This window comes from Camellia sinensis, chromosome 12 (assembly GCF_055761805.1).
Source record: "Camellia sinensis isolate YWXY chromosome 12, ASM5576180v1, whole genome shotgun sequence".
NCBI lineage: Eukaryota > Viridiplantae > Streptophyta > Magnoliopsida > Ericales > Theaceae > Camellia > Camellia sinensis.
Genome location: NC_138972.1, coordinates 35,905,408 through 35,966,355, shown reverse-complemented (window position 1 = coordinate 35,966,355; position 60,948 = coordinate 35,905,408). Strand labels below are relative to the sequence as shown.

At 35.4% G+C, this 60,948-nt stretch overlaps 1 protein-coding gene and 1 pseudogene across 3 annotated transcripts; both read right to left on the bottom strand.

The window, feature by feature from the left end:
* Positions 1–6,609: 6,609 nt before the first annotated feature.
* Positions 6,610–8,518, bottom strand: LOC145804459 (V-type proton ATPase subunit a3 pseudogene; annotated as a pseudogene). The gene has a single exon (XR_014346182.1). The product of XR_014346182.1 is annotated as a V-type proton ATPase subunit a3 pseudogene (transcript).
* Positions 8,519–12,197: 3,679 nt separating this feature from the next.
* On the bottom strand, positions 12,198–25,248 carry LOC114259978 (Adenine nucleotide alpha hydrolases-like superfamily protein). 2 transcript variants are annotated; one of them, XM_028200013.2, is made up of 7 exons: positions 24,722–25,248; positions 21,217–21,565; positions 21,042–21,128; positions 14,951–15,072; positions 14,296–14,374; positions 13,566–13,963; positions 12,198–12,687 (listed from the first exon to the last, which is right to left on the bottom strand). In XM_028200013.2, the coding sequence occupies exons 1-7, from the start codon at positions 25,045–25,047 to the stop codon at positions 12,639–12,641; spliced, it is 1,410 nt and encodes a 469-aa protein (XP_028055814.2). In that variant the 5' UTR covers positions 25,048–25,248; the 3' UTR covers positions 12,198–12,638. The 2 variants fall into 2 exon arrangements, with proteins under 2 accessions (XP_028055814.2, XP_028055815.2); XM_028200014.2 differs by having other exon boundaries at positions 13,561–13,963; positions 24,722–25,233.
* Between the last annotated feature and the right edge of the window lie 35,700 nt (positions 25,249–60,948).

The window sequence follows — 60,948 nt, the reverse complement described above, 5'->3', positions numbered from 1 at the left end:
TTATATTTCACCTACCTTTTTCCTTTTCTTTTCGTAATTCCTTCCCAAATCACTTAACCAAATACAACGTTAGTTAGTGTATCATATACAAGTTAAAATATTTTGTGGAGTTGGAATCATTTTATAACTTTCAGTCATAACTAAAGAGACCACAATAGATCAAAACCAAAAACAACCTGAGAGACAACATAACAAGCCCAATGCCAATCATAATAAATCATAACCAAAAAAATATCTTGGGCTCTACAACCACAGTGAGTCATAAATTATACACAACTTAAGTCATAACAAAAGGCATAAAGAAAATTTCATAACCGTAGCATATAGTACACATACACCCTAAAAAAACAAATGTGTATTACAGAATTTCCCAAATCATGATACTTAGATAGTTTTCATCTCAAATAAAATATTGACATCCTTTTGCCCTACTCCCACAATAATTGTGTTTGTATTATGAATTATTCACCCTAAAAAAGTGTCTGCATTATGAACCTAATAATTTTTTTGTTATGCCTCGTAGTGGTGTTGTTTATGAACCATATTAATATGGCTCAAATTCTATTCTTCTTCTTAAAAATTTAAAAGAAAAAAAAAAATCTAACTGCTAAAAATTGGGATGCATAAAATATGCATATTTTTCTTAATGTGTAAAGTAATCTTTCCCATAAAGCAAAAGCCTCTTAACAGTTGATCCAACAAAAATCTCTAACTTCTCAGATCAGATTAACAGCATTTCTGCACAATGTGTCAACCACAAAATTCCCCTAGGTCTTATTCACATTGTTCGAAACAAGCTATCAATATATTGCACCAAATGCAACAATTCAGTCAAGACTAATTGCAAGATTTCTGCAAAAATAGGTGTGTCTTCACAAAATAAGTCAAGTTTTGAGTCAAAACACATTTCATTTAGCTAAAAAAAGCCAAATGTTTCCTATAGTTGCTCACTCCCAAAAGAATCTATAAACAGTCTATCAGCAATTTACATACAAAAACCTACAACTTCTCTCAGTTGTGTTAACACCAGAATTACAAAGATGCATTTCCTTTCCTTTCATAAATTCCTTGTTTCAAGATTCAACAAATTCACAAGCATTCTGCAAGTTGATGTGTATTTTACATCAAACTCGGCATTGAACTTCTAATAGGAACACATTTACTGTTCATACCATAGCATATTATGACACGGGGCTTCTGATGCTTTCTCATTGTAAGTGGCTTCGTTGAGATTTTTTAAGTGGGTATACATATTGCTTTTCATAAAAATTTGTGAAGATTTTGTGTTTTTGTAGTTACTAGTTCAGTTTGTATGTAGGTTAATACTTTGTAGAGATACTCCAAGTGGGATTATGTTATGCTGTGTATCTCTCTTAGTTTAGCTTTTCTAATTCTTTTTAATGAACAGTGACTCTGTATGCTTTTTGTAACGATGTTCTGTTGCTAATTGTTATGTTTGGGAATTGGCTTGGAGAAATAAAAATCTATGTTATAGCATCTTGGAAATGTTGTTATGATCTATCTATTTTAAATTTGTTCTTTTCATGTGGCTTTAAATCTTTTGTGAGCTCTCTAAATGACTCTATCTGTTTTGTCAATCGTAAGGCAAATCCTATGTCCTTTCAATATAGTTCTCAACATATCCGTCATTGTGGAAAATGCCTACAATGTCTCTAGCAATCATAACACGAGATGGGATTGTCATCTCGTGTTATCATCTAGGCAAGAGCTCTTTTTTTTCTTTTAATACCCGTTTCACCATCTCTTTTTTTTCTTTTAGTTGAAAGGACAATGTTTGTTGTCCCTTATTGTCCACATTGCTATACAGTTATTTTTTACAATTTACCAAATGAGTCAACAAGCTACTCGTCTCATGAGCCTTTGAATTAGCCAAGTAATTCTTCTAACAATAATTAAAGACAGCTCTAGTTTTTCTATCTTTAGATTTGATTTTATCAAAATGGTCCCACCCCTTGGATGGTTTTCTCCCACTACCCTTTTCACGCAACTTGGGCTTAGGTGGTATTGGAGTATTCAATGGCTAGGTAAATAGGGGCTAGGCAGTACTAGTAGTAGGGGCAGTAAGTTCATCTGGAGGATCCTTTACCTATTACCAAAAATAGTTATTGGAGTGATAGACAGATACCAACATTTCAAGCAACATATTGGTGAGTTTGAAAACCCAATGTCTACCTACACACTTTGTTAATGATGGGTGGAAGTTGCAGAAAAGAATCATTAACTTTTGTCAAGTTGAAGATCAAAAGGGAGAGACCATTGCTTAAAGAATTGAAATGTGCTTGCTTAAATGGAACATTGATAGCATTTTTACATTGACTGTAGATAATGCTAGTTCCAGCAACACTACAGATAAGTTTCTAAAGAGGAAAACAAAATATTGGAAAGGGATCATATTTGGGCATGAGTTTTTACACATGCGTTGTTGTGCTCGTATTCTCAACCTTACTGTGGGTGATGTTAGAAAAACTTCATACATCCATTGCTCAAGTATGTGAAGCTGTAAGGCATGTGAAGTCCTCACCTAATAGGCTTGAGATTTTTAAGAAGTGTATGGAGAGAGAAAATAAATTAAGTCCAAAAGTCTTGTTTTTTGATGTACCAACTAGGTGGAACTCCACCAACTCAATGTTGGAGGTAGCTGAAAAGTTTGAAAAAGATTTTGAGAGATTGGAGGAGGATGCCAATTACCAAGCTTACTTTGAGGATCATAGGGTTTGTTAGGGCGGCGATAGAGATGGGGTTGGGAATGAGGACAAAGATGACGATATCAATGACAACGAGGATGAGTGGAATCAAAACTCATAAGGTTCTGAAAATTGAAAAAACATTTTGGGGCCACCAAGCGTTGGTTCTGTTCACATCCAATTTCAATACAAAAGTTAAAAAAATACTTCTATCACAGTATATAAGAGTGTTGCAAAAAATCAAAAGCAAATGACACATTAGTATATATGAATTCAAAATCACAAAGGCAAGAACTAGAAGGGCGTATATCCTTGTTAACAAATATATATATATATAGCACATTAGTGAATGCAAGAAATTAGAATTGCACTCGGGAGAAGTTATTTCTACCCAATTGTCCCAGCCACCATGTTGTCAATACAACAGCACTAATAGCACCAAGACACCATCACCATCCTTGCAAAATATGATGGTGACTGGTGAGGCAACAATTAAGACTGGCATACCCACTGCCACTGTCTACACTTAGCCACCATGCTCAGCTTTGGGGCGTTGCTAGAATTTGCCATTATTTCACAAGCCACCATGCTCAGCTTTGGGGCGTTGCTAGAATTTGCCATTATTTCACAAGTTTATTCATTGTATGAAGGAATGCCATAATAAGGATTGGGAAATATTATCAACTTGAGGGTGGTGGCCTAGTGGTAAAGACTAACTCCCATGGTTTTGTGACTAGGAAGGAAGACATTTGATTCCAGTCTCACCAATGATACAAGACTCATGCCTATCAAACCTAATCTACAACTATGTCATTGATAGGGCAAGAGTTAAAGCTACGAATCAGCTCAATTTGAGTTTGCCTACAGATCCCCAAGACAGACCATTGTAGATCCCTATTTCCAACCCAGCAGGTAAAGGTTACTATGGTCATATTTAGGTATGGTTCCCACACGCTGGTTACCCCTCCTTCCTACCCTATTAAAACCCCCCCAAGGGTTAGAAAAAAGAACCAGAACACTGTTTTAATCAATGTCAATATTATAAAATTGAAAACTCAGTACAATGGGTATCACATCACCTATATGTAGACTAGACCTAATAGGCCACTTAACATATACTCTAACTATTTATTCTACATCATCAGCACTCCCACTCTTGGAAGAAACTTGTCCTCATGTTTAAGCAGCAACAAAGTGAACTCAATTACACCACTCAAGTAGCCTTAGGTGACGAACAGGTGCAGCTTTTCCTTGCTCAACATGAATGTCACAACTCATCCTTCTCTGAATACATTGACTGCATCCTTGGCTAAACAACCAAAGGTGCAGAACTGATAACTCCCATCATGTCCACACCGACATGCAGACTGGTGCAGACAAGCACTCATCCTGTTGAGATGATACTTCAAGGCTGGCAAATGATACCTTCCAAAAACAAGACTGAGGAATGTGACAAAAAATAGTAGGATTGACGATGATCCATTAGGTAAGACAATTACATCGCACTGCTTCCTTCGGTCTCTCAGACTCAACTGTCAAATGAGCATCACACCAACCAATTTACTCAAACTCAAGTCAAATTCCTATTGAGGCATACAAGATGATGCAAATTGAATTAAAAAAAAAAAATTATATATTTAATTTATATTATTTTAGTATTTGATTAGGATTATTATCCAAGGCTAGAATATTTAATTTTCTATTTATTTAGGTTTCCTATTTCGTTTATTTTCGTGTTCTACAAGAATAGGATTGCTTGCTTTACAATAATTATTTTTATTTCTTAATATTGTATTTCCTTTTTAGTGGTAGTTGGTTTAGGATTATCTTTTATTATATATAAGGTTGCAAGCCTTAGGGCTATTGAGTTTCTTGATATTAATATACATTTTGGTGAGAGAATTCTCTTCTTTTCTTATAATTTTGATAATCTTCGGATTCAACAGATTATAGAAAAGCTGCAGCTTTCTTTGTTGCGCAATTTTGTTGATGTACACGTTCTATGCTACATTAGTTTGAATCAGATCTTAATGTCATGTACCAACTCATTGGGGATGCGAATTCTACACCAAGCTGTTGAAATTCAATGTATAAAGAGAATTGTATTATTGATTGATTGATCTATTGAATGTTACAATGATTCCTATATATAGAAGAGTAGGTGGTAGTAGGTGGTAGGTGGAGTAGGTGAAGTGGAGGTGGTAGTGGTGTAGTGGGTTAGGTTTAGTGGAGTAGGTGAGGTGGTAGTGGTGTAGTGGGTTAGGTTTAGTGGAGTAGGTTTAAGTGGGTGAAGTAGGTGAGTGTGTAGTAGGTGGTAGTAGTAGGTGTGTAGTAGGTGAATTTTAACAGCCCCCGCAAACTCAAGGGGGATAGGAACTAACCAACTTGAGTTTGGAGAGAGTTACAAAACAAGAAAATACATAAAAATAAAAGAGGATAGGAGACACTGTATGGTCGTGTCAGACCATTAGTGAAGACACTGGATGGTGGTGTCATAACGTTGTAGAGGACACTGTATGGGGGTGTCATAACGTTGTAGAAGACACTGTATGGTGGTGTCATAACGGTGTAGAGGACACTGGATGGCGGTGTCAGACCGATGTAGAAAACAGTTTATGGGGTCATGTCGGACCGTTGTAGCAGACAAAGTTGTAACAGTTGTTGTGACAGTTTACAGAGTCTTGCTGGACCCTTGTAGAAACTAACCGGAATCAACGTCGGGACAGTTTACAGAGTCTTGTCGGACCCATAAAGGAACTAACCGAAATTAATGTCGGGACAGTTTACAGAGTCTTGTCGGACCCATAAAGGAGCTAACCGGAAGTAATGTCGGGACAGTTTATAGAGACTTGTCGGACCCATGAAGGAGCTAACCGGAATCAATGTCGGGACAGTTTACAGAGTCTTGTCGGACCCATGAAGGAGCTAACCGGAATCAATGTCGGGACAGTTTACAGAGTCTTGTCGGACCCCCTTAAAAAGTCGCACCCTCAAAAGGTGTGCCCAATCTGTCAAAAGGCGTGCCCAATCCATAAAAAGGCGTGCCATCAAAAGTTGCGCCCTCAAAAGGCGCGCCCACTTCATCAAAAGTCATGCCCGACAGAAAGCGTCTAGCCATCAAAAGGTGAGCCGGAGACGCGGTGAGGCACGTGAGCGACAGAGCGGCGTGTCGGCCGCGTCGTCAGTGTCAATATAAACCAATGCGGAGGCGGTGGAAACCAAACCAGACTGAAACCTCTGAACTTGTCATTCTGAAACAATCTGTAAATACTCTGTATCCAACCCTTCTCGGAAACACTCAGCAACCCAAAAAACATGGCCTCTTCTTCCCGTTCAGCTACCCAGAACATGGCCTCATCTTCCCGTGGTCTGCTCACTCTCTTTCCCGACCTCAACGAGTCAACAAGAGAGATAACTGGTGCGGTGGCACTGGAACCTCAACCAAGCGCCCCGGAGTTTGCTCCGTTGAACTTTCCTATGCGGTCTGTGGAGCAAAGAATGGCAGTGCAGTCGGATGTGGAGGCCAATCAGTATACATTGAAGTCATGTGTGGAAACCATGACTGCGGTTACAAATTTGTCGAACCAGCTGCAGAGTAGGACAAATGAGGTGCAGCAGTTAAACGCCCAACTAGCTCTGCTCCAACGCATGTATAAGGATGCGCGAGCAGAGATAAGTGTGCTAAAGGCGGAAAACAAGGAGCTAAAGCGGAAGGCCACCGTGATGTTCCGATTTGGAGGTCCGCCATATGCTGCAGTGGAGGAGCAGGGAGTAGTGATCGTGCCCAGTGGAGTGGGAAACACGGAGGCAACACCGGCAAGGGCCGTCCAGGACGGAGGCAAGAAGAAGAGACCTGCAGCAGAGTAGAGAAGAAAAATCCCACTGTGGATGTGTTGTTTGTTTGTTTGTTTTTTTTTTTTTTTTTTTTTTTGTGTAAAATTGTGATCGGGGTTGGATCCCTGACAGGAATAAAATGAGGTTGGTGTGCAGTTCGTCTTCTTCTGCTGCTTTTTTTTTTTTTTTTTTTTTTGCAAAGAAAGAATAATGAAAAAAGGTTTCTTGGCCCACGGTTTGGTTGATGATGAAAGTTGGGATGATATATATTATTTTGAGTCGGTTGTCCATGTGGTGGATATAAAAAGATGGGTCAGGAAGAGAAAAAATAAAGGTGATGAAAAGTTTGAAAGAAATGATGGTGAAAATAAAGGAGGGACAAGGAAAGTGGCTATAGTGGTGGTATTGGGAAAGTGGGTGCAAAGTGAGAGAGAGAGAGAAGCAGTGTGGCTATCCTTCGTTGAACATCAGCACCAATCAGTTCAGCAGCCTTTTTCTCATCTTTATAGAAGTGGAGTGCTGGCACAGAGTGAATATTTAATTTGCTTAATTTGCTTCCAAGCTCCTCCTGAGCAATATCAATTTTATATATGGTGACATGAGGGGTCGAGTGTGCCAACCCAGCAAGAGAAACCCACTGTTCTCCTCCACCCATCACCAACAACACACCAACAGTTGCACTAATGAAAATACTGATGCCCACAATAAAGATGATTATATTGTTGTACCCCCAAGGCAGAAGAAGAACCTTCTCATAGAATACGGTGGACAACTCCGAGTGGGCAAGGCTGAGGGCCCACAAACGAAGGTATGAAGCTGTATTGGAGACTGCTCCAAGTACAAACTCTATCGTATGTATAAGTTGATGGACGGAAATTTCACTAAACTCAAATTCCTCCCCATGAGAATGGGAATCATGACTTGCCTCCAATTGTAATGAATCTTCTGTGCCTTGAAGTGGCACGTAGGACTGACCGCGGTGTCTATCTTCATGCTGTTTCTTCAAAAGAAGAGGCTTTGGGAGCAGCATCCATGGAACAGCAACGAGGGCCAGCAGCAGCAGTACAAGCTGAACTGTTCTCTGGCCAGCAAAAAACTCGTTTTCCCCAAGTGCGTCAGTGGGACTGAGGAACATATATATCAGTACGTGATATAAATCAGTTTTTGAACCAGTGCACCATTTTACAATGATGAGGAGGGAAAGGTAACCGAACAGGCTATTTAAAAATATCAGCTGGGGAACAAATTGGAACCAGATATTCAGGCTATTGCGGAAGAACTTGGCATTGAAATAGCTCAAAAAGATTCCAAGGTTCATCTGGGCTACCCCGAGAAGTATTGACATTTTCATCTTTAACGAACTGAGGAATGGCAACTCACTGCGGGAACCATGCCAGATAGGGTCCACACCAAATGGATATGTGTCACCCACCTTAATCAAGCCTGCAGTAGTAGCATCCCTGCAAGAAAGATCACGGCAAGCATAGGCTGAACGAGCAAATAGTTCAAACGGGACAGAGAAGAACTCATTATAGATCAAGCCTGTGTAGATTGAAAAGAGTGCCATCATCAAAATCACATAGCGACCACCAAAGGTCATTTCTGTGATGTCTCCAAGCTTCTGACCAGAGAGAGAGAATGATGGGAAGGTATGTGTAGAAAATAAACGGAATATGTTGAGGTCCGGCGGGCGGCTAAGGTGAGGTTGCCGCCCGCCGGGAAAGCGAAAATATTAGGTTCTAAACCTGCTCTGATACCATGTTGAAATTCAATGTATAAAGAGAATTGTATTATTGATTGATTGATCTATTGAATGTTACAATGATTCCTATATATAGAAGAGTAGGTGGTAGTAGGTGGTACGTGGAGTAGGTGAAGTGGAGGTGGTAGTGGTGTAGTGGGTTAGGTTTAGTGGAGTATGTGAGGTGGTAATGGTGTAGTGGGTTAGGTTTAGTGGAGTAGGTTTAAGTGGGTGAAGTAGGTGAGTGTGTAGTAGGTGGCAGTGGTAGGTGTGTGGTAGGTGTGTAGTAGGTGAATTTTAACACAAGCACCTTACGAGTGCATTAGTTTGTGAGCAGCAAGGCAGGCAGGCAGGCTAGATCCCTATCGCATCTCATGGGTTGATCCTTGGGCATAATTCACGGGGTATGCAGTACCACTCATGGAGCCGACTTCTCAAGAAGATGACAAGCACCCAGTCCGTGACAAGTGGTATCAAAGCCAGCCTAGGGGCACTGTGATGGGGACGGTACGTGGGACTTACACCAAGCACCTTCACTGTGGTGTCCGTACAGGGCGGGTTTCCCGTGGGTAGGGAGACGAACAAGCATGGAGGCAGGCAGGGTAATGTTCCCCTGACGAGGGCGTCAGGGACTGGCGGTGGTAGCATGTCACGTACCGACCCATTGGGGATACGAGTTATATACCAAGCACCTTGCAAGCGTATTAGTTTGTGAGCAATAAGGCAGGCAGGGTAGATCCTTATCGCATCTCCTAGGTTAGTCCTTGGATATAATTCACGGGGGTATGCAGTACCACTCGTGGTGCCGGCTTCTCAGAACGATGACAAGCGCCCAGTCTGTAACATTAAGCTCAGTTCTTGATTGGTCATCACGGTTCAAGGAGCTTGTGGTGGTGATGTGTATGAGCGCAATGATGTTGTGCAAGAAGCATAACTAAAGGTCCGGATAACACAACGTTTCACTGAGCAGATTGAAGCACTGAGATAGCAGCTCGCTGCCATGGCGGTTGCTAACAGTGTGCCTCAAAACCATCTGCCAAATTAACAATATGTTAATAGGAATAAAACTAAAGTTTTTCCCAATGGCTTTCTGTTGACAAAAATGTTTAGAGAGACACGTTATCAATATGATGATGTGAAGTATTAGAGGAAGCTTTTAATGGAATATTAGCGGACAGAAATTCTTCATTATTACAATCACATGTCGATTGGGATTTAACTCAAAATACGCTCAAAATACGTTGAGTATCCAAAGGAGGATGAAATTAATCTACAAGAGATAGTACAAGAATGTGACAAGCCCATGGAACAAGAATCGACTTAAAAGGAGAATCGTGCTTTCTCCCACATTAGGTTCTGATCCTAATTTGTTCCATTGTCACCCAATGAGAGCCATATGTCAAGATAGACAATAACATCATCGTGGAAAAAAGCAGAGTCATTACAAAAGGCGATGTTGGTGCGTTGGATTTATCTTGTGCACAAAGAAAATGCAACATTGTTCTACAAAGTGATGAGAAGTTTAACATGCCAGAAGATGATGTCACTTTGTTTGATGTTCAAACTTGTGATGAGGTATTCCAACATATTGATGTGGGTTGCGAGGTTTCTAATATTTACGTATTGGAGCTTGTGGGGTCAAATAAAGCTATTGGTGTATCATATACATCGTGCCGAGATGGTCATAATAGGGCATTTTTTTTTTATTTTGGAAAAATTAATTTTAAATACAAGGTTGATGCAGAGAAGTGTAGACGAATAAAATTGTTTAAAGCCCTGAAAACTCGAGGACGAGTTTTTTCAAGTAGGGAAAAATTATGCAAATTGAATTAAAAATTATATATTTAATTTACATTATTTTAGTATTTGATTAGGCTTATTATCTAAGGCTAGAATGTTTAATTTTCTGTTTATTTAGGTTGCCTATTTCGTTTATTTTCTTGTTCTACAAGAAAATGATTGCTTGCTTTACAAGAATTATTTTTATTTCTTAATAGTGTATTTTCCTTTTTAGTGGTAGTTGATTTAAGAATTATATTTTATTACAAATAAGGTTGTAAGCCTTGGGGCTATTGAGTTTTTTATGTTCATATATACTTTTGTTGAGAGCATTCTCTTCTTTTCTTATAATTCTGGTAATCTTCGGACTCAAAAGATTGTAGAAGAGTTACAGCTTTCTTTTCGATGCAATTATATTGTTGTTCACATTCTACGCTTCGCTACAAGAGAACCAAACATATAACTTCAACGAAGCTCTTTGACACTTCCTAAGATATCATTGTTGCTTGTAAGAGAATGCAATCACTACATCACCGACTCCAAGGCGGTAATTGATTTGCTCATTTGTTTCAACTCATCTTGATAATTTGGATTTAGATTTTTATTTTTATTGTTATAAGCATTATCCCTTCCAAAAGAATAAATCTAACTATTCTACCTCTTCAGATAGGAGCCATATCAACAGCAAATGCAAAACAAAACTCTCACAAGGTACCAAGTAGGAAGCACCCAAAAAACAATTTCAAAGCATAAATCAGTCCAATATGATCATATACGTCGAGTAGAATCCCAAACTAAGTCCAGTGTCTTGCAATCCAACTCTAGTTAATTTGAAACAAATTCAACAACCAACATTGAGGATCGCACCAATTTGCCAATTTGAACATCACTTTGAAACTCCAATTGAAACCAAATCAAAGTAATATGAAGCAGTTGAACCAATATGAACACAATTTAAAGCATACGAACACAAATCGAGCTCAATCCAAGACAAATCGATCCAATCGAACTCAAACAATTATTAATCTTAGACATTCAAACTAGAGAAGCCTTCAATCTACCCTGTCGAATACAGATCTGAATGAATAAAACCAAATTGAACTAGATCTGACGGTTCGAACACAGATCTAAAGGAATCAAACTCACTTGAAACAGATTTTAGGGATTCAAACACACATCTAAAGGAATCAAGGAATTTAGAACCAGATCCAAGAGATTCAAAGTAAAATTGACCTACTTGTCCAACTCAAATATGAAGAAATCCAAGAGTTTCAAACAAGAATCTAACAGGTTCGATCAAATCAGATCCACAGGCTCAAAGTGGAATCGATCTCAACAAAGGCCACTTGAACTGAGACCTTGAACCAGATCTGGCTATTAGGGTTTGAAATTGACAAACAACTTCAATGAGGTTCGATTTGGGGATTCACACGTGAATTTGTGCATTCAGCTTCGATTCATCCACCTAGGGTATGATATGGACAAATCTCAACTCCAATATTCATGATGCACTTTGCCAACAGTCACACAACTAGCCCTCTGATGTTTGTGTTCAACTCGCAATAACCCTTTTGACAATTGCAATGTTGCACACACAACCAAAAAGTGGATCAAGAAGTCCGACCTCTCTCGAATCTCAGATCGCAATATGAAATGAGATCTGAACCCCAAAATCGAGTGTACTTGTTTGAATGTCAAAATCGATGGAAACACAGCCACATCAAGTCACAACTCTCTGCAGATTGAAGGCAGAAACCAAGGATCGATGAAAACAATGGCTCGAATAGATCTTTGCCACTCCAAGTATGATCAACTAAGCACATATTCAATTCAAGATGAAATCGAAGGCTTCGATCTCGACTTACAAGCTCAATCTCACAATCCTAGGGTTCTATTCACACAATCATATTCGGATCTCACAATCTAGGGTTCAGCTCTCTGCTGGAGATGAGAGGTCACTCCAACGAACTCCAATTTACCTTCAATTGATGCAATTGAAGTACAGTAGGAAGAACACAGAACCTCTTGCACAGATACCAAATCATGCAAACAAATTTGCATTCAAATTCTAAAATCAAGAGAACAAAATCCTCAATTAGGGGATAAACCGTTAAGGGTTAGAGAAAGAACCAGAACAGTGTTCTAATAAATGTCAATATTATTCAATTAAAACTAAATAGAATCCAAGTACAATGGGTATTACATCACCTATTTATAGACTACAACTAATAGGCCACTTACTTAACAGACACTTAACCTGTTTATTCTACTACATCAACTTTCCATCACAACCATCATCTCCATACATACTAGTCCCATATTATCCCAAAATTCTCCCCTCATGATCAAGAAATGAGAAGAATGACAACTTAATTAAAATATCAAATTAATCACAATTTCTTAATATCATATCAGTTTTTTTTTTTCCCCTTAATTTAAAGCTTATCTGTTTCTCTGCTATCCTAGCTTGTTGCTGCTATAGCTTTTGCCCCTTCTAAGCACCAATGACTAAAATAGGCAAGCATATAGAGTGAGTAATGACTAACTGCAGAAGTAGTTTTGAAGAAAAAATAGCGGGTTCAAGTACCATCTTCGCTGTCTGAAAGCAAGCAATCTTGTATTTGCTCCCTGAAAGAGAATGAAACAAAAGATGTAAACAAGTAAATACATTGAATGATACCTCACACAGAGAATTTCAATAGTAATGTGAGGCCAACAAAATTAGAAACCATTTTTTGACTATTTATCCAATTTTATCAGTGGAGCAACAAATACAGGGTCACGCTGAAGTGAACACATATCATGATCTTTGAAAAGCTTTCCAGAAAAGTTCAGAACACAGCCTAAAAAAAAAAGATAAATTACAGTTCAGTGTGAAACATCATGCCATGTTGCATGGACTTGGGTACAAGTGTCGGGTGTGGACTCGAACCTCAAATTTAAGGGTATGTGGACTCGGCAAAAAAAGAATCATACTTATATATTTTAATTCATTATGTGAAATAAAATGGTGTTATATGTAACATACAGGATCAAAAAGACAATTTACTCATTTTATTGCAATTACACGACGATATATATACATATAATGATAGTGTTAAATACAAATGTATAAAAAGTGTCCAATAGAAAGTATTAGACACATTCCACACCTCAAGTGTCCGACACAAGTATTTGATTTATTTTGAAGGGTCCATGTAAACATGGACGTCATGTTCCAAAAAAAAGATGCTCATAGAGGTATTGGGCTAGTATTTGCAATATTCCTTAATCATCCACATGTTACTAGCTAAGAGTTGTCCGATAGAAAGCATTAGACACATATTCCACACCTTTGCCTAAGTCTCCCTCAAGGGTTTGACACAGGTATTTGATTTATTTTGAAGGGCCCACATGTCATGCTCCAGGAAAAAAGATGTTCATAGAGGTATTGGGCTCATATTTTCAATATTCCTTAATCATTCACATGTTACTAGCTACAAGTACATGTAAATATAATACCTTACCTTAGCCATCTTTGATTGCAACGGTTGCCACCCTTTGCCCGAGCAATGATTGGCTGCGGTAAGAGTGAATAAAAATACTCTACAGATGAGGGTTCTTTGGGAAGCATCTGAAACTGGCAGCTCAAACAACATGTAGCCCCAAAAGTTTCAGCACTTAATTGTCCATTCCCAACATCACTCAAACTGGACAAGTCAGATTTGTTGAGTGGGCTATTGCAAATCGAACAAAATGACTCGGGGGGCAGAGATTCATTAGGCATCAAATTAAATTTCTTCTGCCGCCTTTGAGATGCGAAATGAGCATTAAGGTCATCACCTTCTGGAATCCTATTAAAATGGAATGGAGTAAGCTTTCCAGCTGTCCTTACAATTGTGCATTCTCGAGAAGGATTTTCTTCCTGAAAGACAAAAGACATCATGAATTTTCAGATTCTGTAATTGGTTCTGAACCAAATTCAAAAAAGCTTAGATATACTTCATTACAATAATAAATTTTAACAAGGGATTTTCTTTGAAAGCTGGAGATCAGGTAATTTTCTTGCAGATTGCCAGTAACTTAAACAAGAATACTGATCTTCAATCTTAAGACAAATTTTGTTTTTTAGACTTCTCATGGAAAGCTCTCATCTTAACTAAGAGTAATTATCCTAACTATTGACTAGTAGTTAACACACCTTAATCATATTGTTACAGCTATTTCTGAAAAAAGAAAACACAATTTAAATTCTACCTGCAACACTTTTATAAATGATGAGACCAAGCCATTGATGCCAGAACGGGGATTGTCAAAAACCTTCACAGTTCTTAAGCTGCCATGCCAAGATAAGGTCAGTCCCATCATGGTGTAATCATATTAATGATTATGTCATAACATTTGGCAATAAAAAATCACTTAGTATGAAAATTCATGTAGAAACTGTATTCAAAAATATAAAGATATAGAATCTAATCCCCCTTTTAGGCAGTGTTGGTAATGAATTTTTGCTTATACCAAAAAAAGAAAAAACTGAAAATCATATAATTTCACTCTATATTGGATCTCGTAATATGATTGTGGTTCCATCTAAAAACCAGGCCTTCCCAACCCCCCCCCCCCCCCCCCCCAAAAAAAAAAAAAAAAAACAGAAAAGCTTAATTCAGAGTGAAAAGGTTTCATTTTAACAAGAGACATATGTACAGCACTATCAACCTTCCACTGCTTGGACTCTAGCAGCGAAGGGCTGGTTTTGTGCCCCAAAATTTGATGTTTGCAGCTGTATGAACTTACTGCCTGACAATACTTGAGCCAACCAGCTCGGCCAGCTGCTATATTGGATTTCAAGGTAACTAAAATTTACATGGGGGAAAATCCACTATGGAAATGAAAAAAAGCATGAAAGACAAACCTGTCAAGGCAACAAAGCATGTCGAGCTCTTGTGTGAGACAATCACGTAGGGGAAGCACCACTGGTATCTCCCACCTTGCATCAACATATTGTATATCTGCCGCTAAAGAGTAACCCTGGCCCTGGCAAAAGATTATAACATTAGCACTCTCTCTCCTAAGTTTATGGGTCTCCATTTGAACTTTCAGCATGAAGGTAAATAGTTTTATCAGTTGATGAAAGATGAACCAAGTTCTATACTGGTTCTTCATTTTGTTTTCCAATTTTTTTTTTTTTTTTTTTTGGATAAGTAATTTTATGAGTCTCCAATGGTTCTTCTTCAATTATATTGGTTGTTTAATACTTTTGATAGAACAACAAAACCAACTTAAAAGCCTGTCAAACACAGGCAACACGGTCTTCACGTAAGAGGAATGGATACTATCCACAAGAAGAACGAGAGAAATCAAAATTAATGAAGCATTTAAGTTTGGCAGTTAATTATTTTGAAGCTGACTCAATTTGGATCAATTAGAAACATAATAATTAAGTTACAGAGTTAGCAGAGTCTTATATTATGATCATTTAGTTTTCTATATGATTTATTAAGTTACATATAGCTTAGGGGAATTTTAGCAATTTGCAAAAGTTATAGACACGGATTGTAGGGAATGCCCATAGGTTGCCAGATGAGTCAAGTTATGTAAGTAGACTTCTATTTATGATCTTATATGGTTTTAGAGAGGTTTTAAAACTAAAAAGTTTCGAAGTTTCCTCTTTAGAAATCCTAGTTCTAGTTGGTAAAGGAATTCTCCAAAGTCCATATAAAGCCATGAAAATGCTTCCAATTCAAGAGATCAGTTTTAAAGAATTTTCAAAACCATTTTGAAGCTTCTTTGAGATTGTGTGATACTGTAAGATTTTTGAATAAATCTGTATACTCAATTTTGTATAATACAAATTTAAAAAAGGAAATAAGAATAAATATATATTCTTATAATCAATCTAATATATTTATAGAATTAACATAATATTCTCACACCCCCGCTCGAACTCAATGTGTTCTAGCAGAAAACACTGAGAGCTTGCCAATAAGAAACTAAAAACGAACAGTGGTGTGAGTCTTGGTAAAAAAGTCAATAAGTTGAAGTACCAAGAGATGAAAATAAGCGAAATGGAGTCAGACTGCAGATGTTGACAAATAAAATGACAATCAATCTCAATGTGCTTCATTCGCTCATGAAAAACAGTGTTATGAACAATCTGAATAACACTGCGATCAGTGTTTTTAAAGGCTCAAGGCGCACTAAGGCGCTGAAGGTCTCTCGGGGCCTAAGCGCAAGGCGAGGCACGGGCTTTATTGAAGTAAGGCGCATAGTCTTAGGCCTCGTTTGGCAAGAGGCTATTTTAGCCAATTGGCCAAAAAGTTACTAAATTAGCCAAAAAGCCAACAACCCATACCAAAAAGTCAAAAATTCTCTTTTCTCTCTACTTTTTGCACATCTTTTCGTAATTAGCCAAAAAGTCATCCCAAACATACAAGTTTTTTTTACCTACCTTTTTAGCCAAATAGCCAAAAAGTTACTAAATTAGCCTGTTCCCAAACGAGACCTTAATAAAAAAATATAAAAATTAACATAGACTAATCATTCATAGTACTAAGACAATTTTTTTAAAAATAAAAAGTAATCAAGATTCAAGACACAAGACAAAATATAAAATAATTCTCAAAGCCATGAAAGTGTATATTACATAACATTCCAATTTTCAAAGATAAAATAATCCACATTCAATAAAATAAAAACAAAAACAAAAGTATTAACACTAAACATCCAATGCATAAATATCCAACAAATACTAATATATGTCTTAACACTTCAAAACATCAATATCAAAAGAAAAAGGTTAGAACTTAGGTCGGTCAGTCAATCATCATCCTCAACATCAATGGCAAACAAACTATCATCTTTTTCTCCATCAGTTGATTTATATCCCTCAACGTCTTCCTTCTATGTGTCATCTGAGCCCACTTTCTCTTCATCTATTAATTGAAGTGGAGTTAATCTTGATGATTTAAATATCCTCGGTTGTGCCTTTGAGCGTGAACTTGTTGCTCTACTTGCATGGCTACTTTCTTCTACTCCAAAACCTCTAGCAACAGTGGCCCACGTCAAGCCATCATCATCATCAAACATAGGCTCATTATCTTCATCTGATTCTCCATCCATCCTCCCAAGCAACCACTCATTGCTTTCATCAATATTTTGCAAAGATATGGGATCAAGAATGTTGCGCATGTCATACCTAAATCTCAATGTTCTATTACATTTGACAAACACTAAATCATTGAGACGTTGTTGTTCCAATCTATTTCTTTTCCAATCTATCTCAATGTTCTTTTCTTTTCTTTTTTAGTTAATTAATCAGAATCAGAATTTATTTTTTTCCCCTAACAGATAAAGAAAAAAAAAAGACCAGTAGCATTGTATTAATTAATTATTTGTGAATAATTAATTATTTATAAAAAAAATTCAGTGTATTTTTTATAGTTAATTAATCAAAATCAGAGACTCAAACCAGTAGCACCTTATTTTGTCCTAATTAATCAGACCAGTAGCACCTTATTTTGTATTTGTATTTTTTTTTTTTTTTTTTTTCCTAACAGAGACTCCAAAGGCAAAATTGAAAAAAAAACAAAATAAAGTCGAAGTCGAAGTCGAAGTCGAAGTCGAAGTCAAAGCCATAAGAAGAAGAAGAAGAAGAAGAAGAAGAAGAAGGGGAGGGAGAGAGAGAGAGAGAGTGAGATCAGAAGACCAGAAGAGGTTGACGCAAAAAAAAAAAAAAAAAAAAAAACAACCCAGTCGAAGAGGTCGACCAGAAGACCAGAAGAGGAGAGGAGGAGAAGGAGAAGGAGAAGAAGAAGAAGATGGCGAAGCATACCTGCGAAGTCGAAGTCGAATCGAGCAGCCTAGTCGAAGTCCAAGGCGAGGCGAGAGGAAAAACGACATAGATTAGGGTTCATTTCAGTCGTATTTGGTCATATTGTACATGGGTTGTAATCCTCTGTGGTTAAGAGCCATTCGAACACACCCTTGTAGCCGTTAGATCAGATCTAGCTGCTAATAAATCAAGCGCGCCTAGTCGTGCGCCTTGCGCCTCTGTCGCCTGGCTCAAGTCGCGGCTAAGGCGCGAGCCTACCTCAAGTCGCCTCGCCTGGGACCTGTACAGGCGCAAACAGTGCGCCTCGCCTCGCCTCACCTCGCCTGGCGCCTAGGCGCGCTTTTCACAACACTAACAATTATAAAAAATGGAGAGATGGAGAGATGGAGAGATGGAGATTCATGAAATGGAGAGATGGAGATTCATATGATGAAAGGTACCAGAGTCAAAAATCTAGATAGACAAAGAGATCCCTAAAGACCCTAGCAAACCTGAATAAATAGAGGAAACAGCGGAGGCAGACGACGACGTTTGAGAAGTAGACAATATATGCTGAAACTGAGCAATCTGAGCACTTAAGGAAGTCAAGTCTGGATCAGGAGCCGAAGCAAATGTAATAGAACCGGCAGGAGGCCGAAAAGTGCTCGGAGTAAGAGCTCGGAACTAGGTCTGAAACTGCTGAAAAGATGAGGCAGTCAGACGTCCCTTTTTTGGACAATGATACTTCCAATAACCCCTCTAATGACAAAAGGCACTCATCAAAAGCTATAGACATCGTAATAACCAGAGAGATGAGGGGTTCAAGTGTAATAAATCCAATATAGAACAAAATAGCCAAACAAGGAGTTGAAGCGTAATAACCAGAAATCTGAGGGGTCAAACTGTAATAACCCAAAGCTAACACCAGATGGGTCAAAATGTAATAAACATAAAAGTTACCAAGAGAACCACTAACGACAATGTAGATGGGTCACAACTCAGACCCAAACCCAAACCCAAACCTAGAAAGGGAGAACTAGGCGCAAATCAAAACCACAGAGAGAGTTGAGTTTCAAAACAACAATAGGAATCAAATCACCAACACCAAAAATCGATCCACAAGCTAGACGAAAACCAGATAGGTCGAGTTAAACCAAATGAACAGTTGACCTAGGCAGACCAATCAAACAAGAGAGAGGTAATAACCTTCGAATTGATGAAGCAGAACCAGACAAGCACCAAGTCGATCGCAATCAAGAGAGAAAACCACGAACAAATGCGACGAAACAACCAAATGGTTCTTCTCGAACCAAAAAACCTAACCAGATGGGTCAAACAAACCAGATGAGTCAAGCGACTCGATAGGTCTGACGAATTGATGTGACGAACAGATAGGAGGAGCAGATGGGTCGACTCTTGATGAACCAGTAACGGTTCGTGAGATGGGTTGAACAAACAAAAGTCGCTTGTTCAAACTTAGATAAGTGCTACCCGACGAACCAACAGAGCAAACTCGAACGAACCAAAGATCAGAACCAAAGAAGCTCTGATACCATGTAAGATTTCTGAATAAATCTGTATATTCAATTTTGTATAATACAAAGTGTACAATCGAGTTATATAAACTTAATCTAAAAAATGAAACAAGAATAAATCTCTATTCTTACAATTGATCTAATATATTTACATAATTAACATAATATTCTCACAAATACAATACAACCAAACCCTAGATGTAATTCCTAAGATTTTTAGAAGTGATTCTAATAGTTTTCTTCTTCATCATAATTTTTAGGGAAAATCACAAATCAGTTGTAACCAAAAAAAAATTACAAAATTATGAAAAGTTTATAAGTTTAATTATTAAAGTTGATAAGTTTTACCACTAATTTGAAATTTGTTTTGAAAACCTGCACTGAGTTGTAATTTCCCCTAATCTTTATGCACTTTTAACCTCTAAACCCATAAAACTAGATCTGTATTACAATTAACCCTATTCAACCCCCAAACTTCATAGTACTTTAATCCTCACACCTTACTTGCAAAAGAGCTCAAAACCAAGACAAGTATTATTCAGACTGTTCATTACAACTAGAGGCTAAAACAGCCACTAAAACGTTGTGTTTTCATTCTCCAAGTCCTACCTTTTTGTTACTCCATTCAAGCCCTTAAAAACTTTATACTTTTACATTGGCCACAATAATCAATCAAAATAGTCCCAGAGCCCAGGTTTTCTGCTGCAATAGATTAATTTTGGGCTCACAACTAGACTATTAATTTTGAAATTCCCAAACTAATTGTATCCATTTTTGGGTGCAGTCATAGGCTAGAAAATCTCGCAAAAGTAAAACATGATTGCTGAATTCTGAGGGTTGGTAAATGTCCATATTAGTTCACTGGCCCCTTTTCTCTATTCTTTCTTTCAGTCATTGCTCAACAAGATAATCATCCCAATTTATCTAGATCCAGTTGATCTCAACTTGATCCAGCCTTCATGCAACTCAAAGGGGCATGTGTGTGATGATTGATAGGTAAATGAGGAAGAGGGGAAAATCTTATATGAATAATACAGCTTGGTCAATGACTCAAGGGTTCAGTATGTCTCAATAAGAAGTTGCTCCTGTAACAAAGTATACAACAATTCTAAATGCTATGGAAATATTCATCCCTTGATATTATATGCTCACAAACTCAATTGCATATTTAATTGACTAACTGGAAATATAGATACTTGTAATATAGTCCAATGGGAGGAAAAAACATTGTGAAAATAGAAAATACTGCATCATCCAATTTGTAACTAAATAAATGAAGAAGAAGAAGAAGAAGAAGAAGAAGAAGAAAAGAAACTTTTATCCCTACAGGTAATTTTGTTCCCTGAAATTTACTTCCTTGATAGCTCCAGAATGATTTATGACTTCGTCATAGTAAAGATGCATAGATACACAATTGATCACTTTTCATAACAGTTCGTGTATTGACCATTAAAAGTAGCCCCTTCAATTCTCCAAGCAAAAAGTTTTCAACCTATAGTTAGGCCTCATTTGGCAATTGACTATTTTAGTTGGCTTTTTGGCTTGTTTCACAAAAGGGCATGCAAAAAACTAAAGAAAGTGATGTGATAACTTAGTTACTTTTTGGCTATTTTACTTACAAAGAAACTTTTCAAGAAAATAGAAAAACAGAGACTAACCTTAACAGTTGTTGCAATGACATGGCAAGCTATCCTTGATGTGCATGTCCCCAACACAAGTTTGGTGTATCCATTTTGAAGAGCAATCTGCACAATAAATGCAACATGCTGCATAAATATGCTGGGCTTCCCTTGTCCTAAGCTTGCAATTAAATGGCACAATAGAGAGTTGAACCTTTTGCAATGACAACATTCGCAGATACAGCATCAGATCTTCTTTTCCAGTGAGATCACTAACAGTATTAACTAACTCTTTCAACGTATCCATTCCATCCCCGAAATCTGAAGAATAAATGCTCGCTATGGAGGCAACATGGAACTCTTTTCTTGGTGGAGCTAAATTTGAAACAATAAGTTTCATGTCTTCAATTGCTTCGTCAAGTTGATGAGAAGGGACTGGATAAATAGCACTTTCATCAACAACAGCAACCCCTACACCAAATACTGGTAATGACCTATCTCTACTTGCATCGAAATTCTTCTGTGCTTTACATTGCATCTCATGTACAAACTGTAGAGCCACCCTAAGAGATAAGCATTCGCTCAGAGAAAAAAAATATTAACATTCACACAGTGCAAATGTAACACAACTAACAGTCATATGACGTGTACCTACCGGACTTCAAAGACAAAGCAAGCTAAAGATTGTTTCATGATTGGAGTTAGAGGCTTGCTAGAGATTAGATAGATAAACAAGTCAAGCTCAACCAATCTTTGAAGCAAATTTACTTTTACAGCTAAATTCAAACTTTGGACAAGCTCATCTGCAATCTAGGACCATGTAAAGAACCAGGCTCACAAAACATATTGAATTGAAACGCCAAGACCAATCTTTGTTTTGAACCCTGCTAATTTTTTGAGTGCAGCTTGAGAAACTCAAAAAAATTAGGTCAGTTTATCTCATTACAAACACAAATTTAACTTGGGTAAATTACACTGACACCCCCTAAGATTTGTTGCCATTACATTAGTCCCCCTAAGGTTCTGGAAATTACACTCTCCTCAAGGTTGGTTTTAAGTTGCAATCTACGTTACACAGACAAGTGTCAGGTGCGGGTATATATCTAGGGGTCGGACTCCTCAAACCTCTAAATGAGGGATACACAGGTACATCTAAAAAGTATCCAAAAATTAGATACAAGTATGTAAATACGGCTAAACAAAGATATGTTAGAATATTGAAAGTTTTACATGGTACAAAGTCATAAAAATAGAATTTTTGTGACAAAAGCGTAAAAATATAAAATTAAAAATTTAGTAAGCATTACAGTATGGAAGGCATACCTATGGCTGCAAATGAATCAAGTTGCTCGCGAGCTAACTCCGCTCGGCTCGACTCATTTAGTAAACGAGTCAAACTCAAGCTTGAATATTAGGCTCGTTTAGTAAATGAGCTGAGCTCAAGCTCGAATAAGCTTGGCTTGTCAAGTTCAACTCGTTTATCTTTATTTAAATTATATAATAATGGGGGATTTAGTGATAGACCCTTTAGGGCATGTTTGATTGGGTGGATTGAAGCATGGGATTAGGATTATTAATCCGTGGGCCCAGTTATCCTATGTTTGTTTTAACATTTTGATTTAGGATTATTAATCCGTGGGCCCAGTTATCCTATGTTTGTTTTAACATTTTGATTTAGGATTAATAATCCAATGGATAATTAATCCAACAAATTTGTAGGATTATTAGTAATGGGGTAGGGGTGGGATTATTAATCCAATGGATATTAATCCAATTGAATAGTGAATATCACACTAATTTAATAGGATTATTAATACTTCACTATTAGTGTTGTGAATCAAACATGACCTTAGTGTCTAACTTGTCCTTTGAGGACAAGAATTATATAGATTCTTTCAAAACCCCCTAGTATTTTAAAACTTGTTTCTTTTACTATAATACCCTCACATATATATATGTGTACGTGTGTGTGTGTGTGTATCAGATCTGCAATCACTCTCTCATCTCAATCACTCCTCTCTGTCTCGCTCTCTTACCATTGTTGCTCTCCACGGGCGCTTACCATGGAACTCTTTCTCTACCGTCTTCATCGCCACCATTGCTCATCGCATCCACGACCTCAAATCTAAGATCATTCACAGTCGTCGTCGCCGGAAAATGATAGTTCGCCACGGTTCATTAACCTCAAACTTGAGATCCTTCACTCTCTCTCTCTCTCTCTCTCTCTCTCTCTCCTTCTCTCTTCTTCTCATGATGCTCTGTCTTCAAACTCTATCTCCCTATCTCTATCTCTTCTTCTCGTGATGCTCTATTCTACGAACAATAAAACTTTACTCTGGTTCATAACACATCCATCAGCTGTAAAGTCATTCTCGCAGCGTGTTTCAGAGTAAAATTTACTATGATTCAAAATAAAATTTTATTTTCGTTAAGCAAATCAACATATTATAACCAGAGTAAAATTTTACTATTACAAAAAACATAGTACATTCTAAATGAACAAATCAGAGTCAAATTTTATTTTTATATCTACGAACAAACAAACAAATAAAGCTCTTGATTTTTCATTGCAATCTGTCAATTTCTCCTTTTTCTGTCAAATCTAAGTTCATTTATCTAAGGTCTGAAGTTATTGATCTAAAATATGAGTTCTTATGTATCAAATCTGAGATGGTGCTGGTTCAATGGCAAAAATGGTGGTCGTCGGCCGACGGTGAGGATGAGTGACACCAACAAACAATGAAGATGGTGAAAGCGATGAACAACCATCGAGTTGGTGATGGTCAAATAAAATATTCAAATAACAAATTTTGTCATTTATACAAGACTTTATAATTATGAGAGTTTTGAAAGTACTAAACTTTTTTTTTGTCCTTTTAACAAGAAAAGGAAGTTAGGAAGCGTTTATGGCCAAATTTCCCTATAATAAATAAATTATTTATATATTAAATAATATATAAATATATATATACATAATAGCATAAATACATTATTTATGTATTATATAATATAAATAATATTTTTATTTAAATAATATAAATAATAATAATAACAATAAAAACTTATCGAGCTGAGTTGAGCTGAGTCAAACTCAAGTTTCATTAATATTAACAAGCCAAGGTGAGCTCAAGCCCACTTAGTTATCGAGCCGAGTTTGAACTCAATAAATGAGCTTGAGAAAAAAGACTTGCATCATAGTTGGAGTAGGGTGAAGAAAGATGAAGACTTGGATGGAGGCTCCTTTCGATCATTCCTTTTGAGAATGTGGAACCCCTAGTTTATCAAAACAAGAAGGAAACCGTTCAAAGTATGGGTCCAACTATGGCCTAATTCTCGCATTCATTGTCCACAGTTAGCCACATCCTCTTCTAGATGATATACCAGTAAATCCCTTTATTTGTGTGTCCTCATATTTATGATACACAAAGTCTCCTAATATATTCAATCTTGAAGCTCTAGTTTCCACACTAATCTACATCCAATTCTTCCCATATGATAAAATACCCAAAGCTTTTAGGAAAAGACATATAATAACCAAGCTCGTTATCGTAAATTATTGCTAAAAAAGACAGCCCTTTTCAATGTTACCAAAAGGTTCAACACAAATCAATTGAAATTTAGACAGAAACCAAGCACATAAAATGCAATTCTTGCAAATTCACAGTGATGATCATTCTAGAAAGAGAAAATGAGAATTGTAGAGAGAGAGAGAGAGAGACCTGGAAGAAGTGTCACCGGAGAAAGCGACGAGGACGTTGTCCTCCGGAGAAATCATGGCGTTGGAGGTGACAGCGAACCGGAACTTCCCGAAGAGATTGGTGCGGAAGCAGTCGGAGCAAAAGCGGGAAGCGTCGCCGGCCGCCGTGGGGATGGTGGTAGCGATGGTTTGATTGGATTTGCACTTTATGCAAAGATTGGTGCGGTTAAGATCGTTGCCAATTTTCACAACACCATTGACTGCTTTTTTCTTCTCCAACTGTTGGTCTTCTTCGCCATTCTTGTCTTTGTAGCAACCAGACTCACAACTTCCTGAACTACACGCCATCGTCTCTCTCTCTCTCTCTCTCTCTCTCTCTAAACTATTGCACTTGGCTTCCTACTTTTCCAGTTCTATATGTCACTAGGGTTTTTAGCCATTTTTTACTCTCCGATGGCCTGGCCTTTTGAGTTTTTCCGCACCCGTAGCTTTAACTCGACGGCGTTCAAAAAAGGAAAGGCAAATTACACTTCCACCCCCACTTCAATCATTTTTCAATTTTATTTTGATCCCTACAAAATAAATAATGGCAATCAATTTCTTACATTTTTTGTCAAATTTCACTTTGCTATGTACCCAAGTGTTAATACTGCTCGTTTGTCAATTCATTGTTTAAATTTTTAACAAAATTCAATTATGTGATAAAAATGTGACTATGAAATGAGAAGAAATAAGAAAAATCATTTAGGCTCTGTTTGGTTGTGATTTCAAATCACGATTCCACACCTTAATTCAAGTATGGTGTTTGGTTAGAGTTCTCAAATGATGTTTCCAAAACTCTGCAGAAAACACCCTATCTGAGGCAAGATTTTCTGTTTTGACAGACGCATTTTTCAAATTTTTTTTTCAAAATTTGGCCTAACGGGACGTCCGGTCAGTTGACCGGAATAGTATTTTTTTTTTTAATTGATATGTTAATTTTTATATAATCGAAAAAAATATTTTCTGAAATTTTTAAAATTTTTTATGTGCTTTAAAATAATTTTGAGTTGTATGTTTAGTTATGGGTTATAAATTTTTGTATCAAATATCAAATGTCACATCAATAATTCCCCACTTAAATCAAAACTCTTTTCAAAACTCTTTACCAAACAAATTTTTTACACTCAAATCATAATTCTAAACCCCACAAACTCAAAATACAATTCATACTCTCAAATCATAATTACAAAACACAACCAAACGCAACCTTATATTTCCCAAGAATTATATAATACAATATAAATAAATATATATATATATATATATATTGTATATTGAAAATTGAGAGAAAGTGGCGAACTCCTTTGAGAAGTAGGTTAAAAATCACTTCTTAACTTTTAACTCATTTTGAGTCACATAATCTCTCACATTTTTTACAAATTTTTTCAAAAAAAAGTCAAAAAATAACTTTTAACCATCTTCCCGAAACACCCCAAAATAAAACTTTCGAAATAAAAAATGCAGTAGAAATGTAGATCAATAGACAGAAGACTGTGCTATTGTGAAAAGCAGAGTTTTGTTATTCCAATTTCTATAAAACCCTAGTTCATCTTCTTCACTGTTCACAATATACATTTTGTTTTAGCCTAATATCTATATAATAAAGAAAGAGGGTTTTTAAATTTATCCTATAAACAATTGTCCTACTAGGACATTTTAATGGTCATGATTCATTTCTATATTTAGATAGACAGCTGAGATAAGCCTGTTAACTTTCTCCTGCGTCTCACCCACCTCTCTTTTCTTATTTTTTTGTCACCCCACGTTCTCTCTTTTGACAACCCAAGACAAAGGCTTACAAACCTAAGAGGCGCATTTTCCTTTTCAAATTTGCATTCTTCTCTCTCTCTTCAAACTTCTCAGGTCTCAAACTCTCTCTCCTCAGAGATCTCTCTCTCTCTTCCTCTCTCTTCCCCTCTCCCTCGACTACCGCAAAAGCCCACTTCTCTCTCTACACATCTCATTATCTCTACACAGAAGCCTAGCAAATGCAGCCCCCTCTCTTTCTCTACACATCTCATTCTCAGTCTTGCCCCCGCCCCCGTCCCCGCTAGGTTCAATAGATTCGAAGCGCCAAGAATAAAGGTAAATAGCTGTAGCAAAGAAGCAATTCATCAGATGAACAATTCGTCATCGTCCGTATGTTCCTCTCTCTCTCTTTCTATCTGAAATAGGTCTCTGCTATTATTGCAGAAGAGTTGTGAATATAAACTTCTTCTTTCCGAGTTGAGATCCTCTCTCTCTCTCTCTCTCACACATCTGCTTTGTTCCTTTTGTTTTACGTTCACTCTTTTGCCATCGATCTTATCTTCTAATTTTTGAACACAAATCAACCACAAAAAAAATCATAAAACTAGATGGAGACCCAATCTTCCAACTAAGACATGGCTCAACCTCATGTAGATTCAGGAGGAAAAAAAATTAAAAATGAAAACACTTGAGCCAAATTCAAAAAAGACCCAGATTAAATCATATTTTCTGTTGAATTTGGTTATATAATTCATATTCTATCATTATTTGTCTGTTTATTTTGTTTGTTTATCTCGATCAAAAAAACAAATATCTGTTTGTTTATTAATGGTTTTGATCTGTTCAACTAATTAACTGAGAGAATAAAGGAAGCGAATGAATAATGGGAGGTAGAAGAGATTTTGTTGGCGTGTTGTGTTCATCGGAAAGTGGACAAAAGAAAGAATTAAGGAGCAAAAAACTAAGAGGGCTATAGAGATTTTTATAACGGGGAATGGGGATAGGTAAATGGGAAAAATGATCTCGAGCCCTTCTTTCCTTAATTTTCTTGCAAAAATGGAGGAAAATAATGATTGGTTTGGCTAATTGTTTTGTTTTACTATTTTTTATGTTGTTATGAGGGTAAGTACTGTTTCGATGAGCAAGTAATTGAAGTGGGGTATGGGTTGATTAGAAGCAAGTAATTGAAGTGGGCTATGGGTTGCAAATTGTTTGGGGAGTAAAATTGATTATACAAATAGAAAAATTGGCTAAATCTTTAGAGCTCCTCTCTCTATTTGATTTGATTTATTTATTTATTATTTTTAAAAAAGTCAATTGTTGTTCATAGCATTTCAATGTATCATGTTGTAGACGTGCCCCGAGAACTCCGTAGAAACTGTAGACGTGCCCCGAGAACTCCATTTTTCGCGCCGCGAGGGTGCGAATTCGTTATGTTTTGAGCTACTACAGTTCGGACTCAATGTCACGGTTCTGAATCTAATCTTGCAAAGTGCAATGCAAGACCGATAAATCACCAAAGAGTCCAAATCCGGCAAATTGTTTTGGAAAACTGATTTTTATAAAGAAGTGTCAAATATGGACTGCTTTGCTAGATACAGAGTCGCCACCTAAATATTTTGTTTTGGGAAATTTAGGAAACCCTGACTCGTGCCTAAGGCCCTGTATCCGTCATCACCAAAGTTGCCTCGGCTCGAAAACTTGGGTACGAGAGGGGAAGGTCATGCAATGAGCACCCCCGCTCGCCCGATCAAAAGATCGGCCTTTACTAACATGATATGTTGTTTTTGAAAACACATGTGTTCTTATTCCGTTTATTAACCTAGAATTACTATGTTATGCGCACAACATACAAGTATAGATTAGATCGCCTAAGTTGGAACAAAACATTGCATATTCATTTTTTAAAATGATTTGAAGTTTGCTACTCGCAAGTAGGCTAAGACGAGGATTTTGATGAATTATTCAAATTCAAGCAAGCCAACCTTCACCTACAGGCATTCAAGTAGTTATATCAAATAAGCAGTTAGCCTTATGGCAAGCATGCTTTCATGGCAATCAATAACACACATACAGTATGCTAAAGCATAAACACTCACAGTGTACTCCGAGCCTAAACAAAGAACTAGTTAGAAATCATGCATAATCCTAATTCATGTTAAGATGGCTAATGCAACGCATGCGAGAATGTAACTAAAATAGGCTCGGCTATTCTAGAATGGCATATGAAATGCAACTTGATAACATGCTGTTGAACACGTATTCAAGTAAATTTATTGAAATACAATGCAGTTAGTATGATGCGCCAAGCCCGGTACATGCAATATACATGAATGGATGCACGTATGCAAGCATAAGGTATGCTAAACAAAATATGCCCTAGAACTAACCATCGTAAGCGGATAAGTAAAAGGGAGAAAGAAATGGGGGTTGGAAGACATACATCACACACACGCACGCTTATTGCAACAATTGGCCCTCTCGACGGAGAGTCCGAATAAAGAGCTAGCTAGCTAATCTCGGCTAATTAAACTAATTATTACACAACGAAGCTAATTAACTAATCCTAGTTAACTAATTATTACAAAATAATTAAGCAGCTAAACGCATTATGTCACGATCCAAACCCGCCCCTGTAGGTTTAGCACCGTAACCGGCCAGTAATCTGTGGATTACCAAAGGCCTCTGAGCAGATTAGCAAATAATAAGGGGCTGCGGAAGCAATAATACAAAATAGACAAGGTCCAATGAGCTGTGACAACGTACATGGGACAGAACATTTCAAAACTTATTTATATATACTTAAACATGCCAGTCCAAATACACAATATTTACAAGATATTTACAGAATGTACTTCCTAAGACCTGACTTTACAGAGCATACACAAATACTAGCATGAATACAAAAACATCTATGGCATTAGGCTTCGTTCGGAACCTCCTCGGGAGGCACAACAGTTGGCTGAAAAAAACAAAACAGAAGGCCGTCAACTTTGGCCTTAGTCGTGTGCCGGCTCACCTACATACATAATATAAACTGTAAACGAAAGCCCAGTGAATAATAATAGAGTAAAGGGTTTCAATGAATGAGTTCATATAGATTCAAAAATCATAATTCTGTTTCATATCAAAATCATAGTTTATCCAGATCATATACAGACAAAAATCATAAGTCATGATTGAGTTTATGTGATACATCCATTAGCATTAACAGAATAGAACAGAACGTATACATATGAGGTTACGAATAACCAGTTCCATAAAGGAACCTTCGGATCCGGGCAACATAACAGAAGCTGAGCCCCCGTGACAGGGCCTCCGGTACGGGTAACAAAGTGCAGACAGAAATAAGTTCCATAAAGGAACCTCCGATTCCGGGTAACAGCTAACAGATATCACATGATGCTAAGGATGTCACGAATACATATCAGAAATTGAACAATCATTCATTGTACAGAACATATCATTTCGGAAAAACAGATCTTTTTTTATCACACAGAAAGTAGATACAGTTTGAACATAACTTTACTAAATTATTACTCACAGTTGGCCTTGAAACAGACAGACGGAGCAGATTGATCACACGGTACGCGGCACGTGACCTACATAACACATAGCGGACACACACTTAAAACACACATCCTAATTGCACAAAACTTACGTCGTTAGTTCTTAGTGTGTTTCTAACCTTAAATCCTCACTAAAGAGTCTTAAACATGGCCTAAGGATTCCTAGGATTGAATGAGGATGCAAAGATGCCTTGGAAAATATTTTTCAAAACTTGCTGAAAACAAGGGTCTCGCTCGAGCGTGGCTTCCTTCGCTCGAGCGAGCTTGTCAAAACAGAGGGGTCGCTCGAGCGTAGACTCATTCGCTCGAGCGGTCTGTAAAAAATGCAAAAGTACTGGTTGTTAAAATTTTACGCTCGATACCTGCTCAATGCTCGCTCGAGCATGAGACACAGCTCTTCGCTCGAGCGTAGGTCTCGTCGCTCGAGCGTGCGTCTGCATGCACCAAAAACCTGAGAGCTTGTAATTTACGCTCAAGCCACCATTCCTTCGCTCGAGCGAAGCTCTGAACAAACGATGGTCGCTCGAGCATAGAATCCTTCACTCGAGCGAGGAAGCCAAATTCTGGAGTTTCCAAATTTGCCTCCCAAGTTCAAACCAAGCATTCAACACCTCAAAACTCGCTCTCTTGGGCCCATTTTCTGGAAAACACTTGCAAACTCATAGTATAAGATGTTTCAAAGATCAATTTGTAAAATCAAGCCCAAATGTGAGTCAATTAAACACAATTTCAAATAAAACTTCAAGAACAAAACAAGAGCTTAACATTCAAGTGTTCATTTTAAATCCAATGCTCTAAAACATGACCAAATGTAAGATTGAGCTCAAAATCATGATGAATTCATGAACTAAGGCTAGAATATAGGCTTGCATGCAAGAACTTCCATGAAAACACTTCAAAATGCTAAGATATGAACATGCATGCATGAATTACTACTCAATTCAACATTTAAACCAATTCTTGACTTTAATCTTCAATTTTACCATGGACCATGCAAGGTATAACTTAAATGCACAATCAAGAAGATGATTTTCCTACCTTGGGTCTTTAATTCCAAGTATGGAGGCTCAATTATGCAATTCTTCTACAATTCCTCCAATTTCCAAGTAAAATCTTGTTGAAACTAAGTTTTTCCCTATCTCCTACTCTCTCCCACAGTTTAGTCTCTCAAAGGAGGATGAAAAGATGCAACAAATGTATGAATCAAACTCAAGGTTGCCTTAGGTAGCGAGCCACTCAATGGCAATTTAGTAATAAACTTAACTAATGTAATTTAACGTTATTTAATCTAATTTAATCATACCAAATAAAATTTTAATTAAACCTACCATAAAATCACATATATTCTTACTAGTATAAAACACTAATCAATTTCTGAATCGGTCGCCAATGAGGCTTTCAATTCACAGTTCAAAGTCAAAACATGAACAGATCATTTTATCGCAAACAGATAGAAACACAAAAATAATGCAATACATATGCAAATTAATCCAAAATCCTTCCTAAATTACCATCAGACATAATTAAGTACGGATTAACGTTAATCAAAGGTTGGGATTGTTATACATTAACTACTTAAGTACAGAATCCAAAGCATAAACTAGCTAAGCAAATTAGCTAAGTAAAACAGTAAAGCAATGTCCTCAGAGGAAGAAGAGTGTATGCATGCCCGGTCGCCTCGTTCAGAAATCCGTTGCGATGCCCCAACTTGCTTCTATTTGTAATTGTTCTCAGAACCTTGCACCAAGCTCCAGAAAGCTTCTAACTCACCTTGGCGACCTGTTGGAGGGTTGCCGACCAGTTGTTGATGCTTCCAGCCACTGGCCGACCACTTTTTGTTGCTGCAGACCAGAAAAAGTGGTCGGCCAGCAAGTTTTTTTGGCTGGCCGGCCAATTTTTGATGCACTTCTCCAGTTTGCTGCAACAGAAAGCACAAAAGGGCATGTCAATGTATTTACAAGATATGTGTGCACAACCACTCTCCATATCATTTCATAAGCTCAAGGAAGTGCGATTTTCGACCCTCGGGCCACCAATCGCGCATCTCGGTGCATGATGGCCGAGAAGCCAAATTGTACAATTCAATATGAAATGAATGCACACATAAACACATAAAGCCTAAAACTCTATCATGTATGATTAAGAGCGTCGGTGACTGAGAATTGAGGCACGTTTCATCACTTCAAGTATGAAACGTCCCTCGTTTCCCGTGTTTAGACTAACACCTATTCCAAACAAAATGTATCAAATAACATGGCATACACAATGCAATGCAACATCAAACATGCAATACAATTCAAGCATGCAAACATGCAATGCTAGGGACAAGTATGCAACAACATACAATGCAACATGGCATACTCAATGCAATGAATAACATGGCATACTCAATGCAATGTGATTATGGCATACACAATGCGAACAAGAACATGGCATGCACAATGCTCAATGGACTTAAACCAAATGTGGGTAAACCTCATCTATGCCCAAAACAATGGCCATAATTATGAAACTAAGGCATGAAGATCAAGACAAACATGCTCAATGCAATAGCCCATTGACTAGGCATAAGAGCACAACTCTCAAGAGTGCTCAAGGAGTGACAAACATGGAAGTGTGACAATACTAAGGGTTCTGAAATCAAGTGTGAAATGATGTCAAATCATTCAAACAACATAAGTAAAGCATGCTAGGGTCCTAAAGTATGAAAGCCAACAAAGAGGACTACTCTAGGGACATGCAATACATGGCACAAAGGCATGAATCAGCCATGGACAGAGCTTAAATAATTCTAAACAAAGACCATAACATGCTAAGACGGGGGCTCAAGGACCTAGGCAAGATGTCATACATGCTGGGCCATAAACTAGGCAACAAATGCACAACCCTTAGAGGCACTTAAAGGGTGAAAGAAGTGGGAACATGGCAATGCTACATGCTCTGAAATAACATATGAAATGATGCCAAATCATGTACATGATGCAAATGAAGCAGGCTATGGTACCCAAAGCTTGAAGCTAGCATAGGCATTTGTACTACAGCTATGCAAAACATGAAGCATATGCTCAAGACAACCCAAAATAGTTCTAGAACATATCAAAATGAGTCTAAAACATACATGGAAGGAAGCCAAAATAAGCTAGCATGGTGAGCATGAAGCATGAGATATGCAAGGCCAAAAAGGATGATTACACTACACCTACCAAGACCAAGCATGAGATGGCTTTGCCAACAAAAATCAGAGTTATATCATGGTAAAATAACCCCAAATAAACACTGAAATGATAGCTCGCAAGCTTAGGCATGAAGGCATACGCAATGGCTCATGTTTAAGCCATAAGGCATGAACCTTCCAAAGCATGGAAAGAGTGACAAATGCGAGTGTATGACCACACTACATGTGTTGAAATCACATTTCAAATGATGCCAAATCATGAAAGTAGTCCAAGTAATGCATGCTAATGGACTCAATACACAAGGTTAGTGAGTAAAATTGAACCATGGCTATACAAAGTATGACATGCATGACCAAGACAACACAAATCAGAGCTTAAGCATGCTAAAAAATGAACAAAAGCTTCTTAGAGTTAAGCCAAAAACATGCTAGAATGATAGTCTAAAGCATGGTGCACATTAGGCTAATTCATGGAATTGCACTACAAGTGCATGGAGCATGCAAGGGGCATCAAACCCACCCAAAACAAAGTCATGGCATGCTAAAACAACACAAAAAACCTACTGAAATGGAGTTAACATAAGCTAGAAAGACATGCTACTTCATGAGGCATACAAGACTAGTTTATGAAATTTACACTACAAGTGTATTAAGCATGCAAGGGTTGATCAAGACAACCAAAAATAGTGGCATGCCATCACAGAATAACCCCAAATACATGCTAAGAACTAGCCAACACAAGCTTAATAAACATGCTCAAACATGAGGCATATGAAGTAAGTATTCAAGACACAAGGAGAATGGACGACTCTCTCCTATTTAGGACCCCAAAACCACCTTTTCACCACTAAAAATTATTTGGATTTTAGTGGTAGAAAGGTCATGCAAAGGCTAGAATAAGAGCCAAAAGGGATGGCTCAAAACAAGGCCCAACAAGGCCTAAGAGGGGGTAGACTACCCCCAACACAAAAGTAATCTTAAACAAACATGTTAAGGGCTGGAAAAAAGAATTTTTTACAGTTAAGAGTTAAGCTTAAATCAGCATGCAAATGGGTCTAAAAGCTTAAGCAAAACAAAGGGTTAAAGGGTTAGTTTCTCACCCTTGAAGAACACCTTCAAAGCTGCAACTCCAGCACACTTTTTGAACCAAAACTAGTCCAAAAACTTCAAAAACAACTTCAAGGTACCTCAGCTCCAAGAGTATGGTGTTTGAGTGTGTGTTTGTGTGCAAAAGTGTGATAAAATGACACTTTTGAAGCACAAAATGAAGAACAAGAGCATGATAGAGATAAAAGTGTATCTATATCTTCCAAGCACAAATGATTGAACCTGGAGGAGGAGGGGGGAGGTTCTCTCTTATAGAGAACCAAACTCAAGCTTGTTGAACAAGCTTAGGGTCCAAGGCCATCCCTCCATACACGTGTATGGAGGATGGCTTTAGTGCCTTCCAACTGTGCTAGTTGGATGAAAATATCTCTAAAAAGGTGATGAAAAGTAGCCGACCACTTAAAGTGATCAGCCAGCTACTTTAAGTGGTCGGCCGACCACTACAAGTGGTCTCCCAAGATGAAAACTAGTCGGCCATGGTAGGAGAGAGTCTAAAGTATGAAAACAATGCAGTGGTGTGGTGGCCGACTAAAAAAGATGGCCCAAAGACCAAGGAGACCAGTTGGCAGACTAGAAAACTGGCTGGCGGGAAAAAAAGTGGTGTCCAAGGGGAAGAACTGGTCTCCCACCCTTGTACCACCTTCCAAACAAGGAAAACAAGGTTTGTACCAAAAACAAACCAAAAAGGATGCAAGACGAAAGTTCGGGAGGCAAAGCACGCGGCCGAAAGCCTCGAAAACTAGTCTACCGGCACCCAAAGTGGTTTACGACCACAAAAGTGGTCTCCCAGACCACAGTGTCCCTCTAGGCAGAGGCAACAAGGTGTGGTTCAAAAACCACGCCAAACAGAGAACGTTAAGCGGTCCCAAGTCAAGACGCGCGACCGAAGGCTCTGAAAACCGGAAACTGGTCTCCAAACGAGGAAAATGGTCTACGACCATGAAAAGTGGTCTACAACCACCAAAGGATGGTCTACTAGACCTCTCCTTTCCTCCAGGGAAGAGAAACAAGGCTTGGTCCACAAACCGAGCCAAAGCACAAAGAGTTCAGAGGCCCGGAGGCAAGGCATTCAGCCGAAACTCCGGAAACTCGAAACGAGCACAACATGCACTATCACCGAGCGCTCAATCGATGACGTCTGAGTCTTAAGGTCGGTCAAAAATGAGGTGTCTACACATGTTAAACCATTAAAGGTATCATACTTCTTTAATATGATTCTTGGCTTCCATTGAGAATTAAATTGTTCAATTTGTTTTTAGTTTACGATTTAAAAAAAAAAATTAATATGTATTATCATTTGTAAATGTTCTGCAATAATAGATGAGTATATAATACTTGATCTTAAAATGTAATTTATCATCTGTATTAGAATGTAATTTATCCAATTTAATCTTAACATTATATTTCTTAAATGGATTTAATTTTTTAAAAGGTTTTAAATTTGAAATAATACTTGATCTTTATAAAAATGGGTTTTATTTTTTAAATGGGTTTTGACTTTTGACATGGTTTTGAAAAGGGTATTGATTTTCTATAATTTAATCAAATCACGAATTTGAGAGAAAATAAAGTGAAGAAAAAAATTGGAAAAGTATGAATGAAAGTAGGGACTCATCGCCGCTCATTGCCACTGCCCGTTCCGCAGCTGTCCACCACCATTAAAGAGGAAGATGAAACAAAGGAAATAAATGATTTGGAGAGAGAATAGTTAGAGACATTATAGAGAGAGATAATAGGTAAAGAAGAGTTGAGATGCACTTTGAGTTGATCCAACGGTCCAAATTTGGGCAAGAAAAGCACATTTGAATTTATTTTATTATTTTTTTATTTTTAAATAACAAAATCTGAACTGTTGGATCAACTAAAAGTACATTTCCACCGTTGCAAGTAGGGAGGCATGAAGGGAGCCCAAGAAGAGGATCTCAACTCGGTAGAGGGAAGATAGGAGAGTAGAGATAATAAGTAGAGAGAGAATGAGTGGGAGAGATAGAGAGAGATATAGAGAATAAGTGGGTGACAGTAGAGAGAGAGAGTCAGAAAAAGAAAGAGTAAGTGGGACTCATGTAAAGAGCCTTACGCTATGTTTGGATTCAGTGATTTGGAGAGAAAAGAAGAGAAATGGAATGATATGCATTTTTCTTATTTGTTTGGATAATCTAAGTAGCGAGAAATGGAGAGAAATGGAGAGAAACTCATTTATCTTATAAGCCTCATTTTCAATCTTTCCAAAAGTGGAGAGATTGGGAGAGAAAAGAAACCACTATTTTCATAATATCAATTTTGTCCTTATAAAAATAAAAGAAATAAAATGATTGGAAATATAAAAAGGTTATTTTGATAATATAACATAAAATAATTTATTTTCTTTTCTCTTAATGAAACCTAACCAAACAAGAATGAGAGAAATCACAATCATTTCTTTTTTTTTTTTTTTTTTTCCTTATCCAAACAAAAAGAAGAGAAATCACAATTATTTCTTTTCTTTTCTCTTATTACTTAAGTAATCCTTTCTTTTCTTTTCTCTCCTAAGTTTCCAAACATAGTGTTAGAGAATTGTGATTCATTTATCTCTTTTGTTAAAAATAATAATAATAATAATAATAATAATAATAATAATAATAAAGTCAAATAGAATTAGTATTTCAATTTTTGATTATTTCAAAATAGTTATATTTGAGAAGATAATAAGTTTGAAAAAAAATGATTATGAATTTGATAGTCTCATCATAACATAAATCATAATTTTATCTCTCCATAAATTATAATAATTTTATGTTAAAAAATGTTTGTAGAAAATTGACTGTCAAAGTTGGACCTGAAATTTAGATAAATAAAAAATTTTAAAAAATGTTTCCGTTTTACTAAGGAATGTAATATTATTATAAATGTTTATTTATTAAAAAACGTAACTACCATTTTTTTTTTAAAAAAAAAAAAGTGGAATCATTACAAATGCTAATGTAATATTATTATAAATGTTTATTTATTAAAAAACGTAACTACCATTTTTAAAAAAAAAATGTGGAATCATTACAAATGTTTTTTTATTGAAAAACGTAACTATCATTTTTTTGAAAAACGTAACTATCATTTTTAAAAATTTAAAAAAAGGGTTATGTGAAAAATGTTGCTTTTATGGAAAATATTTTTTTTGGGTTCGATAAATTTGAACTCAAAATTTAAATTGAGTTCTATTAAAATGTAATTTTTTTACAAGGCAAGTAAGAGGGGTGAAGTATCAATAAATCTCAAAATGTAATCTTATGAACGGTTTAGTCTTTCCATTTTTCTTATAAACCTAAAGATCCCATTAAAGTGGAAATTACGTAAAATGGTAGTTACTTACATGTTTGGGTTTAATTTTTTAAGGATAAAAGTGATTTTCTCAAAATGTAAAATTACACATTTGGGGAATTTGAACTACAGAAGTTTTAGATTTTTCCTCAATCTAGAACAAATTCCACATTACGAATAAAAACTTAACACTCTAACGTAATACTCCAATAACGTAACACTTTCATGTAATACACTAAACTCATTGGTGTATTTTTTTCCAAATGTAACAACGTAACACTCAAAAAATTCTTTGGTATATTCCAAACGTAACACTCTAATGTAAAAAAAAAAATCTTAGTGTACTTTTTCCAAACGTAACACTTCAATTAGTGCAATCCCAAATATAACACTCCAATGTAACACACAAAAATACTAAAAAACTCCTTAGTGTATTTTTTTTTTAAAACATAACACTCACAGTTTGAAATTACAAATTTGTTCTAAACTTATTAATAAATATTTGTATTCCTTTTGGAATGGTTTGAAGAATCTCACATTTTTTTTTTAGTATTATATTTGAGTGTTATGTTTAAGAAAAGTACATTAAGAATCTTTTTTTTTTTTTTTCTTTTTGTTTGTTTGTTGTTGTTGTTGTTTTTTTTTTTATTTTTTATGTTACATTGGAACGTTACGTTTAAAAAAAGTACACCAAATAATTTTTTTATGTGTTTCATTAAAATGTTACACTAAGGAATTTTTTGAAGTGTTATATTGAAGTATTACGTTTAGAAAAAATACACTAAATAAATTTTTGGTGTCTTACATTAAAATGTTACACCAAGAAGTTTTTATGTGATACATTAGAGTGTTACACTAAGGATTATTTTAGAGTATTATATTAGAGTGTTACATTTGAAAAAAGTATATCAATAAGTTTTTTTGTATGTTATATTAAAGTGTTACACTAAGGAATTTTTGTGCGTGTTACATTAGAGTGTTACATTAAGGAGTTTTGTTGTGTGTTATATTAGAGTGTTATGTTTGAAAAAAATACACTAAAGAGTTTTTTTGTGTGTTACTTTAATGCATTACAATAGAAATTTTTTTTATGTGTTACTTTAGAGTGTTACAGTAAGGAGTTTTTTTGGAGTGTTATATTGGAGTATTACGTTTGGGAAAACTATAGTAAAGAGTTTTTTATGTGTTACATTAGTGTTACGTTTGTATGTTAATTAATGTCAATATTACAATAGAGACGAACACCATAAAAAGGAACCAACACCGCACCAATAACAACACAAATGGGGTAATATCATCCACCTACAAATCACTCCACTAAATCTCTACCAAAAAAAAAAAAAAAAAAAAGAAACGTAAAAACCTTCCTTACCCATGCACACCCAACATTAAGAAAAAATTCAAACAAAATCACACACAAGTGCAAACGAGTAAACTTTCAAACCCCAAATCAAGGAAATACAACATACTCAAAATAAAAAAGTCTAATTGGTTTGAAAGAAAACTTCTAGGACTAAATGGAATAACTTTTCTCCAAATGGAATTTATGAGTAATTTTTCCAAATTTTTTTACTCACTTCGGTGACAAAACCCACGAGACATATTCTTACAATAGATTACTTTTTTCAGTTTTTACTATAATTTTATTGAGTGCATTTTTATATGGGTGATTTTATAAAAAAAAACCTTTGAAAGTCGAAATCGGATCTGTACTTATATTTTGACCGCAAGAGAGAGATGGGTTTCTGAAATGGGTTTGGATTTGTGTGTGTTTGGGTTTGTGTTTTCTAAACCTTAATCCATATATTCAATGGAATCACACTTGATATACATCAATTTAGTTTGTGTTTCTAAGATTTGGGTTTCTATTTGTTTTTCTAAGATTTATTTTTTTAAAAATTAAAACTGAGAAAGAAGAGGAGAGAATGAGAAAGAGAGAGTATGGGTGTTGATTTCCTATGAGAGGAGAGAATGAGAAAGATGGACCTTTATAGAGAGATTAGAGAGAGAAAGTGGGGAAGATGGAGAGGGAGAATGAGGGGAGGTTAGGGGGTTATTCGGAATAACACGACACAAAAAAAAAATGGATTTAATTTATTTTTTTTAAAAAAAAAATTCAATCTTCTTGGAAAATGTTTGTAGAAAATGTTGGGTTTTTTTCGTGGATAAATTTAAACTCAAAATCTAAATGGAGTTTAAATTGAGTTCTGTTAAAAAAAATGGTGAATTTAAATTTGTATGAAATTTGAGTTTAAATTGAGTTTATGAGTTATGTTTTTGTAGAAAATGTTTTGTTTTGTTTTGTTTTTTTTTTTTTTTGTAGATAAATTTGAACTCAAAATTTAAATTAGGTTTAAATTGGGTTATGTTAAAAAATGATCATAAAAGTGAATTTTGAGAAAGAGAGGTGAAATAATGGGAGTGGTGTGATTTGTTCAAAAACTGAAAAGAATAGTTTTTTTATTAATAGAATTTTGACTTCAAATTCTTATAATAAATTATATTTTTCAATTTTTACTTTAATTTGATTGGGGTGTATTTATGTTTTGGTACTTTTACAAAATTCATTTCAAAGTCAATTAATTTGATAAATTACATTTTAAATCTACAAAATTTATTTTAAGTCAATAAATTTGATAAAAAAAGCTTTGGGTGACCCATTACCAACCAGGGAAGGGGGTCCGAAAATTCTACGACTTTTGGGAAATCACAGTACTGTATTTATTATTATTTTTATTTTTAGAATCTTAATTTATTTAGTTTTTATTGTTTCTTGGACAAACTACTAAATTGAAATTCTTAAACAACATAATAATTATTTATTTGGTAGTATATATATATCAATGGGTATAAACAACAGAATAATTATTTGTTTGCCAACAGTGAGAGTATTTCGGTGCTTCTCTGTGGGCTGCATCACTGGAGTTTTGGGTTATTTCGTTATTATTTTATTCGAGTTTTATAAAGTGTATGATACAAGTAAAATTGATACAATTTTTAAAAAAGAATAGTATTTTTTAAAATATTTTTTCAATATTTTTGTCAAAAAATATTACAGAGTTTATAACTTTTAATATGATACGAATGAATTACAACTGTATTTTGATCATAACATTATTTACACCGTGCCTTCAAGCACGGACATATAGTAATTATAATTTGATGTAAATTTTGACACAAAATATGTTTATGCGAGAAAAGAGGGTGATTTTTCTTTTTTATTCTCATCATATATATATATATATATATATATGTATATGTTGTGTTTTTTCCTTTATTTAAGTGACACATTTTAAATGTTTACTTTTTTCTAAAAATGTCACATCAATATATTTTTTCCATTTACATATAAAATTTTATAAAAACTCAATTTCAATTATAATAACAAATTTTATATGGATTTTATTTGAGGATTACTTATTTTTCATCGTGTATTTAGTTTTGTCATTGTCAGATTTCTCTTTATATATTTGATATTTGAAATAAAATTATATCGATATACAAATAAATAAATAAATAAATAAATAAGATAAAATATACTTAATTATATGCATCGCATGAATCAAATTAATTTTTTTTAATAATTTTTATTTTTTGTCTATCCTTTTTTTTGGGTAGATAAGTCATAAATTAAAGACAAAAGTTTACACATTTACATATACCCTAAGTAATACAACAAATCTCAATCCGCCCCCAAAGAATGGAGGATGACTAATACAGATAACAACAAAAATACCCAAGTAAACAATCCCCACAATTGAAGGGTACCCAACGAAAAAACAAATAAATAAAAACTCAAATTGCCCATATATCCTTTTTTGTCCCGAAGTAACCCCTACTATGAAAAATAGTAGATGGAAACTTGGAAAAGATATATGGGCAACTATACAAAGAGAAACCACATAACCTGCGTGAAACCATTGAAACACACAAGACAAACAGAACACCAACAGTCACTAGTAGCACATACAATCAAGGCCTATTACCATCATGAAAGTAATCACCACATCCCCTAGTCCCATCCTTCACTGATTACAAAGTCTCAAACCCCACGGCAGTGTCCTCAGCACTCTATGTCAGGAGCGGCTTAAAGACTAGTCAAGATAAATCACATGAAAACAAGGGGTAATAACTAACCACCCATCTCCCAATCCCTAAATCAGCCAATTGTCGAACCACAACTCCCCAACGTAGTGGCTCGTCCTCAATCACCCTTGGTGGAAATAGCACAAGACTAGCGTCATATGGAGTCACGCGAGGATCACGCAATCAACCATTATAAATAAATAGACAATAACCAATGCATACCGCTCAATGGCTTAACAAGCAGAAATCTCAAAAAAAGAATCACTTTAGTGGGCCCACTTAAAAAATATATAATGAAGTCCAAAATTGGGCCACTAATGTAATTTCCACACAACAACCCGAGTGGGACAACAAAGCCCACAGAAATCAGATAGCCCACGGTTTGGCAGAAAAACAACCTTCGGCTAAACTCAGGGGTCTTTTGGAAAGGAACAAAAAAAGAATCTAATTTTTAATTTTTTATCCATTTTAGATAACATCACTTCTCATATTTTTTTATCCATAAAAAGATAAAATATACTAAAAAAATCAAAAAATCAATCTTTTATCAATTTCTCAAAACACCACCTAATTCCCTTTGCCAATTTACTAAATTACACGTGGGTCCAAGAAAACAGCCCATAAACCGTGGGTATTAAAATTGATGCCCACTGACAAGTTGGCCAGCGAAATAAGGCCCACTTTTTCAAATCACGTGGGTCAAAAAAGTAACCCAGTATATTCACCGAAAATAAACCCACCAGACCAAAAACCCGCTAATCAACCTGTATGTATAAAAACTGGCGGTGGAGATTTGTGTGCAAATTAAAAACAATATTTTATTTTTAAAAAAATAATTATACATTACAAACTTATTAAAAAAAAAAATAGTGAACACTTACAATTTTGATATAAATAAAATAAATTAGTAATTCTTAAAAAAATAAGAGAGACTTATTTATAAGTCATTTTTCAGACACTTATGCTTGGCTAAGTCCTTTTTCAGACACTTATACTAGGTTAAGTCCGGTGTAATTTCTTATAGAGTCTCGAGTCCTATTTAAATAAGAATGTATTCCATAAGATCCTACATAAACGTAACGTAGCGTGACACCTAAATAAACGTAACGTAACGTGACACCTACATAAACGTAACGTAACGTGTCACGTTACGTTTCGCAAACTTAATGAGTTTTTAGTTTTTAAAATTGAATGTGAAAATGTTGCTGGTTTATGTTGGTGTCACGTTACATTTCATATAGGAAATTGAATGTTACCGTAGATCATAGGTGTCACGTTACGTTTATGTAGGTGTCACGTCACGTTACGTTTATGTAGATATGATCTATGGTAATAGGAAATTGAATGTTACCATAGATCATAGGTGTCACGTTACGTTTATGTAGGTGTCATGTTACGTACAGGTGTCACGTCACGTTTATGTAAGTGTCACGTTACGTTACGTTTATATAGATATGATCTATGGTAACATTCAATTTCCTATATATGGTTTTACTATTATTTATGATATTAATAACTAATATTGAGGGTAAATGTGTCAACAAACTTCCCACAGGACTTATGAGACCATAAATTTTTTAGTAGGACCATATGTAGCATAAGTCTTCCTAATAGGACTTATAAATAATTTTCTCAAAAAATAATATTCTTTTTAAAAATTATAAATCCAAGATTCTTAGAATATTTATAGTTAAATAGATTTGATATACCCAAAGAAATATAAACAATTACATTGAGTTGTTTTTGATATAAACGAAGTAAAATTGTCACGACCCAAACCCGGTACTCAAAGGCTCGGCATCGTAACAAGACAAAAATAAAATAATTCAAATAATTTTGTAGTCAGCAAGCGGATAAATTAAATAAATTAATTAGGTACCAAATGCTTATTTAAAAGGGAATAAAACATAGTCATTTGAACTTTATTATATTACAAGAGTTCAAAACAAAACAGATAGAAATAAAAAAAGATTTAAAAAAAAAACAATATAGCGATTTATTTTCCATCTTGATCCCGCTAAATCTTGTCACCTGAAAGGGGTAACAACTATAAGCACATAGCAGAGTGAGAAATATTATACTGTGAGTGTAGGGGCACAAAATGGCCATCGATAATTATTTAAACTAAAACATTAACATAATTTGAGTTGAATACACAAATTAGTTAAGTGACAAAAATTGAAATAAATCACTATAACCACGATACATAACAGAACAGAACAGAACAGAATAGAGGTCACTAAGTGACAATCACTACAGGGGTCAATGGATCCATAACAAACAGGGGACCACAGAGTGGTCAAACGGGGGCCAATGGTTATTTAAGTCATCTAAGGCATGGGACTTTGATGGTGGTACTTACAGAAAATAATTGTTTACAAAATCATTGCCAAATAATCTCTAAAATTTAAATAAACATATCCACGAGTTTTAATTTAAACAAATAGAGTTCAGAAATAATCCACGTAGTTGAAACATTAACCTAACCATAAAACATAATTTATATTAAATAAATTGTGGTAACTCAAAATATTCGTAAAATATACTATGGTAACTTAAGACATAAAAAAAAACATATTATACTAACTTAAGGTATAATAAAACTCACCCTAATATCAACCCTAGCCTTTACTTTCCTACTACAAGCTCCTTGCTAGTACCACGTTACTTCTTAGACTAAGTTTGGCAACCCAAAATAAGTACATATTTTTTATCTTTTTATCTTTTTTTCATCACATCATCTCTCTATTTTTTTACACATCTTTTTATAAAAAGATAAAAAATATATTTATTTAAGTCATCCTAAACAACCACTTAATATTCGTCTCACCTTATAATTCTGAAGCACGGTGATCCCACAACACTAAGTCCTAACTACTTATAGGGAGAGTAGGTATGGTCTTTGCTTGGCACATGGCATGGTAGGTGTCAAAATATTCTTAGGTGGCATGTTTAAGTGCCATTAGCCTTAATTTTTCTCCACGTGGTGTCGAGTCACCTGAGTTCTACCCCCTTTGAGTTTAACGGTTGGAATTCCTAAGGGTCACGTAATGTTGGCTCAAGAAGACTAAAATTTGACTTTATAAAATTCTAAGAGTTATCATTCCTTTAGTGATTCATAATAATTCTTAAAATTACGTATAATTATAAGTTAAGTTTATGTCTAAAAATTTCACTATCAAATTATAAAATATCACTTACTACTTATTAAAATATTTAACGTGTAGTGTTTCACAATTTGTTTCCTTACAATTTAATCGATTAATTCCTAATTTCCTAAATTATGCATTTATTTATTTATTATTATTATTATTATTATTGACACTTTATTTATTTATTTATTATTTTTGAGTTTCTATTTATTGAAATTTTAAATTTAAAAAAAAATCCGGGTGTCACAAAAATAATAGTCAAATTTTTTTCCTAAGGAACTTGATAACATAATGAAACTTTTGGAATATATTGAAATTTAAAATTAATCTGAATATCTATTTCTTTTTCATTGTTTTTTCTAAAATAAATTAACTTTTGGTATATATTTTTAACATACAATCCTCATTCATCCAAGAATTAAGAGATTTTTTTGTTTTTTATTATTATTATTATTATTATTATTATTATTATTTGTGTTTCAAAAAATGTTTAAGAACGTCCTCATTTTTATTTTTATTTTTATTTTTATTTTTTGTGTGTGCAATTTTTTATTTCTTTTTTGAAAAGTTTGGAATACTACTTTTTTAGAAACAATTTAGAAATTGAAAAATAGTTTGCCTAACTTAAAAAAAAATAAAAAATAGAAATTGAACACACAATGAGTAAAACCTTATTTTCTTCTTTTTTTTGTTTTCTTTTTCTGACTTCTCTATTAACTTGTTAAATCAATACACAAAAAGAAACAAAGAGCTTTTTTTCTGAAGAATTCAAAGTCATAATTTTTTTTTATATATATTTAAAATGCATACAATAAAATTTATATATAAAAAATAAATTTATACTTAGAATGATAGCCTATATAATTTAAATTCAAGTTTGTATTGTAAAATTGGCATCTATCTATACTATCTGTAAAGCATCTAATATGTGTGCACAAAATCTATAAACAAAGAAAATAAAAATACACTCACAAAGATAATATATACACAAAATCTATACAGTTAATTTTATTTTTTTGTATTTTTTTAATCAACGTAATGAAGAAAATGAAAATAGAGTTTTTTATTTTATTTTATTTTTGCAACATAAAGAAGAAATAAAAAACCATTAAAGGATTACATTATTTATACAAACAAACAAAATACATATTATATAGGGCAAATTACAGATACCCCTCAAGATTTGGCTAAATTACAAATACCCCCTGAGGTTTGAGAAATTACAAATTTTCCCCTGAATGCTATATTTGTATAACAAATTAGGGGGTAATTTGTTATGAAATTTAAACCTTAGGGGCAAATTGTTATGAAAAAACAAACTTTAGGGGGCATGATGTAATTTTCGAAACCTCAGGGAGGTATCTGTAATTTAGCTAAACCTCAAAGGAGGTATATGTAATTTACCCTATTATTATATTTATTTCTTGAATTTCTTTGTCCCATAAATATGGGTCACTGTTTATCTATTTTTCATGGACGTTGAGTTAATTGTCCGATGGGCTTGATGCAGTTGTTGTAGTGATAAAGCTGGTTCATTATTTTACAGTAGTTTGGTTAATTAACTCAATTTCTTATACGAACTATTGGTGGATATTAAAATTAGATATATACATATATATATATTATCTATACTACTATAAAAATCCAGAACGCCTTTTTTTTTTATTCAATCAAAGAAAAAGATAAATAAATATTGATTGGTAACTACTTGAAAAGTCAACACAAAGTTGTAAAATAATCTAGAAAAATAAATAAATTATGTATATAAGTTTTTGAACTGGAATTATGCATATAAGTTGTAAGACAACTTTTGGAGAGAAAAAAAAAATTGTATAAATTTGTGTAAAATAACTTGGAAAAAAAAAATCAGGAATACAAATTCTATGAATGTAAATTCTGCATAATGACTCACCAAATGACCAACTCTTGTATGAGTATGCACTTTGGGCATCTTCAACATACTCAATCTCCTTAATTGAAAAATCAAAATGTTAACAAAAAAAAACATGTAGCAGAATGATGGTAAAAGGAGAGGAAGAAAAAAAAAATGAACAACATTTAAACCAAAAACAAAACAAATAAACAAAAGTTTCAATCCATTGACAATATAAAATTTGAAAACTCGTAGATCACTTACCATCAAAAAAAAAAAAAACAAAAGATAGTTTTTTTTTATTAATTTGTACTTTCTTTGTTATAATTGTATCAAACAATTTTGTACTTTCTTTAAAAGAGAAAACCATTGTAGAAAGAGAGGAAGAAAGAAAAAATAAAAAAGAAAAATGATAAAAGTAAGTTATTGGAGAAGAGAAGTTATTGTAGAGTAGTTATTTAGAGAATGTGGTTGAGTGAGAAGTTATTGTAAATTATTTTATTTACTTATCTATACTATTATCTTAAGTAATGCCCTTTTTTGGTGTCTTGAAGCTTTTGTCATATGGCATTTATGTAATAAATAAATAAATAAAATAATCTATAATAACTTCCCACTCAACCACATTCTCTAAATAACTACTCTACAATAACTTCTCTTCTCCAATAACTTACTTTTATCATTTTTCTTTTTTATTTTTTCTTTCTTCCTCTCTTTCTACAATGGTTTTCTCTTTTAAAGAAAGTTATCCTTATACAACGACTTCTTCCAATTGGGATGCGTGGCTACCTTAATAAGGAAATTGGAACGACATTTTTTGAGTTGAGAAATTTCTTCAAACAGTTGTGTTCAAAGACATTGAGGCGTTCAGATTTGCAGAAATTGGATGAACAAATCATACTCATACTTTGTAAGCTTGAGATGATTTTCCCGCCGGCTTTTCTTGATGTCATGGTCCACTTGACAATTCACTTGCCTCAAAAGGCTATGCTTGGAGGCCCAGTGCAATATCGATGGATGTACCCAATTGAGAGGTATTAACTCAGCCCTCGTATTACTGTCAAATTTTAATTAACGCTTTACTATTGATATAAAGATTGCAGTATAACATTGTCATCGGCTTGATCGTTAGGTTGCTTGGCCGTCTAAAAGGGTTTGTGGCCAACAAAGCTCATCTTGAAGGTTTTATTGCCGAGGCTTATATTTCCAAAGAATGTACAACATTTTGTTTAATGTATTTGGATGGAGTTGAAACATTGTTTAACCGCCTAGAAAGGAATTATGACATGGGTGACCGTGGCCCAGGGTTGGCGGTATTCACTCAAAATGTCCGTCCCTTTGGTCTAATGACAAGGGCATTCGATGTGTCCGTAGCTGAACGTGAGATGGCTCATTGGTTTGTCTTACACAATAACACAAAAGTGGATAAACACGTAGAGTATGAATCCTTCAAACGTATTTAGAATGTGTTTGTTGCAAATTGATTAGTCTTTATCTTAGTAAATATTTTTGAATCGTATTTCTTGTAACTAGGGAGCACAAGAACTTGTTACACCAAAGAGCCGGCGCATTTGACATCAAAAACAGATATCGGAAAGAATTCCCTAAATGGTTCAAAGATCATGGAAGCTAGTAGTCTCATATCCTACCATCAATCGTACATTACGTTAATATTGTGCATGCTTGTAACATGACACATGTTCTTCATGTAGATAAATGAATTGCGGAGCCAAGTTTTCCCCGAAGCAACTGATGATATGTGGTCATTAGCCTATGGTCCTAGTGGCTTAGTGAACACATATTCAGGATGTATTTGTAATGGTGTCCGTTTTCATACCATCGAACGTGACAACCGTCGTAAAAGTCAGAATAGTGGATTAGTCGTGGAAGGGGAGCATGAAGGCCAATTGATACACTTCTATGGACACTTGTGCAGAGTGTGGGAAATGAATTATTTGTTCAGATGTCGGATTGTATTGTTCCAATGTGAATGGTTTAACATCGGTAGTAGTAGAACTATGCGTGTAGAACCACATTTGACAACAGTTGATGTAATAAGTCGATGGTACAAAGATGACTCATTTGTATTACCAAGTCAAGTTGAACAAGTATTCTATGTTAATGACACCAAATTAGGTACCAATTGGAAAGTCGTAGAAAAGTTTCAACGTCGAGGAATTTGGGATGTGCTAGAGATGGATGGCGTACAACCTAATGATGTGTTCCAACAAGAAGAAACCACCGAGGTCATACCTGCTATGGCTATTGATGATGACGTGGTTTTGCGTCGACATGATATTGAATCTGAAATTATTTCAATGGAAGTTGTGCAATCTGTCAGAGGTGTAGAAGCCAATGGGGTTACAGATGATGCCTTCATCTGTGATGATGAAGATGGATTAATGAGGGAGGGTGACGACCCAGACGAAGAATATGACCTACAAAGTGATTTTGATACAGATGTTGATGTAGAATCTTGATGTATATCATGCTTTCGTTCATGTAATAATTAGAGCAATGTAAATGTTCAATTGGTGCACAAATGCAAATCAAACTCATTATCAAATAGGGGGCTCTCTCTTTGTAAATGTCAATATGTTGTGATATAAAACACTAGCTGTATGAGTTTTTTTTGGAGATAATTAAATCTTTTAAAAACTAGTAGGATGATAAAGCATGTGAAATAAGACCAAATTTGCACTAAAATGAAAGTTACACCAGCAGAATTTTTCATACTTCCTGCAAATATATAGTGATCATGTTCTTACGTTTTTTTTTTTATTTATTTCAACAATTAGTGCTCGTCAAACTTCTATTATTATGAAAATTCTTGTGTAGTTACTAGAGTTTGGTATTGAGTTTTCTTAACATTGAGAAAATGCAAGTTCTGACATGATTTAAATGCAATTGCTGTGTGTAGAATAGAATATGAAAAATGGAAGTTATTTCATACTCTCTAATTTATTTCATGCTTGCTAATTTATTTTTGTCTAATTTATTCCATGTATTTCATTCGTTATAATGTATTGTATTTCATGTATATCATGCTTTTTATTAGTACTTGTGTTATTGCAATTTGAAAAACGGTTCCTCGCTTAAAGACTAGTCGGCTTTGGAAAAAGACACTCACGAGCACAATAACAGACTCGCCGACTGCTATTCCTTTAGGATCAACCGTCGCTCCATCTCCTGTTGTCCCCATACAATTAAATGTGAGACCATCTCATCATGCCACTACCCCACCATTGGTTGATTCTGATGAGGCACAAGCCCCATCCGAAACGCAGCCGAGTGGCGTAGGTAAGATCAAAGTGTATCAAATTTGTCAATTATCACTTGCCATTATTTACAATTTTCGTAGTGTTATTTTGTTAACAGGGACTTCGAAGCCCGCACGTGTACGCGGACCGACATTTGGTAAAGGAATACAAAAAATAATTAGAGCCAAGAAAGGAGAAAAATGTTATGTTCACATTGATCGTGCGTTGAATGCAATGACTGGCAAGTATGCCACTCCAGCAACTAATGAGTTAGGAATACAAATTAGGAGCTTGTGCCCCGTGAAAGATGCCAAGTCATGGCTGGATCTTGATGAGACTACAAAATCTGCCGTCATCCAAGCTGTTCTGGTAATTGCTGTTACTTGTCCACAAGATGTAAACATATGATGTATACTTATAAGAACGACTTTTATTTAATGATTGTAATTTCCATTTGTTATGCTTGTAGGACAAGTTTCAAATTGGAAACAATTTCCACAATGACTTACAAGCACAACAGATTGTGAATAAGAGGGCATATAGGTTATACAAAGATTGGAGGTACACCTTGAAGCAAGAATTTGAACTGTTAGAGGGACTTCCACATGATGAGATCTATGCTCATCCGCCCCTAGGGGTGAGTTTAGATGATTGGAAGCATTTAATCGATGTGGCATGGCAAGATGCATCTCACCAGGTAAAATAATAGACTAGGAAGAGTACATACATGTATGAGAAAATGTGATATGTCTTAATATTTACCAAAAAATTGTTTATCTGCTTGTCTTATTTTTAGAAACGGTCAAAAGCTGGCAAGAGTAATAGGAGTCAATTGCCGTACAATCATACCAATGGGTCTCGCTCATTTCCTATCGCAATGGCTGCTATGGTGAGATTGATTTTATTTAAAATTAAATCCATTATATGTTGTTGGGATATGAAAATGTTGGGATATGAAAATGTTATGTTATGATACATATATGTATGTAAAACTCAAATAATAAACATCTACCATCTGAAAAAAACTGTCTGGAAATGCATTTGTCTACACCAAAAAACTGTTATGTTGTGATGGCACACATATCTCTACATCAAAAAACTGTTAGTAAAACTCAAAAAAATCTGTCTGGAAAACTCTGTTTCGAAGAATCTGTTTGAATTCTATTTGAAAAAATGGACAGGTAAAAATCTGTTTGACAAAATCTGTGTGAAAAAACTCTGTAACAACCCAGATTTTTAATTATTCTGTAGAATTTATACTAATATTATTTAATCTCAATTCGGAAAACATATAATTTATTATATATTATTATGCGTAATTTTGTAAAATAATATAATTATTAAAAGTTTAGGGGATTATTTAAAAGTTTAGGGGTCAAAATATAAATAATAAAAGTTATGTTTTATAAAGGTTTTAGTTTCGTGGTTTTATTTCTGAACCCTATTTGCTTAAAGGAAACCCATGGATATGTTTGTTTATATTTTAAAGAATATTTGGCTATGACTTTATATACAATTATGTTTTGTAAGTACCACTACGGGAGTCTCACGCCTTGGGGGACTTAAATAACCATTGGCCTCTGTTTGACCACTTTGTGGTCCTCTGTTTGTCATGGATCCACTGACCTCTGTTTTGTGCGGACCAAAGTGCCGTGCGGAATTAAGTGCTACACTATTGTGAGAGCCACCTCTAGAATCCGTACGAGCTACCTCTTAAATCCGTACCTCTGTTCTGACTGTCACTTCTGTGACCTCTGTTCTGTTCTATTCTGTTCAGTACCGTGGTTATGGTGATATATTTACATAATTTCTGTATTTCAGTTTCTGTCATTTAAATGATTTATGAAAATAATCTCAGTTTTGCTACTTAAAGGATTATTTGTTCCGACTAAGTTATCTGTAAATGTTTTGGCCTAAATAACTATCCATGGTTATTTCGTGTCCCTTATACTCTTGGTATAATATTTCTCACTCTGCCGTGTGCTTATAGTTGTTTACCAATTTTCAGGAAACATGTAATTCAGAAATAACTTTTGGAAAGTGTTAGACGCGGGGCTGCGGAATAGACACACACAACACTTTTTATGATATTATTTATATGTAAATATCGGCCTTTTTGGTCAATATATTTTGTAATAAAAATAGAAGCTCCAATGATTATTTTGGTACCCTTACTCAAATATTTCTTCCGCTTGCGTTTATTAATTTGTTTATGAATTGGCCGTAGGTAACTTCAGTTACTGACCATCATGATGCTTAACCCTTGGGTACGGGGAGCGGGTCGTGACAAACTCTGCAAAAATTTGTTAATGATACTCTGTTTGAATTTGAAATGTGTCTGGAAAAATTTGTTTGAATTCTGTTTGAAAAAATGGACAGGCAAAAATTTGTTTGATAAAATCTGTGTGAAAAAACTCTGCAAAAATTTGTTTGCAAGAAGCTGTTTTAACAAATCTACAGTACTGCTAAATACACAGAGATCAAACAGAGACTGGGACACAGATGTTATGATGATTGAAATGCTTATATTTGAAGCCCCAATGAATTTCAATTATTTAGACTGGGACACATGTTCAAATTATAATTTTGGCTCTCCATGGCTCGTATCTTTTTGTTGCATGGAACCTTTACTTTGTACTAAAAATTATCTACATTGGTATTGGTTTAGGTGTTTGTTTTGCTGGCTTGATGCATTGCTTGGCATGTACTGTTTGTTGTTAATATTGTTCACATGTGAACAAATGATATTTCTAGTTGGACCAGAGTAGAAATGAAAGGGAATAAGAAATCGCAAAAGTACTTCACGTGTCTTCACAGTTTGTGGGTAGCATGCACACTAGTTTCAATTATTTTAAGTTGTTAATTTTCTTTATGCTAGAGTGTAAATTGTGTTTTTAACTTATCTATTTGAGTAAACAAGTCAAAAATTATCTTCTACATAGATGTTGTTCATGCTCCTGGAGAAGGGGGGGAAGCTGAAATTTCTTTTATTCTATTTGTTTTTAATCTGAGGCCAATATTAGTACATCAAATCAAATATTGAAAGTGATTAGTTACTTAAACAATATTCTGTTTCAAGCAAAACAGGGCATAGCTGGGGTTTTATTCTGTGATAATATAGGACATAAGACTAAATTGAATGCTTTTGTTGGGTTCTTATGGATTTCAGTGGTGCTACAATGACCACATTTATTGATCATGTTGTCTTGACCAACTTATGTGTTAAAGTGGCATTGGTTTTTATGGATCCCACCACCCCTTATAGCTGTTTGAAAAAATCTGCAACAAAAATCTGTCAAAAAAAATCTGTTAATGATACTCTGTTTGTATTCGAAATCTGTCTAAACTACAAATCTGTCTACAAAAACTCTTTCAGTATACATCGTGTCTGCAAACAATCTGTCGGCTAAAATCTGCTTAAAGTGTCATTGTTTTATACGTTGATGTGTTAACAGGTAGAAAAAAATGGAGAGTTGGATTTTCCTAAGTTCTATGAGGACAACCACACTTCTAAGAAAATGAATGACTGGATCCATCCGAAATGCGGTGAGCTGCATGTAAGTTTGTAACAATGAAATCATTGTATTCAATATGACTTGATTTAGTACCCAAAAATACATATATGTTAGTTACTTTTCTTTGTCTTATTTATTTGCAATGACAGCAAGAGATGGTCAATGTACAAGTGGCTGCCATCAAGTCGGGGATGCCATTTGACACAGGAGGAGCTTTCAAGACAAGTGCTTGGACAGAAGAAAAGGTACTTGCTTGGATTTAGGAGTGGCCTACAACCCTCTACCATAGCTGCATCATGAGCACGCAATAAAGACATGGAGGCAATGTGAGCTGAGGGGAGGCACTTCGTGAGGAGCGACAAAAAGATCATGACGAGTTAATGAAAGAACGAGAGGAGCGCGATATATATTACAATGAGATGTTGAAAGAGAGAGAGGAGCGCATTCAATTAGGCAATGAGATGTTGAAAGAGCGGGAGGAGGGACAAAAAGCAAGGGAGGAAACAAATGCAAAGGTTGAGCATCTTAATACCATAGTCGCTAAACTGTCACAACTCTTGGGAATCTAAGTTGGGCATCCGACGTTTGCTTTTTGGTAAGAACAATTTCATTAATGTGACACTCACTTTGTTTTAATATGTTCGCTTTAAGAGTTGAAAATGTCATCAATTTGGGAGTTAGTCTGCCTCACAAATTCAATGGGAGTTGTTTAAATATGTTCGCTTTAACTTTTGTTTTTAAGTTTCTGACCTGATTCTTTATACTCATTAAATGATTTCTATTGGCTAACAACATTCCTAGTTTGTAGAATGTTGCCTCATTTTTTGGTGCAAAGTTTAGTCGTGTTAGCGGCCACTGTAAATGAATATGAAACAGACACTATGAGAACTGCTTTTAGTTAACGTAGATTATGAGGGAAAAAATAATACCTATCATTAGGGCTGACTGAAATATGCACTCAAATGCGAATGGCACACAGTATACGAAGTTAGCACATATATAAGGCTTTGTACTCATCAACTATCCCTTAAATCTCTCCTCAACTACCAAATGTTATTTCTGCAATTGATGTCTTGTGTAGTTACTAGGGTTTGATATTGAGTGTTCTTAACAGTGAACTTCTATTTAACATATTTACTTGATTATGATTAACCATCGTAGCAAAATGTTAAAAAAACATAGTGAATTTAATGTTTCATTTCAAGTAGCAAGTTGTTTTCAACAGTGTGGTATTTTGAATATTAACACAATCATTACATAATGTCGAAATCTGATAATATTACATAGTTCTTTGAACTATATAGATCTTGTGTCTTATGGTTGGCATGTTTTTTTCGTTCATTCGAGTGTTGGGAAATAGTAGGTGTCTTTGTCTTGGTGTACTTGGGCTACCAAGGGGCTGCAAGCAGTGGCAGTGGTGGATTTGATTTATTACTTCATTTGTTCTATTTGTTTAATCTTGTCCATTGAATTTGTGAGGCAGACTAACTCCCAAGGATAGGGACCACATCGAAGATTGTTAAAAAACTTTACTCAAATGTCATAAATTTAGTCGAAAAAAAGGGGTTTGGGGGACAAAAATGCAAAACAGCGCCCGAACCACTATTTTTACGTAACAGGAAGCTTCTCGGTGACAAATGTTACATGTAGGGACAGACGGTACGTAAATAGGACACCTACGTTGGGAGTTAGAGTTGAAAATGTCATAAATTTAGTCTAAAAAAGGGGTTCGGGGGGCGAAAATGCAAAACATCCCCCGAATCACTGTTTTTACGTAACGGGAAGCTTCCCGGTGATAAATGTGACATGTAGGGACAGACGGTACGTAAATAGGACACATAAGTTGGGAGTTAGAGTAGAAAATGTCATAAATTTAGTCGAGAACAGGGGTTCGGGGGGCGAAAATGCAAAACATCCCCCGAACCACTGTTTTTACGTAATGGGAAGCTTCTCGGTGCTAAATGTGACATGTAGGGAGTTTGGTACATAAATAGGACACCTACGTTGAGAGTTAGAGTTGAAAATGTCATTAATTTAGTGAAAAAAAGGGGTTTGGGAGGGGGAAATGCAGACATATGATGTATACTTTTTATGAAAGTAACTAGTATGTTGGTCACCCAACTTGAGCCATTGCACTCTAGATTTTTTCCTTTTAAAAGACTCCTCAGCAAGGCTTAGTTCTGCATACTAAGAGAGTAACTCAGATCCAACCTTCACTACGTTATCATTGAGAATAATATCTGTATTCTGACTCTGAAATTGCTCAAGATTAGCTTTTGCTTCTGCTAGTCTCTTAGAGATATCAGAAAAATGAGCACGATTAAGTTTCCTCAAGATGGGTTTTAGCCTTTTCAATTTGAATTGCAAAACCTGTATGGGGGAACCATTAGTAGGAAGCAGCCAGGACTGAGTTCATAAACTAATAAAAGTCTTATGTAACATCCAAAAATCAAAGAATTTGAAAGATTTCCTCATGACATGGTCTTTAGAAATGGACACAACAAGCAGACAATGATCAGAAGAAATACCAGGATGAAGGGCCACAGCTTCTGAATTTGGAAATAAATCCAGCCATTTCGGATTCATGCAGAACCTATCCAACCTACCTTTCCTGCTTCCCATACCATCCTGCTTACTAGACCATGTAAACCAGGCACCTTTAGTAGCAATTTCAGTAGCGTCAATATCATCGAGGCATTAGCTAAAATCACCAGCTGGACTTGGATCCCAACAATACCATCCAACCTTTCAGAAAAATGTCTAACAACATTGAAATCAACTAAATTAATCCAGGGCTTATCATCCACCATATATTTGAGATTCCTCAAATTAGACCATAACCTCCTCCTAACAGTAGGACTATTAGAACCATAAACAACAGAAACATAAAAGGACTCTTGACAATAACTCATTTGTGCTAATACTGTAATAGATTAAGGATACCAATAGGCAAGACCCTCAAGGTTAGAGAGTTCGATACCAAAAAACTTCTAGCAACACCCTGATTCTAAAAAATATGAAGAAAGGACCATTTAGAAGGTAAGAAAGGACCATTAGGTCCCCTAATATTCCATACACCTAACTTCATTTATGAGAACAAACTCCACCCCCTTTACCCTTAGGTTTCCTCCCCCGAGGCTTAGCTTTAACTTGTTCCAACACTAGAGGGTTGGAAGAATTCCCTCTAGGACTATGACTATCAGCCTCCACACATACATCAATAGGGAAAGAATGTAGAGAAAGAATCTTATCATTTTGTATACACTGATCTGGAAACAGCTCTGCCCTGACTTAGAACCTTCCTAAACAGATGAGCAGCTTTTATCAGAACCTCATTAATCGTTGGAACAACCTTTTCTACCTGAGCCTTATCCATCAGAGGACTAGAACATTCCACATTCACAGTACTGCTCTCAGAAGAGACCACCTTTGTTGTCATTGGCAATATGTACCTGGGTAGTTGATCTGACTCCTCTGCTACATTTTCCAAGATGGAAAACATATTGCTAACTCCAGCAGTACTATTGTTATGTAATATGGGAGCTAGAAGATGCAGGATGACTGACAACATTTTTACCTTTGTCTTGCTGTACAACCCATTCAGCTTTCATTGCATTGTCATTAGCACAAGAATTTGTCTTACATTTAAGCTCACTATGGCAAAAAACATGACAAGAAGAGCATTTCACTATGGCTTATGAAGGATTAAAGTGGCCTGTGGAAGAGTTGGAGCTAGACGCCTCCCATGAAGAACAAATGCAAAGTTCCTCATTCACACCATACTTATCGTGATATTTCACTGGATCTAGAAGCATGACGCTCATGCTAATGCTAAGAATATGTTTGGCTTTTATTTGTCGGGCCAAGAAAGTTGGTAATTTATGGAACTTGTACCACATCTTGGCTCAAGTCTCTGCCTGAACTTGACCTGTTGAGCACCTTTTTTTCCCATTTCTCTATTAAAAAGAAATGTCTTTAATTTCTAAGGGAAAATAGATAAATATATAAATAAAATCTTTCATAGGGACCACATCAAAGATTGCTCAAACTATGTTGAAAATGTCATAAACTTATGTACATTAAAAAGGGGTTCGGGGGGCGAAAATGCAAAACAGCCCCTGAACCACTGTTTTTACGTAACGGGAAGCTTCCCGGTGACAAATGTGACATATACGGACAGACGGTATGTAAATAGGACATCTACGTTGGGAGTTAGAGTTGAGAATGTCATAAATGTAGTCGAAAAAAGGGGTTCGGGGGGCGAAAATACAAAACATCCCCCGGACCACTGTTTGTACGTAACGGGAAGCTTCCTGGTGACAAATGTGACATGTAGGGACAGACGGTACATAAATAGGACACCTACGTTGGGAGTTGGAGTTGAAAATGTCATAAATTTAGTCGAAAAAAGGGGTTCAGGGGGCGAAAATGCAAAACATCCCCTGAACCACTGTTTTTACGTAACGGGAAGCTTTCCGTTGCCAAATGTGACATGTAGGGACAGCCAATACATAAATAGGACACGTACGTTGGGAGTTAGAGTTAAAAATGTCATTAATTTAGTTGAAAGAAGGGGTTGGGGGGAAATACAAACATCACCCGAACCACTATTTTAACGTAACGGGCAGCTTCCCGGGTCCAAATGTGACATATAGGGACAAACGATAAGTAAAAAGGACACCTATGTTGGGAGTTAGAGTTGAATATGTCATAAACTTAGTTGGGAAAAGGCGTTTGGGGGGCGACAATGTGTTTATGTGGTAGAACATGAAATGCTCATGTCGTGGGTAACTATTTTGGTAATACCATCTTAAACTATAGTTTTTTTAACTATTTCCTTATTAGTTTATGTAGAACAATATTTTTAGTAAATTGTTTAGTGCTTTTGTTGACTGTGGCCCTTTTCCTTGCCATAAACATAACTTTTGGCAGTAATTCATAGAATCAATGCTCGTCTACCAGTCCATGTTTGGGTGTCTTCCATTATTAATAGCTATTACTCTCTTTGTCTTTTAATGTTTCAACTTAATACAGTTGCTATATGTCGTCCAGAAGTGCCTCCATAGGCACCAAACTAATGAATTTTTTTTTTTTGCAGATGGTTTTGGATATACAAATACAGATATGTTTTTTTTGGACAAGTACGGGAGGGCATTGTTTTTATACCTCTGCCCGTATCTATAGTGGTTCGTACAAATTAATTTTTGGGTGTGGTACATATCAGCTAAGGTGGCATGGTAGAAATTAGTGTAGCATGTGGTACAAAATAGTTTTGGCGCAGTATAGATTAAATTTTTGTTATGGTACATATGTCCTTTTTGTTAATTAATTTGGTTATGTATGGAATTAAATTATCGATGTTGGATTATACTTGGTTCGTATGAAATTTGTATTATATATAGAATTGGTCGCTCAATATTAATTTTTTGGATGGTTGGAATTGAAATGTGTGCACGTTGTTGAATGCTTGAATGGTTGATAATATATTTAGTGTTGATGGATTATATTATTTATACAGGGTGCTGGTTGTACTAATAATGGATACAGGTTGTTTAGCAACAAATTTTTTTTTTTTAAAAAAAAAAGAAGTATTTGGCCACCAAATATTTTGGTAGCCAAATACGTGATCAAATGTTTTGGCAACTAATAATTTAGTAGCAAAAACATAACCAAAAAAGTTTTTGCGACCAAATAGTTAGTAGCTAAACAAATTGAAAATGAGAGAACTTCACTATTGGCCACTAAATTTTTTAGTCACGGAAAAAAAAGGTATCATTTGGCAACTAAAACATTTGGTGGCAAAAAGTAACGAAGTGAAACTTAAGAGATTTTTGGCTACGACCAATTTTAGTCGCCAAAAGTTACCACGACAAAATGACATGGTCGCTAAAAATATGTATTCTATTGGTGACCAAAATATTTAGTCTCTAATAGTTGGTTAAAATTTTCCTGTAGAACTTTTAGTGACTAAAAAATTAGTGGCCGAAATGTCACGTTTGTCGACTAAGTACGGATTCGTAGCCAAATGTTCACTTTTGGTGACTAATTCCTTCGTAGCAAAAAGTAACACCTTCCCTGACCACACGAATATTAGTAGCCAAAAGTCACATTCGACGACTAATTGTTTTAGTAGCGAAAAGCTAACATTTGCCGACTAACAGAAATTTAGTAGGCAAATGTTACACTTTCGGCAATCAAATAAAGTTTAGTCACCAATACTATCGCCGACAGGGTAAAGGGGACTAACTTGGCGACAAAACTTTTTAGTCGCTAAATCCTTTCAGTGACCAAATTTCGGACGTTTGGCGACCAATATTTTGGTGGCCAAAAGTGACATTTCTTGTAGTGTATGATCATACAACTGTTTTACTTTCTTGTATATACAAATCATAAGATGAGTCATGCTTAGGGGAGACGAATCGTGCGGCAACCTTAGTTTAGTGTAGACAATTCGTGTCGACCGAAGATGATTCGTGTCTTCGTTTTAAATATACTCATCTTCTTGACAATGACATTGGGGCTTGTAGCCACAATATATCATTATTATCTGGGCCATTGAGTTACTAGAATTGGATATTTTAATTACATGATATGAGATTAGTAGTGGATTCAAAATTCTAAGTCTCTTCATATTCTGATTACACTCTTTATTTGCACAATTGTTTTAGTTACATAAATAAAGTTTAAAATTGGAAATCAATTGTGTTGTGGTTTGAAACACCCAATACGTCTTAACTACAAGCTTGAGGTATTGATCAAAAAGATTATCGTGTTTAACGTATAGGCATGAACTAGCTCAAGTAGCACAAGTCGTTCACTCTAAACAAGGGTAGACTCATCTCGTAGTAGTATGACTTGTCTCACACTAACCATTGCATGGAAAGCATTCAACAATCATAGAAAAGTAAAATACTTGAAGAGAATAATGAAAAACATATTTAAAAACGTCTTAAACACCATACAACTTGTTCAAACCATTACAATAATCAAAAACCAAAGAAAAATCCTATTTACTTGGCTAAGATTTCATCAAAACCCTAGAAACTAGAGAACTAGCCACTCATGGAGCAGTGAGAAGAGGTAGAGGAAGAAGAAGCCATCATAAGAGACATCCTTCCAACTTCAAGTTCTTTCTCTTCAAACCTTAGCCTTTCTCTTCCTTCGAAAAATTTTAGTACCCTCTTTTAGCTTTTTTTTTTTTCCTTTCTTTTATATTTCTCAGCTTTTCAAAACAAATTTAAAAACATCGGGCATGCAAACTGAGGTACGATAGCATGTGCGGGAAATGACACGTGCGGCGAAGGTCCCGTACATACAGGAAAACCCTTCGTACTTGCTATTTTTCCAATGACCTTTAGGCTTCAGTGAAGTGGGTCGTCCGTGTGGGAATGGGCCGCTACACTTACGGGAGAGGCTTTTCTGGCTAA

What these genes read in the sequence shown, in the direction of transcription:
- LOC114259978 (XM_028200013.2), bottom strand. Translation starts at nt 25,047, where the DNA reads ATGGCGTGTAGTTCAGGAAGTTGTGAGTCTGGTTGCTACAAAGACAAG. An exon ending in TCATTGCAACAACTGTTAAG is followed by an intron (nt 15,073 to 21,041) that starts GTTAGTCTCTGT and finishes ATCTTTTGCCAG; the next exon opens with GGCCAGGGTTACTCTTTAGC. An exon ending in ATGCTTTGTTGCCTTGACAG is followed by an intron (nt 14,375 to 14,950) that starts GTTTGTCTTTCA and finishes TTGGCATGGCAG; the next exon opens with CTTAAGAACTGTGAAGGTTT.